The sequence below is a fragment of the Dendrobium catenatum genome, unplaced genomic scaffold, assembly GCF_001605985.2.
Source record: "Dendrobium catenatum unplaced genomic scaffold, ASM160598v2 fragScaff_scaffold_156, whole genome shotgun sequence".
Classification (NCBI taxonomy): domain Eukaryota; kingdom Viridiplantae; phylum Streptophyta; class Magnoliopsida; order Asparagales; family Orchidaceae; genus Dendrobium; species Dendrobium catenatum.
In genome coordinates this window covers 1,170,979-1,243,067 of record NW_021318618.1, presented here as the reverse complement: position 1 = coordinate 1,243,067, position 72,089 = coordinate 1,170,979, and the positions used below count along the sequence as shown (strand labels likewise).

At 35.1% G+C, this 72,089-nt stretch overlaps 4 protein-coding genes across 4 annotated transcripts; 3 read left to right on the top strand and 1 right to left on the bottom strand.

Moving 5' to 3' along the window:
• The first annotated feature begins 5,911 nt into the window (after positions 1 to 5,911).
• Positions 5,912 to 14,622, top strand: LOC110108481 (vesicle transport protein SFT2B-like). The gene is made up of 6 exons (XM_020839151.2): positions 5,912 to 6,126; positions 6,262 to 6,315; positions 12,086 to 12,159; positions 12,351 to 12,468; positions 12,579 to 12,637; positions 14,233 to 14,622. Exons 1-6 carry the CDS (start codon positions 5,998 to 6,000, stop codon positions 14,312 to 14,314), a joined length of 516 nt encoding a protein of 171 aa, XP_020694810.2. The 5' UTR covers positions 5,912 to 5,997; the 3' UTR covers positions 14,315 to 14,622.
• Positions 14,623 to 27,998: 13,376 nt separating this feature from the next.
• On the top strand, positions 27,999 to 28,458 carry LOC110108478 (non-specific lipid-transfer protein 1-like). Its single transcript, XM_028701282.1, has 2 exons — positions 27,999 to 28,336; positions 28,395 to 28,458. The coding sequence occupies exons 1-2, from the start codon at positions 27,999 to 28,001 to the stop codon at positions 28,456 to 28,458; spliced, it is 402 nt and encodes a 133-aa protein (XP_028557115.1).
• Positions 28,459 to 29,598: 1,140 nt separating this feature from the next.
• Positions 29,599 to 32,085, bottom strand: LOC110108488 (abscisic acid receptor PYL8-like). The gene is made up of 3 exons (XM_020839158.2): positions 31,620 to 32,085; positions 31,191 to 31,406; positions 29,599 to 30,435 (listed from the first exon to the last, which is right to left on the bottom strand). Exons 1-3 carry the CDS (start codon positions 31,818 to 31,820, stop codon positions 30,205 to 30,207), a joined length of 648 nt encoding a protein of 215 aa, XP_020694817.1. The 5' UTR covers positions 31,821 to 32,085; the 3' UTR covers positions 29,599 to 30,204.
• Positions 32,086 to 55,057: 22,972 nt separating this feature from the next.
• Positions 55,058 to 66,517, top strand: LOC110108484 (KAT8 regulatory NSL complex subunit 3). The gene is made up of 6 exons (XM_020839153.2): positions 55,058 to 55,326; positions 64,196 to 64,257; positions 64,578 to 64,713; positions 64,808 to 64,880; positions 65,904 to 65,969; positions 66,093 to 66,517. Exons 1-6 carry the CDS (start codon positions 55,151 to 55,153, stop codon positions 66,306 to 66,308), a joined length of 729 nt encoding a protein of 242 aa, XP_020694812.1. The 5' UTR covers positions 55,058 to 55,150; the 3' UTR covers positions 66,309 to 66,517.
• Positions 66,518 to 72,089: the final 5,572 nt, after the last annotated feature.

Below are 72,089 nucleotides of genomic sequence, written 5' to 3'. Positions count from 1 at the left end.
TTTTGGATGTTAAATATGTAAATAACATAAAATAAAGTGCTATATATGTAAATTTTCCTTTATATTAAGATAATTTAAACAATTTTAAATTTATATTTTAGATTAATTATACTTCCAACGAAAATAATAATAATTTTCTCAACAAAGTTACAACAAAACAAACAACACTACGTATTTTAAATATATTGTATTTATTTTACATTATCCTTTAAATACACATGTATTCTAAATAATTACAAAAACAATTATTTGGCTGCAAATATTTAAGATTTGTATGCGGATGCAATGTAAAGTAAACCCAATGTATTTTGTTTTCTCAAAATAGTGAATAGGAATAGGAATTAGTAATCAGCCAAAGCCATCTCTGCTTGCAGCCTCCTTGCTCGGTATCTTGTGTCTCACATCCATGTTGAACCCAAATGCCGTTCGGACACCAATAAAAATGCACCGCGTCACCCTTTTACTGTATCGCGGCTCGATACCGTGCTCGGTACCAAGGCTCAATACCACTCAGTACCGCGGCATCTGGATGTAGAGATGTGTACGACGTCCACACAGAATAATTTCTCCTTACTTAGCGTCCTGTGTCCTTCCTAGGCATTCCACATCACATGTTGCATCCCATGTTGTCATTATACATCTTCGTTACTAGCCTTTTGCAACCTTGTGATCTTAACTTCCTCATCAGCCTCAGAAAATGCTTGCAGGCTAGGATGTTTTACCCTATCTTTATTTAAAAAATTTTAGAGAATAGTTTAATGCCATATATCTATGTAAAATATGTATTAATATAAAAGTTTTAGATTAATTATACCTCCAACAACAACATCAAATATTTATCCCATGTAATTATCCAACTATGTGGAGCTACATAAAAATTTTTCTCTATTTTATCTTCTTAAGAGTCAAATTCTCATTTAAATATAATAAAATTGTTATTTCTAATATTTTTAATCTTCTCTTTTTTAGGTACACCTTTACCTCTCTTAATATAGACCAAATCTAATTTATTATATATACCTCCAACAAAAAATAATATTTTTTTCCATAAATTTATGACAAACCAAACAACCCTGAAATTCTACATGCATTGTAATTAGGTTAATTATGTTACATTTTGAATCTGCATGTATTCTAAATATATGCAATAAACAATTGTATGTTTGTAAATTTTTAAGATTTTTATGTAGATGCAATGTAAATTAAACACACTATATTTTATTTGCTCAAGTTCATTTGGTTGGTTGAAAATAAAATATATTAATTTATCTAAGGTACGATAAGGATATTGGTTTGATTTAGGTTTTATGAGCTCAGGTTGTAGAAGGTTATATCTGTGGTAAGCAATTTTTTAGGCATAATCGGTTATAATAGAAAAAATTTTAAATAATTTTTTCGTATTTATGCACCTCTGACAAGACTGACTCAAAAGTTAGTAGCTTTTACCTAGACATCTGATTGTAAGGCTAGCTTTTAGAAGCTAAATGATTGTTTGACTTTTGTTCTAGTTCTAACTCTTCCATATGTTATAGAAGAATTTCATATATCCAATGATGTTTTATAGAAGGGACTGGAATGTGTTATGATGTAGCACGAGAAAGCTATAGCTTATGCTTCCATGTAGCTGAAGCCATATGAGAGAAATTATTGAACACATGATTCATAACTTGTTGATGTTATATCAAATTATTGAAATTCTATAGACACTATCTATATTATATCAAATGTGAGATATTTACTAACAATTAGAGTCTAAAATAGATATTTACTCAGAAGAATTTAAATTTGAGGCAAAAGAGATCTCTTAAGCTGATTAAAAATTATGATTTGACTATTCACTATCAGTTTGATAAGACTAGTGTAGTAGCAAATTCTCTAAGTAGGAAATCTTTTGGATTATCATGTATTCAACTTACTTATGATGACTCTTTGAGACGGGATATGGAAAAACTTCAATTGGAGGTGATTATTCATGTTAATCATGATTCTAGTATTAAGGCTCATATGATCATTCAACCGTCTCTACAAAAAAGGATTAATTTTTTTTAACTAATTAATTAGATTAAGTAGGGTAAGAAAACTAAACTATGAGTATTTGATTCTGATGTTATATTCTACAAGAGCATCTTATGGTTTCTTATTCTTGAAAATCTGAGGCGAGAAATTTTGCATAATGGTCATTATTCATGTTACACTATTTATCCTAAAAGCAGTAAAATTTATGACGATTAGACATGCATATTTTAGTGGCATGTATTAAAAAATGATATGACATATTTTATTTTTAAATGTGAAGTCCGTTAGTTAGTGAAAATAGAACATCAACGACAATATATTTTCTGCAACCCCTGCTCATTACAAAGTGGAAATGGAAAGAGGTGATCATTATGGACTTCGCTATGGGTTTTCACAAGTTGAGATGAGGGCATAATTCCATTTGGGTCATGATAGACTATCTAGAAAATATGCTTATGTAACATAAGCGTATGTACGTGAGATCATTTGGTCACATGGGATACCAAAGGTGATCATTTCTGATAGAGATGACATGTTTAATTTTTGATTATGAAAGAGTATTAAGAAATGTGTGGGCAAAAAAATGCATTTAAGTATGACTTTTTATTTGCAGACTATCAGACATTTTAACAAGGTTATTGAGATATTGGAAGATCTTATGAGATTATATGTTTTGAACTTTAGTAGCAGTTATGAATATCACATTCATTTGACCGAATTTGCTTACAATAATAGTTTTTGATCAAGTATATGCATTGCCCCTTATTAAGCTATATCAAGTAGGAGGTGTGGAACCTATGTCTTGGACAGAGGTGGGTGAAAGAAATTTGGTTGGTTAGCTTTTATTAATGATGTTAATGAAAAAATTTGTTTGATCAAAGATAGATTAAAAATTGTACATGATAGGCAAAAATAGTATTACAATGCTAAACATTGGGCTATGGAATTCCAGGTTGGATATTTCTTATATATGAAAACTAGGTCGATAAAAGGAAACAACATATTTGACAAAGAATGATAGCTGAGTTCAATGTATGTTGGACTATTTGAAGTCAATAAAAAAGATAAAAAAATTACTTACAAATTACAATTAGCATATCATATGATTGACATTCATAATGTATTTCATATCTTTTATGAGGAAATGGATATCTGATTCTGGAAATCGTCTGTCTATAGAAAAAATGAGATACATCCCAATTTTAGCTATAGAGAAGAGCCAAAGAGAATTCTAGCCTGTGATTTTAGGAAATTAAGAAACAAATGGATTCTAATGGTTAAAGTTTAGTGGAGGAACACAATAGAAAGAGAAGCTATATGAGAGAAAGAATTTAAAATGAAGCACTTGTTTCCTAAATGAAATAAGAGAAGGGGAAGGAAGGACAAGAGAGGAAAGAGAAAGTTGAGTTTTGACGATTAGTTGAGTTTTGACGATTAGTTCGTTTTACAATTTTTTAAGATTTTGAGTTATACCATTTGATTCCTCCCAAAATAATTTTTATGGAATTTTCTCCATATTTCATGACTTCCATAGTACAACTTTTAGTATATTAATTATAGTATTGATTATTCTAATTATCTTGACTAATTGATTTCATAATTTTATTGGTTAAAAATATAGTATTATATTTTATATCATTTAATAAGAATAGTGATTTTAACTTTTTAATCTTGCTATCTTGTTATTACAAGCATAATGAATGAAAATTTGTATGCGATTACGTGATAGTTGGTCGATATTGCTTATATAATATAAAATAATAATGTGTGTGAAAATAAATAAAGGTTGTTTACTCACTACATTGACTGGAGACTGAAGGACCTGTACATAATGCTGGGCTGACGGGCTTATATATTAAATACTATTGTTTGATGTTATTTTAAACTGATTCATGTGATTTACTAATTGAGAGTCATAAGGATATTATTATGTTGCCAATGGGTAAAGAGTAACGAATTTGCTTACTAAGCTAATGGTTATTAATTACTAAAAAAAATTGTTTAAGCCAATACTATTTGCTTATTTAGTGTGATTACTAGGATGCATTATTAATTTACTATCATTGTACATAGTTACTTTATCATATTGTTTTACTATTTCTACTACAAATTTTATTGATAGTGATATTATTACTAATATGTTGTCATTGTTACATGTCTATTACAACTAATCCACAATTACTATTATTGTTATTAAACTACTATTTATTCTTATTGAGCATGTGATTCCTATTAGATATAAAACTTTGATTACATGTTGATATAGAGAACATCACGTGTATATGTATTTGATAGTACTACATTGTTATGGATTCTAACAGTCTTCATAGAAGTTTTGATCTGATTGATTTATATGATTTTCTTATTTATTGGATAATATGCTATTATGTATGACTAACCTCCATGTTATCGATTTTATTATTTCCGTATTGCACTATTTTACCGACCTCCATTCCGTATTGGTTTACTAGTTCATATATTTTATCACATAGTATGTGCTTTACTATTTTTGCATAGATTCATGATCATGTTGACTATTGCTATTATGACCTATGTGATTACATGCATATTGTGTCCTCACCATGCTTTGAGTTCAATTGTATAATTGTAGTGACCTACATAGTTTTTTAGCTCATTATATATGATCTAAATAATTTTAGGTCTGAGAAAAGGATTGAGAATGTGAAATTGATTAGTTACAAGATTCCTTAGGTTTTAATGTTGCTTTAAATTTTTTTTTCTTTAGATATTTATTTATAATCAAGAGTGGGCAGATTGTGTATTGAAAATTGTATGACTCCTGATTATTTATACATGATTTTTTGGATAGTGGTTACATATGTATATTAATGTTTTAATCAACAAATTTTTCTTCCACAAATATTTTATTATTGAAAAAAATTAAATAGCTTTGATTGTTATATAAAAGATAAAATATATATTTCTTTCTAATTTTGATTATAGGGCGTAATAGCGGGCCCCTTCAAACAAACTGTTTAGAAAGAGTTCTCCTTCTACATGAACTGAATATAAACTACAAGATACCTGCGATAGGGTACTTGTACAAGCAGTTATGGGTAGGGGTGTCAATTATTGACACGACCCAAAAATCTGATCCGAAGTAGACCAAAAAAATATGATTTGAGTCGACCTGTTAACAAGCAAGTCAAGTTCAAGTCCTAATTCCTGACTTGTTTGAAAAATAGGGTTGTGACTAAGTCAACATGCTAACAAAAAAATGACCTGAATTTGATCCCCAGTCCCGCACCACATCACGCTTGCCTACCTCACCCCATGGCATACACAAGCGTTGGAAGCTTTACACCAGCTCTTGTGCAGTTGTGCATGCCCCCTTGCTGCTCGTGGTTGCACCCTCACTAGCGCTTACGTTAGCCCCCACAACTTGCGCTTGACGCTCGCCTGCTGCCTTGTTTGTGCATACGAACTAGTAGTTCGGGTCTGATCAACTCCTGTTAGGGGTGGGTCAGGCTTGGGACTAGATTAATTTTAAGTCAAAATAGAATTAATTCATCATTTATAGTGTAAAAAGTAACTTAAAAATGCTATGTAATACATAATTTTTATTCAAAAAGTTAGTAGTTAGTTTAGTGCTAAGACTTATATAAGATTTTCTATTTTTAATAAATAGAAAATATTTATTTCCAAATTTACAAAATTTATCTATTTTGTGCTTTGCGTCATCTACAATTTTACATGCATATCCATAAATTTTTTTATATTAAATATATCTAATATAAAAGTTTTACTATTTAAATTATATTTAAAATATCTTTAATATTAATTTATTTAAAATAAAATATTGTATGCATATTTTTATATCTATATAAAAATTTGGATGTGAGTAGGATAGTCTCAACTTCTCCGCGGGCAAACGTACCCAAGCTACAAACGAGTAGACGAGGACTCGAGCGAGGGCATAGCGACCGCAGCGCCTTGATCGAACGCCGTGCCGATGATCGAATGCGCTTCAATCCTTGGACGATGGATAAGTTGAGGAGATTTCAGCAATCTCTTCTAGGCGGGGAAGAGGATCCTGAAGACGATTTTTTGGTCGAATCCAGTGGTTACTTGTCGCTTTCTCCTCTTCAGGTCATTCGATCCCTTATTTTTTCGTGGAAGGAGACTATTTGAATTGTTCCTCGCGGGTTTATTTTTATGGCTCACGGTTTCTTTTATTGCAAGTTGTAAGCTTGCCAAGCAGTTTGATTTGCTATTTTTGAACAGAAATTGTACGCCTTTGCTATCTGCTTGGTCGCTGGGTTGGCCTTTATGCTACTGGTATGGGAGAATTTTCAATCTTCATTAAGAAAAAAATGTAATTAGCTTTCTGAGTATTGTTAGTTTAAATACCATATATTAAGAAAAAATGTCAAATAATCTTTGCTAAAATTTCTAATTTTGGCATGTGGAATAAGTAATATCCACATTGATCTTTCTATCGCTAATTTATTTTGTAGTTTGCGGGCTTTGTTGATTTAATATGTTTAGTAATTAGAATACTATAGCTTTTGGTTTGAGTGTTTGCGCTAAATCAAAAATTTTCCAATAATTGAAGTCAAAATTACAACCAATAATCGAAGCCATACTTCATCAACCGAACAAAATCAACCAAGTAAGATCAGTTTTGTTTGATTTTTTAGTTTTATTTGTATAATGCAAACCCCTAGTAACAAGTGAGCTAAATAACTTCAAATGCAAGTGCCAACCAAGATAAAAAATAATATGTAGCAAATTGGTAGAAATAGATCAAATAAAATGAAAAAAGAGACGCTACTAATTGTGTTGTTTGATTTCAATCAAACTTATGTCCATAGCTGAGGAGAGATAGTCCAATCCACTAGACATAAAAACCACAATCATGGTGTACAAAATAAAAGAACTCATTGCTCTTCCACAATTCCTAAGTCTATCATAACTTAAACAATAAGAAATAGAATATCCTGAAATCTTACCCAAAATATTATCTCACGAGAAAGTCTTATTGATTTTGCATAAACCGTTGAAGTTACCAATCCTCCAGTAGACCTAGATTCAAGAGGTATGTGAAGAATAAAGAGATCTTTCATATTGCATCTTCTAATCCTTAAACCAAACACCAAATCTTATAGCTTCTTTTGCACCCCAACCAAGAAAACTAGAATCATGAGAAGGAAGTGTCATAGAAAATCGATCGAGAAGTGTGAATCTCAAGACTATAGAATAGCCAACCTAACACCAATCCCCAAGTCTCACTTCTATACATGCTCAATATGATTTCCTTTCCTATCATATTCAATCCAACATTTCTCTTCCTTGATAGTGTGGTGAAATTGGGTCTCTTTTTTGACTCCTGTTTAAGTGAACCATTATAAGCTTTTAAAACTTTAATAGCTCAACATCATGCAATCTCATTATGTTAAGATGATTCCTGAATGAGCACCTATAAGAGACCTTTGGTTCACCAATAGTAGTACACTTTGAAGTTTTAACATCAAACCTAAACATCCACGGCCATTGAAACTTTCATAGCCTTGTTTTGGTTCTCCTCCCCTTGACTATTGCAATGGTATGACTTTACAATGAGAGAGGCTGTGTTATGCAAATTTAATCCATCTGTTTATCTGAATTTTTTTCCTCATCTTGTGCATTAACTAGTTTTTCAGTATTTTATAATATTTTCTACAGCTTGGAAGCTTCCTCTCCTTTGCTTCTCCAAAATGCAAAACGTAGATGAAGAAATAGTTGAAGCATTCCTTTTTTTGACTCTTATGGCACTTATAATAACCAAACAACATGCAAACTTTGAGAATCTTAGTATTCTCAACTACTTTATTCTATAAATCATCCAAAGCACATCTAGATACAAAATTCTTTTTTAGTTTTGATACATATCTTAACTCAACCGAAATCTTAGATATAACATCATGTATCGTAATACAAATAATGCCAAGACCTTGAGTCTTACATATAGCATTATTCCCTTTATAAATGGTTCCTTTGCATGGCTTATCACTAGAAATAATATTTAATTTCAAAAATTTTAGAAAGAATATGCCCACTGATCATTATGCCTATAACCCACAGCTTTAAAGAGAACATCTCTATAATCTATATCAACTATGTTTGTTTATGCTGTGTTGTCCTCCTGATAGTTACTTTTTTGCTGCTACCTTTTCATTAATGTGATAATTTTTTTTTTGTTTTTGCCAACATACTTGCCTTTAAACATGGACCCATGTTCTTTTGACCTTCCCTTGACAAACAATCTTTTACCCCTTACCCTATTTTTCATCACCAACGCCCTTGAGTTTATAAATCACATTTTTTGGTGGAAGTGAGTGCTTTACATTGTCCAAGCTTATGATATCTTTCCCATATGGTATTTTGTTACTAAAGCACTTATAAAAAGAGTAGAAAACACAATAATAATAAAATTTCGTCCCTATGATCAACAATCACATTAATATTTATCAAATATGAATAATTGAACTAAATTGATTTACATGTGACTTGATTAATGTATTTTTTTGCATGCAAAGAAAATACTAACATTTCCTTCAAATATAAAAGTTTTTGGTTATAAACATTGACTCCATATTAAGCCATAAATCTTTTGCAGTGGATTTCTCCAAAGCATTCATCAAAACCTTGTTCATGAAATACAACTGGATTCTTTTAAATATATATTCATCTATTTATGTCTTTTAATCTTTCTTATCGCCATAATCTTAAAGGCTTTTTAAGTGCCTTCAAAAGAACTTGCTAAATCAGAATATCATGCATCTTGACTTTTTCTAAATACCAATATTTTTTTTTTGCTTTTGAACTTCATGACAAAAAGACAATATGATTTGCATGGTTCAACTTATTGCAATGAGTGTGCATGATGTGCTCCGAGCCAACACAAAGAGATCAAATAAACATAAACAAAGACATTATAAGATTTACATGGTTCAACTTTAACCAAGCTTACATTCATGAGGGATGAGAGAGAATTTGATTTATTAGAATCATAAGAGCCTAAATTTTGGTATATAGAGTACTCACCAAAACATAACCTAACTGTAGGTTTTACAAAACTTCTTAAAGCATACAATCTCTAGCAAAATACCCAAAACAGCCCTCTAATTGACTTTCCCTTTTAAACCGCCCCCTCTCTTCATTAAGCCATGGGCCCCACCCTAAGGGAGAATGAGTGGCTGTTGGGTGGACCATGCTTCCGCTTGGAGTAAACATATTCCGGTCCCTCCTGGACCGGTCTAACACAAGAGTGAACTCCAAATTGCTTTTGCTAGACCCTAGATTGAGCATCTCAGCTTATATCCTTCTTTGTATACCACTTAAGGAAACCTAAACCCCAGCTCTATGCCCAATTTTTGATTTCTATGCATGCATAATATATTAAAGGGAATATTCCTTGCCTTGAAGAGTCTATAACAAATCTTATTTCCTTTAGATTTAACTCCAAATTAAAGTCTCAGAATCATTATATTTATGGTGTTACTTTTTGACCAGCCATTTTCCTTAATTTGAGATCCTAAAAAATAAAATGAGAGAGATGAATGTTACAAAACAGTTATGGTGATATTATTAGTAGAATTCAAGTTCAATGGTTGAAGCGGAGGGATGTATCGAGCCTGTTGTGTGATAGATAAATACCCCTCAAACTTAAGGAAAAATTTCTATAAGATGGTCGTGAGACCTGCAATGCTTTATGGCGCAAAATGGTAGCCATTAAAAGATAAGCATAAAATTAAGTTTTGCAGAGATGAGGATGCTCAGGTGGATGAGTGACTTTACTGTTAGAGACATAATACAAAATCAATATATAAATGAAAATGTTGGAGTAGCTCTAGTGGTAGATAAGATCAAAGAGAGTTGTCTTAGATGGTTTCGTCACATAAAATGTCGGCCTTCCGTTGACCCGGTTAGGAGAATAGATGTATTAAATTTAGCCTATATTAAGAACGGTAGAGGTTGACCTAAAAGATTTGGTTAAAAGTATTTGAAATGATCTTTTTTATTAGATTTATATGAGAATTTGGTTCTTAGCACAACACAATATAGAAAAAAGGTTCATGTTGTCATCCCCACGTAATGGGATGAAGGCATGATGTTATTGTTGTTATTGTTATTGTAAGATAGTAAATAGACAACATGCTTACAAAAATATATTAGTCATATAAAGCATCTTAGATGGAAGGCATTGGAAGTATGGACAAAGTCCTTTCCATAAATAGAAGAGGGGGAACCATCAACAACAATGATGGTGGGTGGAGAATACATGGGAAAAAAAGAGAATTGTTCATCGTTATTTGTCATATAGGAAGAAGCATTTGAATATAAAACTTAGAATTTAACGATAGAGATAATTGCATTGGATCAAGAGGAAGAGGCTACATGAGAGGCTGAAGCAAATGTTTGCAATGTTGAAGCAATTATTCATTATTTTTGAGATATGGTAATGGTTGAAGAGAAGAAAGCACCAAATAGTACTTGAAGCTACACCGGTTGTGGAAGCATGTTGGGTATGGAGAGATAACCAAACTTTTTCTAGCAATGTTCAAGAGGATGATTGGTTTGACTACAATGAAGCTAGGGAGAAAAGGCAGTGCATCAACGAACATAGTGACACAAGTCTAAACACTATGTCGATAAATCTTACAGCCACTTCCTAGAGTCAACGACAAAGATTGACCACTTAGGAGTCCTTGGTTGAGAGCTTAGTGACGTGAATAGCTTGAGAGTTGGTCATCGCAATGTTAGGAACCGTGAATTTGGCCATTTGAGATTGAACACCGTGGAGGATAGAATGTAGGCCGAAAATAAATTTGGTGAAAAGAAATTCTTTGTTTTGCTTATCTCAAACAGTAAAATTAATAGTGAAGGGGCATCATTGAGATGTCACGTCTTATTTTTGTCTCAATTTGTTTATCATTTTGCTGAAAATATTAGAATAGAGAATGTGGATACTAGAGAGATTACTTTCTTAATAGTAGGTGGAATAAAGAAAATCTTTTATCATCTTGGCAGAATCTTGAAGCATGACAGTCAAGGTAATGGGGGGTTCAAATATTATTTAGTAGCTAGGTAAGAATACCATAACAGGGCATTTACCACTTGAAAAGTTCACCATGTCATGGCAATCTAGAGGAGAAGAATAAGGTAATAAAGCATTTCATGAGAACTATAAAGAAGGTGAAAGTTCTCGGCTATACGAGGCCTTTAAGTCTTTGAGGAGGTTAGGTGGCCATACCATTGTGATAGAGATAGTCAAAAAATTTAAGTGTTAACTTAAATTATTAAGGAGTCACAATTGATGAAGAGAGCAGGCATGCCCAAGGGATTAGATGAATGTGACGTATGAAGTAGGCGTGTTAGCATCAAGAAAGTGGCTATGTAAAACAACATGGGGCGAGCAATGCATTGGTGTGACATGCGTGAGGGTGAAACATGGCCGCGTGTAGGTATAACAAAATGCCCAAATGTATGGGTGTAGCCATACATGTAGAGTGAGAGAGGGTATCCTTGCTCTAATGCCATCTAAGAGGAGAGAGCTCTTTAGTGTCTTATTCCTTAGAGGACCTTCATATTTATAATAAAGGAGCTAGTACAATGTTCTAAGTTGGAATCAAATTAATATACATCACTTGCCAAATACTGAGTACTTTCACAATTTAATATTTTGTTGCGTTAATACTTCTTGGTATTGATCATGGAATTTGGATGTTACACTTTCTAAATAGCTTACAGGTAATATTCATGGTTAACGGAAAGAGTAGCTATCTTTTATTTTATTTTTTTAATTTGCTCTACTGTCAAAGTGATAGTGGTTCATCTCTTATGCTGCCAACATCTTGCATCTTAGAAGCATAATACACACTGAGATTTTATAATTATTTTTGTTGGACTTACCAGAGCAATTTGGTTTTATTAATGGGGTCCTTTTCAACAACAAATGATAACAAATAGGAGATCTGATTGCTTTTTTTATTCATTCGTCTTGCTTTCCTATTGCCTTATTGCGTTATACTTATGCTGCTCACAACCTCATTACTTTTTTTGGCAGTCACTTATTGTTTTTGCCAGACCTATAAAATTTGCAGTTATGTTCAGCTTTGGGAACCTACTAGCAATAGGAAGGTGGGTTTATAGTCTCTAACCCTTTAACTATGGACCAACTATGCTATACAAAAGTTATGAAAATCTTATTTTTTCGGTAAAAAGTGTCCTTAAATTTTTTTCACCTTCACTTCTGAAGTAGCCCTTTTGTTATGCCCTTTTTTCTTTGTAGTACTTTAGTTACTGAACTATAAACTTGAAATATTTGGCAGCACAGCCTTCCTTATAGGTCCAATTCAACAAACAAGAATGATGCTTGATCCAGTCCGCATCTATGCAACTTTTGTTTACATCATCACTGTCATTCTTGCACTTTTCTGTGCTCTATTGGTATGTTTTTTGAACAAATAATCTCAAAATCTGTTGAATTTTTCCATCATGAATCGCTTAACTTAAAACTTTATTGATGAAATAGTAATTTACTCCTTTTACATGTGCAGATCCATAACAAGGTCTTAACACTAATTGCAATGCTTATTGAGATTTGTGCTCTAATATGGTAAGCCTTTTTATCTTTAGTGTGTTCTTCTCGTGATAATTTATCATCTTGAAAATTTTCAGAATATTCTAAGGACAACTTCTAAGTTATAACTAATTATAAAGCAAAAGCAAATCAAAAGGGTTCCTCAACACCAGTCCTACTTTATGAAATTAAGGCTTTGTTTGGGACAACTATCTAAAAATTTTTTCACTAAAAAATAATTTTAGAAAGTAGAAAGAAAGTTGTCCCAAATGAGGCCTAAATGAAACTATTGGTCTATCGCTTTGAAAGGCAGACCATAAAGGAGGTGAAAATTGTGGTAACAATAAATGTAGACATAAAATGCATATTTTCAGCGGGACTTCATCCTTGTTATCTGACCAACTCATTAGCAATCCCAACAAAGCAGATCTTTACTACATTTATACGGATTCCGCTGATCATGTACATTTTAAAATACCGTTACTGTTTGAATCCGTCAAGAGTCATATGTAGGATTGCTAATGTACTTTTCCTCATATTAGAGAATGAAGCATTCCCAAGAGAAGGTTAGGCTTGAGCGCTGATGCGGAGCAGGTCTTAGAGCTGAAAACAACGAAACAAACACTCCAATAGATTAAATCTAATTTTATCACCGAGAATGAAAAAGAATAGATAACAGGAAAGAAGATCAATGTAAAAAAGAATACAATTTCATACAATTCGACCCAATTGATAGCTTTGTCTTATAAATGTTAAAATAGATTGTCTATAATTTGATTGTTGTGAATTACAATACTAATTCTGTTGTTGGTAGCCTATGATGCACGGACACTTCTCCTCAAAGCGACGTGCAGTGTCCGACACCGTGTTCGACACGACACTCCTCCGACACATGTCGGACACGCCGAAAACGTGTCTGATTAAAAAAATATTAAAAACAAATTGGACGCGCGTGTCCGACATGCATATCTTAAATATTTTATATTTTTTTTAAAATATAATTTCTTATATTTGGCGAGATTTAAACTAAATTTCTTATTTCCTATCCACAACACCAAATCAACGTCTGCATTTAATACCCATTCATCGAATATTCTCATTTTCATTTCTCTTTGACAGTGAAGGTATTTTCATCTCCTCTCTTTTTGCACAATTACAAATCTTTCTTTTGTTGAACCAGAATTGAAAGCAGTGATATTCAATGATGATGATATTGAATGCCAAAAACAAACCTCTAAAGCTAATCATAGTAGTTGAAGCTTAAATGTTTGATGTTGTAGTAAGTGATTATTTGCTTATATTTTTGTCGTTGTACTAGATATTTTGTACTAAATATTTTATATTATAAGCTAGACAAGTTATCATGTCATTCATTTATTATTGTTTGTCATTTTTAATATGATATATATATATGTATTGTCGTGTCCGCGCCGTACCCGTGTCCTATATTTTCAAAAAAAGCCGTGTCCGTGTCGTGTCGTGTCGTGTCCGTGTCGCCCTGTCCGTGTCCTTCTCTCAAGCTTTCAGAAAATCAATGCATTTGTTATGGGATGAAAAATTTAAGATTTTTTTTTGTCTTATTACATTTTTGTTTAAGAACCAAAAATCGATATGCTTTGATTTTATTTCAGGTACAGTCTAAGTTACATTCCTTTCGCTCGAAGAATGATTTCTGAGTTGCTCATTAGTTGCTTTGACACAGATTTAAGCTGAGATTCTGCATGTTAAAGACTAATAAAGAATTATGTCCTGTTTAGCTTGACAGAAATGGCTTCTAAGTGCTAATCATTTTTTATTGAAGGATTGCTAGAGGTCTAGCTATCTGCTCTTCCCTTCGCTTCAGAAAAGGGATGTTTACTCTGTTTATAGAACTCTTGGTTTGCGAATGTGAATTTTGTCTTCTTAGGGATATTATTAGCCGACACATGTAATGAGATGAAGACTTGATGTTATCCTTGTTAAGGATGTTATTGTCATTGGAGTCCTATTTTATGGTAATAAATTGTGATTGTGGCCAGCCATGTTATGTGTAGAATCTGATTATGTTGATCAATCGGGTTGCCCTATTGCCTCGGGGGTGGTTTAACCCCCGCTTGGAAAAAATTTCTCTTGTACAACGCCTCTGTGCTGTGTATCCGAGTGACTCAGCGCCGATCAACAGAGCGCAAAGCACCAAAGCACTCTGGATTTGGCGCAACAATGCTATAAGTTTGGCGCCTCAACGATGCGAGTTTGAACGCCGCATCGTCATCAGACAAAGGCTTGAGTGCCACAACGTTATTAGACGAACTTGACAATTTTTTTTTTCTTGTTTTTCTGAAGAGTTGCGCCCCTTGGAGTTATTTATTTGGTTTTCTCTTATATTTTTGAAATGTAGACATTGAGAATGGTGCATGTGAGAAAAGAAGCAAGGAAAGAGTGAGAGAGAAGAGATATTTGTATTTATTTCTTCCAATTTTCATAGTGGATTTCTTGATGTGATGTGGCTCAGTAGTTTTTTTCACATTAAATTCTAGTGTCCTCTATTTTTCTGCTGCTTTTACATTCTTGCTTGTTTGGTCATTGTGATTTTTACCCTTCATCCCTAACAAGCCATGATGTATCTTCTATGGTTGAAATGTATCATAACTCCTTAATATTGAATGCAAGAAATTCATTTGTCAACTATTTATTTGCTGTAGACTGCCTGCATTTTCCCTGAAGCGTGGATGGCTGGCTATTTTTGATATGAGAAATTTGAATGTTCTACTACAAAGTGGTGCAATGAAATGATAAAATTCTCAATGTGCTACAAGCTTCTCTTTATTTTGATATTGTTATTGACTCACATGCTCTCAGTCTTTTTTTTTTTTAATATTTTTTTGTTATGCACAAGAAGCTGGTTTGAATTTTTCTATAATATCTGTCAAATATCTATTGAGAGAGAGAGAGAGAGGCAATAGAGAGTTCATTAATTTAATGGTTCAATCAAAAGAAAGAGAATTAGGTTTTGTTTGGAACAGTTTTTTATAACAATAATTTAATATAAAATTGTTTAAAAAAATAGTAACAAAATAATGGTTAAAAGATGACCCAAAGGAAGTCCTAAAATCTTTGCAATCTATCATCATAAATTTCTCAGCCCGCAATAAACACATAACATTACTTATAGTTAGAGTATAATTATCCTAATTTTTTATTTCTTTGCTTTCAAATCACTACTACACATTTATTTAGAATTTCTAACATAAAAAGTTATTTTTTTATAATAAGAAATTTTATAATGTGAGTATCTCTACAAAGTTATATATATAAATAATTTTAAAATACTAATTTTCCCAATAGTAATTCTATAGCTACCTTAAAAAAAATTATACTCGCCACAAAAGGGGGATTCAAACAAACACCCTACTACACATCAAGACAATATGGTTCAAATAATGAAAAATTAAAGTTTCGTTTGGGATAGCTTTTTATCTGCTTTGTAAAACAATTTTTTCTGCAAAAATTTTAATTTAAAAAATTTTTATACTAAAAAAATACTTTAAAAAGCAATAAAAAAACTGTCACAAATGAAATCTAAACCTTTTATAAGAATCCAAACCATTAATTTCAAAATTTTCTTACATATAAGTAAATTAAGTTCTCAATAAAATAATTAAGCATGTTAATCTATTTTTAATGACGTGTCCATTTGGACTGTTTGATTTGGTCTTCAAAGGACTTGCAAATTGACGGACGAAATTAATTAAAAAAAAACACACAATATTGTCAAGTTCCAACATTAGTTTAATTAAAATGAAAGACTTGCATGCTGCATGCTTGCATTAAAAAAATAAAAAATAATAATTTAAAACGTTGTCTTAATCCCAACAAAGTTTATGAAGGGCCAAAGTTCACACAGTGTTTTATTATTATTATTATTATTATTATTTTTTATTTGAAAAATAATAATTATAATTTCATTTGACTATTATTTTTTATAATTTTCAAAAAACTATATAGTAAAAATATATTTTTTGTAATAAGAAATAACAAAGTTATTTTTTCTATAGTAATTCCCAGTTAATTTTATAAAACTCTATAGCTGTTGAGAAATTATTCTGTGCAGACGACGAAAAACGTCCGGATACTAACCAGAATGCGTCATATCACTCATTCGCTTAGTACCATGCCTCGGTACTGCTCGATTCCACGGCTCAATATCACTAACATGACGACACTTAGATTCACCTCCGAACATAAAGCTACATTCTCCGCACCTCATCCGCACAAAATAATTTGTCAGCATGTCAATTCCGTGTGAACTTGCATTCAGATAGCCGACAGTACATCTAAACAACTAAAAAATTTAAGAATATAATGTATATCTTCTCTGTATGATTGGCCCAACGTGGCAAACACGTACGTAATCCTGACCGTCAAAACTCCTTTGAACATCAAAGGCCTCCTTCGTAAATTACGCGCTTCAACCTTTATAAAAGAAGAGCCCTCTTCAGCTTTCTCTCATCAACCACTCCCACTAATCCTCAAACTAATTACCACAATTAGCACTAATCTCTTTCTTTCTTCACTCCATGGGAAATTCATTTGCTTGTTTTACTTCTCAGAAAGCCATGATCAGAAGCAAACACCACTCTGCTAAAGTCTGCGATGAATTACAGTATTCAGATTCAGAGCAGCCTTCATTGAACTCTCTGAACAATTTGAAGAAGAAGAAGAAGAAGGCTAAGTTGAAGAGAAATGATCATAAAGCTAACAGCAGAAGATTAAGCTCGACAGGAGATAATGATGATGGAGCAGTCAGAATCAAGATGGTTCTTACAAAGAAAGAGGCAGATCTTCTGTTATCAATGCTTAGAGAAAACGAAAGTATTGGAGGAGTTTCTTTTGATTTTTGTGGAGCTGTAAGAAGCCATGAGTGGAAGCCATCTTTGCAGCGTATAGAAGAGGAAGATGAGTTCTGTTGAGAATAATGAATTGTGTAGTTTGCTGTTTTAGAATCTGTCGTTCTATTCTTGAGATGCAGATTGATGCATATTGATTAAATTAACTTAGGAAGGGTGAGTTGGAAAAAAATTATATAGATAATGCTCAGATGTTTATAAGAGATGATTTCGCTGATTGGAACCCTTCATTTTTGGTTGGTGCAAATTGCGTTAAGGAGGTGAACTTGAAAAGTCCTTCCAACGAATTTTATACAAGAAAGATATCAAAATAATCTGTGAATTATGTAGGGATAGATATTTTAGTGTCTTATTTTATATAGAGTCTTCACTCTTTGCCTTTCGACACAGTAATAACTCCTTTTAACTTTCAATCGATTAGTATCATATGAATCAGTAGAGGATAACAATAAACCACAGTATTTAAAAGAAAGCTCGTCACCCCCCATTCTATATCTATTAATTAATCTCCATCCAAATCTGGTCGAACCAGCCAGAACCATTAGTTCAACCAGCTAACGGGTGAACAAGTCTCGATTCCATTGAAGGGACCTATTCAATTTTTGAATTATTTAAATAATTAAATAAATTAATCTAATATATTAAGAATAAAATATTAAGTAATATTTATATTTTATTAAATTATTTGTATTTAAAATACTTATATATAAATTTATATGTAAGCTAATTTTTTATGAAATTTGAATTAAATTTAAAGATGGAATATATTTAAATTTAAAATTAGATATAAGATATTATTAATGTGTGAATTTAAATTATTTTTTATTCAAAAAATTATATTATTATATGAATATTTTATCATTTAAATTTTACTCAAATAATTTTTTTATTTATTACACCATTCGGCTCAACCTAGTTGAATCACTGAACCCAAAGGCCTTAACCTCTCATTATTTTGGCTCTATGTACCGTTCTGATTTTCACAACCTTTATATTTTAGTTAATTTGACTAAAATTTCAAAGCACTTCATTGGACAAAACTCATATTTAAATATTTGGTCGTAGATCATTTATACAATATCTACTTGTCATACTGATCTCAGAATTGAATGATCTTAAGCTTGTTGAATTCGTGTCATCCAAACTCTTGATTAAAACATAAGCACTCCTAAATTCAATGATTTTTTTTCTTCCTCAATTACATATCATGAAATTTTTAACAATATTTCAAGTGCTTGATTTGTATCCATTTTGACTTGGATTATATAATTTTTTGTATCATTAAATTTGTTTTATCAAGACCTTTATTTCAAGTATAAATTTACTAAAATCAAAGTTCGGATGATCATGAATTTAATTTTGGAAGCTTTCAATTCAAATATTAATAGGAAAACTTTTTGATGACATCATATATGTACATAATTAGGCATGATATAAAAAATCTTATTTTGATTTTTTATTATAATAGTTTATATTATTCTTTCAACATTTTTTATTTAAAAATTTAATTTCGTTATTACCCAACCAAAAATAGATAATAAACGAACAATAATTTTAGCATGAAGAAAAGTTGCACATGGCTGTCACTTTCCAGTCTTGTTAAAAGGTCAAATTAGAAGACTGAAAACTCACCAAACAAAGAAAATTTAGTTGTTTAACAATAGATTGACAGATTTTCTGATAAGTTTATTGAAGTTTCTGGATGCTAAATCTGCAGATTTTCTGTTAAGTTTATTGAAATTCTGACTTCAAGACCTGCTAGCTGTTTTATTTATTTATTTATTTTCTGATGAGTAAGCATTGTCTTTAGGCCAGTGAAAACCCCGGTCGACCTAGCATGCAATCCACACCAATTTAGCTGTTTAAATCTCAGAACAACTTTTTTTATTAAAATAAATGCTCTTAGACTATAAAAACTTCCTAAATTTACATTGATGCATGACAGCAAAATGAAAATTTGAATACTGTCTCATGTTTTTGACTTCACATTCGTAAGAGTAACTGCTTTTCAGACAAAAGATATATTTAGGTTTTGTTTGAGATAGCTTTCTTATTATTTTTTAAACGAATTTTTTAGTACAAAAATTTCTAGAGTAGGATGCATTGAAGCCTGTAGTGTAGAGTAGGATACGGTCAGGCAGGTCGGCATCTCTTCGGATTTTAAAGTCCAAACTGGGTTGATTTCGGGTTTTTGAGTTGACCTGAGCCTGGCCCGTTTTTGCAAACTGGTCGAAAACTCGAACCTGAACCCGACACGTATGGTAAACGGGTTGATCGAACCCGAAATTTTTAGGGTCCGATTTTGGGTCATGTCAGGTTTTGACACTCCTATGTATATCACATATACAAGACTCGAACCCAAGATCTCTTAGGGCATCTCCAACGGAGAACTCCATTTTTCACGGCAAAATACAGCAAAACTCCAAAATGCCGTGGTGCTGCTCCAATCGAACGTCATTTTATGTGCTTCTGTGAAGGTAACGATCCTTCTCCCTTTCGTGCGTTTTTCCGGTTGAGAAAGCAAAATAGCGTAGGTGAGCAGTGCAACGCCAATATTGGCGTCGCAAGTAAATGGCGAAAGATTTGGCGTTCGGCTGGAGCGACCGAATGACGCCATACGCTCGTTTGGCGTTAGGTTGGAGATGCTCTTAATTGATAGTTAAAGCTCCAAACTAACATATCAAGAATAGTTGCGTTGTCCATTTCTTATTGATATAAAAAATGTATTACAAGATACAAGATTTCATTAAGATGGGTTAAAATAATTGTCATAAATGAAGTTAAGCATATTAAATGTAAGATATAAGTTAGATAGGAAATTAATAAATAAATATAATGAATGCATTTAGTCCTTTATATGTCCCCTTAAAATGAGCTCTTGTTGAAGAGTTTATATGTCCCATAAACTAATCAAATTTTCAATTAAGTTTGATTTTATAGTTTTTTTTTAAGAGGAAGAACATAATTGTAGAATTTTGCTATGGGCACAAAACTCTACAGGTAATGAAATAAAATGAAGCAAAAATAATTTATTTGTTCATTATAAAGTATGAATTAACTAACATTATTCAATGATTTGAAATTTCTTAATATTTTTTCATTGCCTATCACTCCAATTCCTAACGTTTGAACATAATCAAAATGGATCTGTTCAGTCTTTTAACCTCCTAAAATATTGTTCATTTTCTTCTTTTCACATCTCTCTTCAATTTCTGCTAATTCTTTATCAGGTTGGTGACTCTTCAAGCTTACAGTTCCACTGTTTGGAAAGACAAGCTAAGATTAGTTAGAATATAAACATGGCTGTATATCAATTTTCAGTCTACTTAATAAATCGTAAGACTCAAACTTCGCTTGGAACAACTTTCTTACAACTTTTTAAAGCAATTTTTTAGCGTAAAGATTAAAATTTTTGTACTAGAAAACTGTTTAAATAAGCAGTAAGAAAGTCATCCCAAACGAAGCCTCGAACTTCGCTTGGAATTGGGACAGCTTTCTTACATCTTCTTAAAGCAAATTTTTAGTATAAATTTTTATTTAAGAAACAGTAAGAAAGCCATCCGAAACGAAATATCAAAGTCACCAAACGGAGAAATTTTAATTGTTTAAGCATTAATTAACATAGGTCACATAAGTCTATTAAAATTTCTGGCTTCATAATCAGCTGTTTTAATGTCAAATTAATTAGTACTCTTAGACTATAAAAAATCTTTAAAATTTCATTGATGAGGAAAAAATATTGAATTAATGCAACTTAATTTGTCTTGTTGTGAATTCGTTATGTTATTTCTATTGAAGAAGAAAATTTTGGTTCTAAGTCTTTGACTTAGTGATTTGAAGAAATAAATTTTTGTCAGGCAAAAGGTTTGATTTATCTAATTAAATATTTTAAGAAGATTTAGTTCAATTATGTTGAAAAGTGGGTGATGATTGACTAAAATGTTCAATAAGCGACATCATTTAGTATAATTTGATGGAAAATGTGTTGAAAATCATATCAGAATTTAATTAAAATTATATATAATAAGGAAATAAAATATTAAAAAAATTATTTTGATTACTCCTATTCTATTTTCCGGTTTCTGCTGCAACAGATTTCAATGATAGATTTTTATAAGAAATATTCGTTGTCTTACACTGTAGATTTTGCCTTCTAATAATTATAATAATTGATACGTACTAGAAAAATCAGCATGACGAATATCAATAAAGATTATAGGAAAGTTTCAAACCGAACTCTGATTTGAGCAAATTTATAGATATACTAATCATCTTAATAGATAAATAGATGAACATAATGTTATCAAAAGCGATTTGATCTGAGTTCAAATTAGCATAGATCAAATACTTCAAATATAATTAGAAACTAATTGGACCACCAACACCACTATCATCAAACTGTTGCCATATGAACACCGTGCGAACACCATCGTACGACCATTGTTGTCGGGCCGATGTTTGACTAACATTATTAGACTATGGTTGCTTGGCCTCCATTGTTGGACCACCTCCATCGCACCACTTTTGCCCAACCTTAGCCACCCGATCTCCGCCATGGAGTTGTCATCGCCCGAACATTGTGTTTGAGCCCCCTCTCGATCTCCATCGCTCAATCACCACCCCTGAACCATTGCCACCCAACCTTTGCTGTTGAGCCATCGCCCAAAGACCAACATTGTCAAATTGACATCATGTGATGTCCTTCATCGAACCACCATTGCTCGACCGCCAAAATTAGATCATTGTTGTCCTATCATAGTAATTAAACCTCCGCCATTCGACCATCGTCGTCAGACTGCCATCACTTGACGTACTTTCATCATTGAATACTACCACCTGACCACCATAACTCGAACACAATCGTCTGAATGTATCACATCTAGGGGTGCAAGTGAGCCGAGCCGGCTCAAGCTCGACTCGTTTATGGGCTTGCGAGCCAAGCTTATCAAGCTCACGAGTCGAGCTCAAGCTCGTTTAGTAAACGAGCTCAAGTTCGAGCTTGAGCCGGCTTAGCTCGTGAGCTCGCGAGCTAGCTCAAATAAATATTAATATTTTTAGAATAATTTTATTTTTATTTAAATCAACACTTACATAGTAAAATTATTTCATATGAGTCAAGCCCATGATTTTTCATTTTTTATAATTTTTCACATAAAAACTTTAGTGTCTCATATGCTGATATTTTCATTTATATGCTTATATACTCCGTATTCATGCAAAGTTATGATGCAAAACTCTCTCACTTTCATGTCTTGAATTTTCTAGCAATAAAAATAATAAAATTTTAATAATGATGCTATTTTTATAATAAAAAAATTATATAAATTTAAATAAAAATTAATAAAATGATTTATGGAGTATTAATTAGGCTCTACAATTTAACATAATACAAATAATTATATAACTTGAATCCGATTTTATGTAGAATAAAGAAAAAAATTCCAAGCCATAATTTCCTATCAAAATTTTATTCAGAATGAAATTTAAAACCATTAAATTGTATTAAGACAAGTAAAAATATAATTAATCAATTAAATTTTATATTATATTTATATCCAAATAAATTTAAAATTTTTAAAATACATTAAGACCAATTGAACTTAAAAAATATCATGAATTTATGGCTGAGTATTAAAAATGTGAATTTCTAAAATATGCTATGAATTCGTAAAATAATTAAAAATAAAATTAAAATCTCTACAAAATGTTATAAAGGCAGAACCTATAATAACTTAATGATTTATATAGAAGCCATATATTTGAAGAAGAGAATGAGATATAAAATAAGCAAACAAAAGATAATAAAAACATAAATTCATCAAATTTGAATTTGTTCTTACACTCTCATCAACCAATTACCAGTTTACATAAACAAAAAGAAGAAAAGAACTTTCTTCATGAAAATCTAAGTTCATATAAACAAATTTTACAGACTTAAAGATACCAAAAACTAAATAAAGAAGAGGGCTAGAAGAGAAGGGAAGATGAATCAAATGATATTGAAAAGTTCAAGTCATGGTGCCACTGAATTATCAAAGCTCTGAACTTCTGGAACCTCAATGATGCTATCGAGCGCCGGCCGCCACTTCTTCTCCTCCAACCTCTCCCTCACAGTCAATTCCAGAAACAAATCCTGCAGCTTCCTCTCACCCTTCTTCTCTCCCAGTTGCTTCATCAGCCAATCCAGTTCTGCCTTTGTCATTACGATTCTAAACTTCTTAACTACTCTTTCATCTCTTCTCTCTTCCTTCTTTTCTACACAGTAGAAGCAACTGAATCCCTTAATGCAATTGCCCATTTTCTTTGATTGTTACAGAAGGGAATTAAAAGTATGATAGAGAGAAAGGAGAGTAGATAGATGACTTGTGCTTGTTTGGTGACCTAAGAAGAGGAAGGAGAAGGATTTTGGTGAGTTGTGAATATAAGAAAGAGATGGGTGGTGTAGGCCTGCAAGGAGAAATTAATAAAGGAAATTGGTGGAGTAGGGTTTGCCAACTATTAGGAGTGAGTTTGTTATTGTTATATGATTTGATATTTTTATTTTGGACATGTGTTAGTTCTTTGACTTTCAGTTCCAACCACAATAAAATAAGTGTAAAATTTTGAATATGACTGCAGATCATATGGTTGAAATTTTTAAAATTTTTCGGCCTTTAGTTTTTGTTTTTCTTTTTGATGATTGTAGCTCTTTGAGCATTAGTTGGCTGAAAATTCCCTTTAAGGACTTGTAATCTGTTTTTAAATCAACGCGTAGGCCCCTATGTGGGTTTCCCCTAGAAAAAAAAAATGGTTGAAATTTTTGATCAATTTTTTTTTTTGGAAAAAAAGCATGCTTAACTTCATGTTATTGAAGCTAGCGTTAATCAAGGAGCAATTACCACGAAATAGATAGTAATTACAGGAGTGATTTATCTTCGCAAAAGAAAATATAAAAATTCATGTGATTTGACTTGAGACTAATGTTTCGTTTCGAATAGCTTTCATACTGCTTTTTAAATGATTTTTTAGTACAAAAATTTCAAATTCAAGAATTTTTTGTACTGAAAAGCTATTTTAGAAAGCAAGAAGAAAGCTGTCTGATTCTGTTTGAAATAGTTTTCTTACTGTTTCTAGAACAGACTTTTAGTACAAAAATTTCTAGTTCTATAAATTTTTGTACTAAAAAATTGCTCTAGAAAAAAAAAATTTCATAATGATTTTGCTTCTCTCGCTTGAAAATAAGTTTGTTGATAATGGTACCATTAGTCATTTGCGAAAAAAAATTTGCCAAAGTAATGGCATCTTTGGTCATTAACCTTTTGTAAGGTCTAATAATTATATCATTAGTCATTTACAAAATAATTTTTTTTAAAAGAAGAGAAATCATTCTTGAAACTTGAAAGTAAATTTATACATCAAGATGTATTAATCATATTTTAAATTAGATTGTTTGATTTGGAGTGTAAGAGACAAATGATTTTCTTGGTTCATTATGTAAGGGCAACAATGAGCTAGATATGAGAGGAAGTGACAAGTAAGATTTAAAAAAAATGAAGGACTGACTTGAGATTGAAAATAGATGTAAAAGCTGGACATGCTTGGATGTATGCACTAAATGTAATTATATATACTAAATGTTGAATGCCATATAGAAGTTTAAGAGAATCTTTGAGCGGTATGAGGAGATTGACACAAAATTTATAATGAAGTTAAAAAAAGAAGATGATGACATTTTCCTTTGATGCTTGATCTTGCTACTTTGCTATTTTTTGCAAGTTTGATCACATCCTTCATTTTCTCATGCTTCATCCTCTGATGCTGATATATTATTGGCCATATTTTGGGATTGACTAGTAACTGTTTGTTTTTATTTCATTTTGTAACAAACAAGGGATCTTAGATTCCATAGGTTTTATTTTCTTTTTTCTTGTAGCTCCTCGAGCAATTACCGAGTTTTAGATCTCTTTTAAGGACATTCTAATCTTTTTTTTTAGTATTAGCGTGTAAGCCCTTTCTGACAAAAAAAAGGAGATGAGAGTCTCATTTCTTGTTGGGTTCTCTAAATGGTAATTAGAGGAAATGAAAACATTGATTTATCTCTTGGAGAAGTTTTATGAATTGAATTTAGGGATTTTTAGCTCAATATATGTTCTAATAAATACCTTTATCATGAAATTATAAAGATTTTATGCTTGCTTCAATGTTTACAAACATAAATGGATCATAATGAGAGAAATTTGGCCAAAACAATTTAAGTCACAAATTTGATAAATATTAGGGTACTATTGAACATATGAGTTTGATTATTTGTTTTTTAGTTTTATTTATTGCTTTAAGATATGCGGAGTTGCACTTATGACTACACTTAATGATTTTGATGGTACAACTTTGACATAATTGATACGATCAATATGTTATGACACATTTTGATTATATATAATATGAAGATAATTGAGGAGGCTAATCCAGATCAGCATCCAATTGAAGTACAACAGTGTTTGATTGATGAAAGGTGGGAGAATGGATTTGGTGGTGTAAAAATATAAAAGACACAATTTTGGAAAAGCTAACTTGGAAAATAAAATTAATAGTCTTGGAAAGATATATAGTTGTAGAGCTCAAATTCATGAAATAGTGTTGATATTTTTGCATGGTGGAAAGTCAATAGACCAACATTTTCAATCCTTTTGCAAATAACTAGAGATGTTTTGGAGGTTTTAATATCCACTACTGGATCTTAATCAAACTTTAGCATTTGGTTTATATTTTTTAAGCATTGCTAAGTTATTTGAATCCAAATATTGTGCAAGCTCCTATATATGCTTAATTAGATGCATACACAATATATATATATATATACTAATTTATAATTTGTAGAAAATTCCAAATAATAAAGCATGTTAGAGAACTTATTCTTTATTTATTTATATAAATATTTATTCTTTTAAATTTTTTAGAGATTATAAGCAAATCAACTCTTTCTGAGCTATATATAAGCAAGATTGAAGGATGCATGTTTTTGGGTGAAAATCTAAGATAATCACTAATATTATTTCATTTGATTGTCTTTGTAATGTATTTAATTTAATATATACATCAATTTTATTATTTTGCTTTTGAAACATTGAGCAAATTTAATTGTAAACTCACACATACTGCATATGTAGATTTCATGTCCAATACCTCTTAGTTCATAATATAAGCTCTCAACCTACATACTACGGTGGACTACGTTATTATATATTTCTTATATTGCTTCTTTTAGGGTAGGTATTGCTTATTGGCTGTTTTGAGGAATGATTTAAGAAATGATAAGGGAAAGAAATTATGCATAGTTAATGTTAAAAATTTATTTTTGAAAAGCTTTACTTAAGAAAAAATAATATGCATAATGATCTAATTTTGGCTTTCTTATGTACATAGTATGACAAAGTTTAATAATAAATTAATAGATGTTATTAATGCTAAAAGAGATGGAATAATATTATAATAGGTATTCCTTGCAATGATTAATTGTGGAAGGAATATGCCAAGGCAAGAGCTAATTAGATTCTTAAGAGATTTTGGGATGTATATATTGAAAAAATTAAGTCATTTCTTTCTAAGCATTTGTGCAACAATGATAAATATTGAATATATGATATGATTGGGAGACAATACTAACTATATGCAACTTAAAGAAGATATTTCCCCATCAATGTTCAACTCAATGAAATACTTATATAGTAATTTTTTATATGAAGCAAGAGTTGATCATTTTGTTCAATATAGATGAATGTATTTATTTAAAAGGTATGATTTTAAAATAGACCTTTAATTACAAATATTTATATAATTACAAATTTTTAATAGTCTCAGTTACATAACAAGAAAGTTGAAAATTTATGTAAATTTAATGTTCAATATGTTAGACATATTTTTTAGGAATTCTTGGAGGAATCTTAAGAGCTAGCTCTTGAGCTTCATGCGAGAGAGAGGGAGAAGTGAGGAGTTTTCCCCAAACAATACATCTCATAATATCTCTATAAATAGATATTTACATTATTGTGGTAACATGAAGGAATAACCTATACTAAAACTAGACCAATAGCTCACATATTTGATGGAAGAGATGTTCACATTATATTATCAAATATTAAGAAATACTGATTATGATCACAACCTGAAAAATAAAATAATAATAAAATCCCTCTAACTAGACTACTAATCTTCGATATAACAAAAAAAGTACTAAACAATCTATCTCTTCTTAAACTGATCTAACTTAGCCCCATCAATCAATCATGCAACACACAACTCCTCCAAAAGAAAAGCCATGAAAAAAGCTCAACTCAAACTCATCCACGCATATGTGATGACTTTGCTACTTTCTCCCACACCACAACGATGATCTCATGCTCAGTCCCATGCACTTAACGTGTTCCCATAATCCCTTCCATCTTTATCACTCCATATATATAAATATAACCGCTAGCACTTACACTACTCAATAAAACTAAGCAAGGAGAGTACTGAGCAGTTCAACTATTTTAATGGCTCGTTACTTGGTTCTCTTTCTACTACTCTCAGCTGCATGGGAAAGCGTCAATGCCCAGCAGGCGCCTTCATGCAGGTACGTGGCCCAGATGATAAGCCCGTGCATGGCGTATTTAGAGGGCCAGGACATGGTCCCTTACGGGCCTTGCTGCGGTGGGATGGCTGCCTTGAACCGCACAGCACTAACCGGGCCGGATCGGGCCACAGTATGCGGGTGCCTTAAAGGCATTGCCCCTCGCCTACCACTCATCAATCTCACACGTGCCGCAGACCTCCCACGTGCCTGTGGTGTCAGCCTCAACGTTATCATATCCCCCTCTGAGGACTGTAACAGGTAGCGAGCTCATGTGTTGTTTTGTTTTTTTTTTTTATTTTTTTTGTGCTGATATTAGAAAATCATCTGGTTATCTCTCTGTTTATAGTAAAAACACAATCAAATCTCAGCTGCTACAGTAGCTGTGCTTCTACTGTAATAAAAAGAAAATCGGACAATTCTCTCCCATCCGGTGTCCGCACAGAATAATATCTGTTGTTTTTTTTACATGTCTGAGTATTTCATGTGTATGAATTTGTCTGAATTGCCTCAAATATTTCAGGAAAAAAAAAATGGAGCATTATGCTTTAAGATTTGTGAGCATTTTTCAATCTCAAGTTCTTATATTTTTCTGATCTCACTGTGCAGCCTTTCGCCACCTTGAAGGCTTGAATACATGATGGATTGGGCAAGGAAAATAAGTGTTGAAGAAGATTTGATGAAGAAATGCTAATAATACTATTTAGGGTAACTTTGTTTTCAGGGCATGTAATGAGTGAAATAATGGACTTTGTTGTTACATCTGGCTTTCAACTACGCTTGCTTGTTTCTAATGTTTCGTGTGATTCAGCTCTATTAATGCTGTGCTTGTTATGGTGCATGAAGTATATGCTTTCTTCTCATATAAAAATATAAATAGTTTCATTGGCTAAATTTTTTTTTTAGTAATAATAAGCGAGACAAATAAAAGCATATACGACTTATTAAAAAAAATATAAACAAAACCTTGCACGGCCAGTTATTTTATTATGAAATAGCCTCACAAGTATGAGAATATCAAACTTTCCATGACGTAAATTATGGTAAGGTTTTGGACAGCTTTTTTATTGCTTTGTAAAATTATTTTTTAATTAAAAAATCTCATAAAAATAAGAAAAAAGCAGATTTCCAAAGCTGTCCAAACGAAGCCTAAATATGCACTGATCACTTTTTTTTTTGGAACGGGTATCCACCCGCTGCCACCCCTGAAAGGGCGCTTGCAGCTGTGACTAATCCTCGGCTGACCTAGAAGAGACACCCACCCGAGAAACCTCCTGGCCCGCACTTGATTGAGCCCCACTTAACAAGAGTTACAGCTCGAGGGGAATCAAGCACGGGTTGGAGGGTTCTCAACTGTACTCGCCCACCAACCAAACTAAACATCTGCGGGTCACTAAACACTTCTTCTCTAAGCCTTGTTCTAATCCACAATTCAACTTGATTTTTGTTTAACCTTTTAAGTACATAATCCTCACGCATGCAATCTACTAAACATTTGAACTAATTCACTTTTGACAATAATATCTGCAACAACAATGTATTATTTACAAACAGAACATACACCAGAAACATCCATAGAAAATAGAAAAAGGAGAGATGCAACTATGCAAGCAGACAACTTGAAGAAAAAAACACAAAAAAAACAGACTGATAGCTAGTTCTACAGAGGCATTATACCCTGCTATGTTTAAAAGATACTAGAGATGATGAAATGAAACATATACACAACTGCTTAAGCAAGAGAACCTGCTAAACAAATTGCAGTTCATCCCCTTCAAAATTTCTCCTGCTGACTTCATTTACATGGAGGTTTAAAGTTTCGTTTGGAACGGCTTTCATACTGCTTCCTAAAATAACTTTCTAGTATAAAAATTTAAAATTTTTGTACTCGAAAGCTGCTTTAAGAAGCAGTAAAAAAAATGTCTCAAACGAAGCCAAAAACTGGTTGAGAGATGGAGTAAATGGAAAACGCCATTCATCAATTCACCTACGTTTTCTACTGAAAAACATTCCATTCTGCAGACGTTACTTAAATACATTATCTACTACCTATAAGTATCTAAACTGCAGGACTTTCAGAGATGCATAAATGCGCACCTTCACCCATTTCCTGGTTTCAACTTAGCAAGTCAAACACAGGCTTGATGCCCCTCGATGGGCTCTGCTCGATTCTGCACAGCTAAATGCTCTGATACATCTGCAAGGGACTTCAGGTTGCATTTGATCAAGGCCTCAATGAAGAAGCATGTATCGTCCTTCGTATTTCCGTCCGGTACATCAACAACAAATGACTCGATCACTAGAGTGCCTGGTCTTTCATCAATGGTCTCAGGATGAAGAGTTATCACAGATGAATAGTTCTGCAGTAAAAGATGCCAAAAATAAAGTAAGAAATAAGCAATCATTAAGTAGCTTGTAGTGCACTTCTTTGTGCACTGAATATGTTGGAAGAATTTGATTCCCATAGTTAAATCACAGCTTAGATTCTGCTCCAACTAAAGTTCACCACAACAAAAAGTAGATAGTAGCGGTATTATTACATGGTGGTCAGTTAACAAGCTCCATTAATGGCGCTTTTGGTTGCTTGGACGTTAGAAACAATGAATTTACAAGATTTTGTAGTTTGGTTGGATGCAGATAGAAATCAATTGGATTTTCAATTTTACAAAAAATTCACACTAAAAATAGAGAAATTATTCCGTGCGGAGTCTGGACGGGAAGTTCATGTCCAGATTGCGAGTGTACACACTATGTAGAACAGTTTGAACCAAACTGTATGCAAAAATTATACCCAGTATAAACATAGTGTGTACACTCATAGTCCAATTGAGAACTTCTCGTCTGGACTCCGCATGGAATAATTTCTCCTAAAAATGAGTGCAAATCACCAAATTTTAAAACATGCTTACTTTCCACCTATATAAGAAACCAAATGAGCCCCAAAAAAACTCAGCTCCATCAAATCAGCCCCCCCAAAAAAATTATGAAAAAACAAACTAAATCATCATACAAATGGAAATATAGAGCATGAAGGATACAAATACAATATATTGAACTAGTAATCGCATAAAAAAAACTAAGAAGAAGGATTGAATAGCTGAAGTTTGTATTATACCTTAAGCCGATGATCTCCCCCAACAATTTTAATACTCAGGACATGCTCATCATCATCAAGGAACTCCAGCCTCTCTGTACTAGTGGTCGCCGGAAGTCCAGTCTTCACATTCACTTGTCTAACGCTTCCAATCTCCATGTCTCCCTGAACCACACATCTACTCACAAAGGGCTTGTACTTCTGAGGCTGATCAAATCTCCTCACCAAAGACCAAACCTGTAAATTCCCCTCTATAAGTCATGAAATCAAACTTTTTCGCTATAAGAATTAAAGTTATAATCCTCTAATTAACAGTAACCATATCAACTTCAATTTCTTCATTTATATACAGATCAATCGTTTTAAATACAAAAGAGTTCTTCCCAAATCTGTTAAATCAAAAGAACTAAAAGAAGTAGAATCGCAGAAAAAGAAAAGAAGAGATCTTACGAGGTGAATGGGAGCCTTGATGTGTTTGACGAGAGCGGAGCTGCACTGGTTCTCCCTAGGCTCGTGCCTGTGGTATCTCCGGACGAACTCCGTCTCCACTGCCCGGCATCCGGTAAGACTCATGTCGTCAGCCCACCACCCAGCCCCGCCGCCGACCGCCGTAGCTCCGATACTAGCCCTTGCCCTGCTCGCCCCCAACATCGATCGATTGCTTTCCAACTTCTTCACTGATCAATCAGTCGTAAAAAAAAACCAGCTTTTACTTGCTCGATCTCTCTTTCTATTCTCGCCGTCCTTAGTCCTTACTTTCCCAATCCGCCATTAAAAGGAATATAGAAATGGAAAGGATAAATCCGAGCACATCGCACCCAGCTCACTCATCTTGACCTACTCCGCACGACATTTTTTTTATCCGGAATATTGGACCACCAGCCGACCATATTTAATGGCCGCGCATAAATTTATTTTTAATTAAGGATATAAATAATGCGGAACGCAAATAGGCAATGACCTTCTCGTCCGGCCATGGCCAAGAGGTAGGTGCCGTACCCACCGTTCACACATAAAGATATCTGTTTGCATCTTAATTTCGATTAGGTTTTTTCACTTATTAACGATAATGCCATTTCGTAAAAAAGGCGGCAGGTTATGGAATCTGACCTGGTTCTGTTCTATGTACGTGGATGGCGTAATAGTAAATTATTTAGCTTTTCAGGGACAGTTTGTTTGCTATTTCCTGAACTGACAAGTGACAACTGAGCCCGCCGCAGCATTTTGTTATTTTTTATTTTTTTTTATTTTGAGATAATTAAATTAGAAATTTAAATATTATACGTTTGAAATAAAAAAAAATGTAAAGGGCTGTTTGGTTGTTTTTAAAAAAGATATTTGTTGGGGGTTATAATATATGCCACAATACAATTAGAATTTTATATTACAGCTAGAGGTGTCAATTTTCAGTCACGGGTCGGGTTCGGGTCGAACCCGAAACTGACCTGGCACTATTCGGGTTCGGGTCGACCCGACCCGTTTTTGCAAACTAGTCGATTTTCTGGCCCCGACCCCGAGCCGCTTCGGGTTCGGGTCAATCCGACTCGACCCGCGGGATGCAGCGGAAGCGAGAATCGCGACACAGCTGAAGTCGGAGGCAGCTGGATGCACGACGCAGAAGTGGCGTGGGACGCCGGGACTCGCGCGGCTGCGGGACGCGGAACTGACGCTAGAAACTGCCCGGCGGCAGCAATGGGCCGACGGCAGCGCCGCAGCAGGACGCTCGACAGCAGAAGCCGACGACAGCTGGAGTGGGACACACGACGCAGCGGACCAATGCGAACGCGATGCTGAACCTGACGCCAGATGCCTACACTACGAGACGGGGCAAAGTCATTCCGGGTCATTTCGTGTCATTCTCGGGTTCTCGGGTCAACCCAAACCCAACACGCTTCGGGTTCGGGTCAACCCAAACTCAAAAATTTCGGGTCGGGTCTAATATTGACAGCTCTAATTTCAGCGTTGTACGAATGTCCAACACATAAATAAATAAATTTATGTGGAAAATTCTGAAAAGGAGAAAAATCACAGGGGCACATCCAGTTGAAATAATTCTACTATTGTCTAAGTATACTATAGTTGATTGAATTATCCTTGAGGGCGATCAAATTACAATAATCAACTGTTTGGTTGAAATTAAGTGACAAATGGAGGTCAGGTGCAGATCTGTCAACGTTTGGTCGGGCAGAAGTCCAGCATCAGATTGTGGTCAAGCGAAAGTCCGGTGTTAGTTTGTGCTTAGTGTCAGGCGGTGGTCCGACAGAAGTCCAGGCGTCAGTTGGTGGTCCGATGAAGTCCGACATCACGCGGTGGTTCGAAAGAAGTTCTGACGTCAATTAGTGGTTTGGCACATGTCCGGCATCAGACGGTGGTCCGGTAGAAGTCCGAGCATCAGTTGGAAGTCTAGTAGAAGTCCAACGTGAGGTGGTGGTACAACAAAAGTTCGGAAGTCAATTGATCGTCTGATAGAAGTCCGGCGTTAAATGGTGGTCCGACAGAAGTCTGACATTAGACAATGGTCCAATAGAAGTCCATGCATCAGTTCGTGGTCTGGTATAAGTATGACGTTAGGCAGTGTGGTCTTATAGAAGTTTGGGAGTCAGTTGCTTATATGACAGAAGCCCGACGTCAGGCGATGGTCCGGCATAAGTCCAGGCATCAGTTGGTGGTATGGAAGAAGTTCGGGCGTCAGTTGGTGGCTCGACATAAGTCCTACGTCAGGTGGTAGTCCGGTAGAAGTCCGGGTGTCAGTTGGTCATCCAACAGAAGTCCGGTGTCAGGCGGTGGTCTTGTAGAAGTCTGGTATCAGTTCGTGGCCCGGTAGAAGTCTGGGTGTCAGTTGGTGGTCTGGCAAAGTTCGGTGTTAGGTGGTGATCCAGTATCGACGTCAGACGGTGGTCCGAAAGAAGTCTGGGTGTTAGTTGGTGGTCCGATAGAAGTTCTTCATCATGCGGTGGTTCTGTAGAAGTCTGGGCGTCAATTGGTGGTCCGACATAATTTTAACGTCAAGCAGTGGTCCGATAGAAGTCCGGGGCAGGAGGTGGTTAGGCAGAAGTCTGGGCGTTAGGCGATGGTTCGGTAGAAGTCCGGCACCAGGAGTTGGTCCGATAAAAGTCTGGACGTCATGTAGTGGTCTGTCAGAAGTTCGAGTGGTGGTCGAGGAGGAGCTAGGTGGCAAGAGCAATTTCTGATCTCTATCTTGTTTCCTTGCTTAGGGTCCCTATCCCTGAGAAGTGAGGGGTCTATTTATAGATTTTTAGAGTGGCATGACCAATAAATGTGAGGAAGGTCAAAGACAAATTGGGAGTGATTTGAATGGACGACTGATGGTGATTCCCTTGATCGTGGACCATTAATTAGAAGCATGCCATGTTTGGAAACTTTTTGGTAATCCAAATTGTGGTTTGGACATTCCAACAATGCTTCAGGTTTTTGATTTGGACTCATTTCAGCTCAAATTGATTCGAATTTGGTATCGTTGGGTTCGTATTTTTGCGACATTCAATTTGACTATAAGTTTACTGAAATTGGAGTTCGGATGGTCCCAATTTTAATTTTGGAAGTTTTCAACTTGATTTTGCCTTGAGATTCGTGTTAGGTCAAGATAATTTTTTGATAATATATCAATATTAAATTTCAAAAAGAAAAAAAAAATTCAAATTTGATATTCAACTGAAATTTAATTGAGGCTAAACATGTGTCAATATTTTATTAATTATTTATTATAGTGTCATAATAATGATATAAATATATGAAAAGATAAAGAAAAATAATTTATGAAATATGAAAAAATATGTGAAATATTTATTTGATAATTTGAAACTGAAATACTAAAATACTTATGATTAAATTTCTATTTTTTTAGTCATAATCAAGATTCAAATAATGTATTGAAACTCTTATATTTATAATCCTCACTTTGCAATATAATTAATTATTTTATTCCTTTCCTAATTTAATGACATTCATTAATATTTCAATTACATTAATGTAATTTAATAATAACAACTTATTTATTTTTCAATATTTTGATATCCATAGCATATATTCTTCTTGTAATTTTTAAAATTAAAATTGTTTCAAGATATTTTTTACTTTATATTAAATAATAATATTCTAAATGGATGCTAAATAAGCACGTGAAGATGACAAGATGAGTAGGAAATCAGCTTGGCTTATTATTTATTTATTTTTTAAAGTTAAAGTTTGACTAATTGTTAAATAGCATGTTTGATGAAAAAGGCTCCACCAAAATTTTAATGGTTAAATTTGTCATTAAATAAAAATCCAAAATGAAGAGGAGCCATCAAAGGCAGGCCAAATCCTAATGACTTACCTTTAGAGTAATAAAATAAAGTTAAAAAAGTATTGGTTAATAACAATGAAAATATAAAATACAAATACTTATATTTTATAAAAATGCAAGAGAATTTGGCTTCATATGCCCAACAACTAGGGGTGTAAATGAGTCGAGTCGAGTTTTGACACAATCGAGCTCAACTCATCATGCTGAAAGCAAGCACGACTCGTTCCATTGTAAGCGAGTTCGAGCAGCTCGTCCAGCCTCTGTCGTGTTTGATTTGTCTTCCAAAAGCCTCTGATCGTTTTACGCTGTCCTTTCCGGTCTGGTATTTTAAAAAAGTGGTGGGAGGAGAGAGAGAGAGTAAGCCTTTTTTGGGTTTGTTAGATAGTTTATTATAGAGAGAGGTATTGAGCATTTATTATTCAAGGTTTGTGAGAGGAGAGAGAGAGAGAGAGAGAGAGAGAGAGAGAGATGGGCAGACCATTTAGATATGCGCAGGATTTATGAGTTCTTGAAATACACGCCGGTATTTTAAATTTGCAGATGGACTTTAGAACACATTGAGAATTCAAAATATAGGCGGGCATTTATTGTTATTATTATTATTGAAATTATTCTAATTTAATAATTTCAAGCTGGCTCGCGAGCTCACAAGCTGAGCCTGAGCGAGCTCAAACTCGAGCTTGTTTACTAAACGAGCTTGAGCTCGATAAGTTCGGCTCACGAGCCCATAAATAAGTCTACTCAAGCTAGCTCGCGAGCTGACTCGACTCACTTCCCCTACCTACAACGCATGAAGTTAGAGAAATATAACAGATATTTTATTAATTGAGAAACTATATTTGAAATTCATTGTGGACTAAATTATCTTTCTTTTGAATATAAGGAGTGATTATTGAAGTTCGACGTGAATAATTTTGCCTCGAATTTATTTGAATTCCAACTTTGAACAACTTTATTTGAATCATGTTCAAATAAAATTTGAGTAAGGTCCTATATTTTATAAACTTTGAAGAAGGAAGTGGAGAATATAGATAAGATAGCTCACGTAATGGGATAGTCCCCATAAACTTTTGATCCCAAATTTGATATTTTGGGTTTGATGCACCCCAAATAAATGGGTCAAGTGAAGTCTTAATAGCAATCAAAGTCTTTTTTCTTAACAATTCATAAGATCCAATCATGAATTGTAGACTTAGGAGTATCATATCATATGATTTGAGATACCTCATTTGTTCATGAAATACACTCTTATTCCAAAAATTACACTGTAAAAATTTTTAATATAACATTTTCTTTTTTTAAAGGTAATAAAAATATAAAAGATCTTATATTTTATATCCCTAAACTCAATTTATTAGTTCCTAAATTTTTTTTTTTGTAATTTTTTTTATTTATCCACAAAATTATCATAGATATAAATTATGTTACCAAAATTTTTGCTTCACATTTTGAACTTTAGATTTCAATATCAGGCAAGAAGTGTGATAGCTTAAACTCTTAATAATCGAGATATTGTCCGCTTTGAAATAAGGGCCTCACGGTTTTATCATATTGTTGTAACTTCCCAGGAGGTCACCCATCCCAGGATTTCTCTGGGATCAGCACGCTTAATTACAAAGTTTCTTAATAAAATTCCGACCATTACATCAAAAGGTGTATCGATGTTTAAGAGTTTAGATTCTTTTACTTAAGGAGTTTCACAATAAGATTGACAATGCTAAGGAGAATACTAAACTCTACCTCTAAGATGTTCAAGAAAATCCTATGTCACACATAAAACATGCTCGCTATAAAACTTTTATGCTAAAAAAAGTGTGATCATATTATGGGCACTTCTTCTTAGTCATCAAAGAATTATTTACCATAAAATTTTATTTTTTACTTCTTCCAATAATAAGAATCTTGAATACTTTCAGTGTGAAACATGCCAATTTTTAAAATACATAAAACACACACATTTGAGCCATGCATATAAATCTTCTCAACCTTTTCTCTACTTCTCTATCATTCATAGTGACATTTGATGACTCACTTTTATGACTAATATCTTTAAGGCTATGAGCTTTTATAAATGACTACATTAGAATTACGCGGATCTTCCTTAAAAAATATAAAAATGAAATATATCACATTTGTTAAGAAATTTTATCAATTTATATTAATCCAATTCCAAACAATAATCTAGGTCTAAATCACAATATAAGAAATTTTATCAATTTATATTTTATCATGATTACTAGCAATATTCTAAATCAATATTAGAGAGAGTTTATTCTAACACATGTATATACCTTATTAGTCCAATGCAATCAAGAGCTTACAATTCAAAACCCCTTGTTAAGTTCTTCTCAAAATATGCCCCATGAATAAATTTATCTTCATTATTCCTCTTAAAATCTTAGGGGCATAGGCAGATACAGTGTGGGGGCCATGGGGGCACTGGCCCCCACTGATTCGAAACATTTGGTTAAAATATTACCTGCTGGCATTGCTCTCTTGAGGATTAAGTACATATTAATTCCCTCAAATATTGCCAGCCGGCCACACTACTCTTAAGGAAATATAAGTGACCCTCATATTTCCTGCTAGCGTTGCTCTCTTGACGAAATATAAGTGGCCCAGTGACACTATTAAATACAAATTAACTAAATTAACTACCTTTTCTTATTGCTTGCCCGCTGTCTTTCCCTATTCCGCTCTTGCCTTTCCCTATTCCGCACAGCCGCACAACCCCAAAGACTCCAAGACCCCCACGCCAGTTTCTCTCGGAGGAGGAATCCGAACCGCGCTGCCGGCCGCCCATTCACCGTCGCTAAGCCCGAACACCGCCAACCATCCTTTGTCCGACATAAACTCTGTCGACTCGACGAGAGAAATTATAGATAACAGATAAGAAGAATATCAAGACTAGTATTCTCGATCAATTGTAAGTTTTTTGTTTTACTATATATTTTATATTTTTATAATGAATCTAATGGTTTAAAAAAAAAATTAAAACCACCTATGCTGGTCCCAAGCCAGGATGAAAAAGGTTGAGGGTTTTTTTTTACTTCAATATTTTGTGCCCCCTCATGAAAAAAATCCTGGCTCTGCCCCTGCAGTTAGGGGGTTTTGCATTTGTTCATGTCCTTATAAACACAATAAACTTGACTCAAAAGCAATTAATGTCATCTTTACCAATCATTCTTCAAACTATTAAGAGTATGAATGTTACAATCCAAACAAAAAATGATAACAATAAATGTTATATTATTTGTTTGTGGAAATAATCTTCTTAAAAAATAATTATTTCTTTTTTAAAACCGACATTCTTTTTCAAAACTCGCATCAAGGAGGAGGATTCAAATACTATTCATTAAATATGAGTTTTTTTGTTCATTCCACTGATCTTTAGCCTACATCGATCACTCCTTAACCCTCTTTGATGCACTCCGGATCGCCGTCGCCGAGGAGAAGACACCTGCAGGAAGGAAAAACACAAGAAGAACAGGGCACAAACCAATGGAACAGTAAAACACACTGAAGGGTTGTAGCTTCAGGCGAGCTTCTATTGAAGAAGGAAATTCTGTGTAGTAAAAAAAAACAACCCTATCTCCCTCTGCACAGAGAGTATAAGTAGTTTCTAGTATTGATAATAATACTAAAAGGAAAATACTACTAAAGTGGTACTAACAACCAAAAAGTAACATTAGTACTGCAGTGGTAAAATGAGGTAACGATGGGAGTGGGACTCATCTGGCCCTTTAACGGTCTTGGCCACATGGTGAAGGTGAGGCACTGCATCAGTCCTCCCCGGCACTGGAAGAGCTCGACTCCGACGAGCTGATCATGATCGGAGCATCATCGGGAGGATGATATTGCCATAAGTCAGAAACGTTGAAGGTGGGAGAGGTTGTATACCCCGGTGGTAATTCCACCGTGTAGGCATTATCGTTAATCTTTGCGATAATGGGGACTGGACCAATTTTGCGGCGGCTCAGCTTAGAATGAGTGCCCGGTGGAAAACGTTCCCGTCGAAGGCGAACCATGACAAGGTCGCCAACATTAAACACAGATTGGCGACGGTGGAGGTCGGCGGAGGCCTTGTATTTGAGGTTTGCCTTAGTTAGTTGTCGGTGGACATCCTCAAGCATCTTTGAGTACTGATCGGTGAAACTGGCAGCAGCACCCGATTTGCATTTGGGAAGCACAGCTACATCTAATGCAGGATTGGGAATTTTAGTATAGACAATGCCAAATGGGGTCTTACCAGTGGATCGATTCACCATGGAATTGTAAGCAAACTCGGCTGTGGTCAGAACTTCCTCCCATTGCTTCGGGTATTCCTGTACAAGGCAGCGGAGCATGCTCCCTAATGTTCGATTTACGACTTCCGTCTGACCGTCAGATTGGGGATGGTAGGCCGAGCTGAGACGGAGATCGGTACCCAAGCGTTTCCATAGTTCGCGCCAAAAATGGCTAATGAATTTGACGTCGCGGTCGGAGGTAAGGCTCCGAGGAATGCCATGAAGACGAACAATTTGGTGAAAAAATAGATGGGCGATGTGAAGAGCATTGGAGGTCTTTTTGCAAGAAAGAAAGTGAGCCATCTTTGAAAAATGATCGACAACAACCATAATCGAATCGTTACCTTTCTTCGTGCGGGGAAGACCAAGGACAAAGTCTAAGCTGATATCTTCCCAGATGGAATCGGGAACTGGTAACGGAGTATAAAGGCCTGTGTTTTTCGCACCTCCTTTATAATTCTAACAGACGGGGCAGCGATCCACAAAGCGAAAAACATCACGATGTAACCTCGGCCAGTAAAATCGGCTCTTCATTTGAGCTAAGGACTTGTCACGACCAGTATGTGCCGCTAGAGCTCCACAATGAGCTTCCCGTATAAGATGCTGCCGCCAAGAAGATGCAGGAATACAAAGGAGATTATGATGAAAAAGGAAACCATGACGAATGCAGTAACCTGATACGGTGGTTCCTTGTTGACAGGTTGCCCAGATGGCTCCGAAATCAGCATCATCCGCATATAGATGTTGAATGCACGTGAGTCCAGTAAACTCCGTCTGAAGTTGAGCAAGCAGCACTCGTTTCCTGCTGAGGGCGTCGGCCACTGTATTCAGCTTCCCAGCTTGGTGTTTGAGTAAGAAGGAAAACTTTTGAAGAAAGGAGACCCAACGAGCGTGCATTTGATACACAGTCTTTTGGCTATTTATGAACTGGAGCGCTCGATTGTCCGTGCGGATCACGAATTCTTGATGCAGCAAATAATGTTCCCATTCCTTGAGTGCTCGAATTACCGAATAGAGTTCCTTCTCATATGCAGACCAGCGTTGCCTGGATGGGCAGAGTTTCTCGCTGAAATAGGCAACGGGACGCCCTTCCTGTGACAGAACAGCACCTACACCCACACCGGAGGCGTCTGTTTCTACCGTGAACAACTTGTCGAAACAGGGGATGGCGAGAACTGGAGCTGACGTTAGTGCTTGCTTTATAGCCTCAAAGCTTCTTTGTTGCCGATCGCCCCACTGAAATACTTTGGCCTTTAAACAGTCCGTAATCGGACTCATAATGATGCTAAATCCCCTGATGAATTTTTGAAAAAAATTAGCTAGACCGTGAAAACTCCGGACTTCAAAGAGGGAGCTCGGAGTTGGCCAATTCAAAATAGCTTCGAATTTGTTTGGATTCATTTGGACTCCGTCTTTGGATACAATAAACCCAAGAAAATGGACATGAGAAGTGGCGAATTCACACTTCGGTAGATTAAGAAACAATTTATGGGTTTGGAGAATGACGAAAATTTGGCGTAGGTGCTCAATGTGGCTGCTCAGAGAGACACTATACACGAGAATATCGTCAAAGTAGGAGATACAAAACTGTCCCCATACAGTTTTTAGGATGTCTTGCATCATTCGCATGAATGTTGAAGGGGCGTTACACAGCTCGAAGGGCATGACGCGCCACTCGTAGAGACCTATCAGAGTCTTGAATGCCGTCTTCCACTCATCCCCAGGCCGTATACGGATCTGATGATATCTGCTACGCAAGTCGAGCTTGGAAAACACGGAGGCACCGATCAATTTATCAATGAGTTCGTCGATCCTTGGTACCGGAAATCGGTACTTGATTGTTATCTTGTTAATTGCCCGGCTGTCTATACATAAGCGCCATTCCTTATTTTTCTTCGGAACAAGTAATGCGGGTACCGCACATGGACTAATGCTGGTTTGAATTAGCTGTTTACTCAATAAGTCGTCAATGATATCCTGCATAATTTGTTGCTCCTTGGGATTGAGTCTATAATGTGATAAGTTCGGTAAGGAGGCACCGGGCAGTAAATCAATTTGGTGCTGAATTGTGCGTAGTGGCGGCAGGCTGGAAGGTAATTTAGCTGGGCAAACATCCATGAATTCTTCCAACAGTGCTGCGATATCAACGGGAATGTCTGAAGCGTTTGTAGCTGAGGAGTCGGTCACCACAAGAGCCCATAAGATATCGGAGTCCTGCCAAGATAGAAGTAAATTTGGTCCCGATACTATCTGCATTGCCGCCGAAGTTGAGCTGCTGGTAGTTGTTGGATTACTCACACGGGTTCCCGGTAGTAGCCTGAGTCTCTTGCCTTTCCAGTCTAAAGAATACACATTGGCGCGGCCATCATATGTGACGCCAGCATCAAACTGCCACGGTCGGCCGAGTATCAAGTGACAGACGTCCATATCTAATACGTCGCAGAGTACCTCGCAGACATATTGCCGCCCGATAGAAAACGTGACTTTGCACATATCCGTCACGGAAATGTCGACTCATTTCTTTACCAAACTGATCTTATACGGTTGAGGGTTCTTTGTAGTTTTAAGTTGGAAAGCCTGGACGACAGATCGGGATATAACATTCTCTGTGCAACCGCTGTCTATGAGAAGGTCACAGACCTTACCGTTAATGGTGCATCGTGTCTTAAAAATAGCATTTCGTTGGGAAGTAGTAGCTTGACGGGGAGCTATTAACAGTTTTTCTAAAACACACATTAGAGGCTCGCCCTCATCGCCTTCAAGGTCTTCAAATTCTGCTTCGTCGTCCTCCTTCTGATCCACCGTTTCTTCCCCTTCTTCCGTGTCAAGGAGCTGGAGTTGTTGGCGTTGAGGGCATTCGTTGGATTTATGGTCGGGTTGAAAACAACGAAAACATTTGAGTGTCGACGGCTTTGCATACGGATTGCCTTGGGCAGGAACCTTAGCCTTAGGAGCACTCTTGTTGTCGAGGTTGGGGATCACCGGCTTGGAATTGCCACTGGACGTCTTGATTGAACCTGAAGCTCCTCTGTTCTGATCGGCAGACTGGGGACTGTTACGTGCATTCACGAATCGGGGAGCACGGAGTTGCTGCATTTCTACTTTCAACGCAAAATTGATCGCCTGGGAGAGCGACCATATGAATTTAGTTCCAGTTTTTCCTGTATACTGTATTTAAGACCTCCTATGTACCGGGCGACCAGTTGGTTCATTGTCTCATTGAGGTTGTTTCTAGCGCTGAGCCGATGAAATTCCTCGGTATACTCGTTGACGGATCGATTGCCCTGTAAGCAATGCTGGTACTGCATATATAGGATCTGCTCGTAGTCAGTTGGTAGGAACTGAGCACGCAGGAGTTGCTTCATCCTGACCCAGCTACGCACGGTTCCCTTCCCTTCTCGCTGTCTGGTCATTAAGAGTTGAGTCCACCACGCGCTAGCCCCGCTTCGTAATCGGCAGGCGACATATTTGACCTGCTTGGAAGGATCTATTTCCATATACTCAAAGAAATTCTCCACCGCCTTCTCCCAGTCGAGGTAGTCTTCTATGTGTAAATGCCCATCAAAGAAGGGGATATCGATTTTGACCTTAAATTCGGGATGCCCCCGATAGTGTGGTTTACGGCGTCGAGTTCTCGGATCCTCAGCAATCTGACTCATACCGTCATCCTCAACGTCAGACTCCACTGGTTCCATTTCTCTAGCTAGTGGTGATTCGTCCTCTGATTCGGACGAATGTGGAAGTGGCTGGGGAATTCGACGTCCATTCCGCTCAAGGCCCATACCACACCGCCCCCCGATAACCAATGTCGGTTCCGGCCCTCGTCGCGGTTGATGGGGTGTGTTCCTTGCTCGGGTGAGATTGAACTCACGACGCAAGTCAATGGATAGGCGCTGTACATCTGCCGACAATGTATTCAACTGTCGCACGATGTTGGCCTGGCTTGTCCACAACGCTTCTAGGCTTCGAGCTTCGTCGGTAGCCTGCTCCTTCCCTTTGTCCGTCATCCCGCCGGAATAGGCTCTGATACCAAGCTGATGCACTCCGGATCGCCGTCGCCGAGGAGAAAACACCTGCAGGAAGGAAAAACACAAGAAGAACAGGGCACAAACCAATGGAACAGTAAAATGCACTAAAGGTTTGTAGCTTCAGGCGAGCTTCTATTGAAGAAGAAAATTCTGTGTAGTAAAAAAAAATAACCCTATCTCCCTCTGCACAGAGAGTATAAGTAGTTTCTAGTATTGATAATAATACTAAAAGGAAAATACTACTAAAGTGGTACTAACAACCAAAAAGTAACATTAGTACTGCAGTGGTAAAATGAGGTAACGGTGGGAGTGGGACTCATCTGGCCCTTTAACGGTCTTGGCCACGTGGTGAAGGTGAGGCACTGCATCACTCTTGATGTTTAAAACCTTGGTCAAACTAAAAATCCTTCAATTGTTAAGATACAAATGTATGGTTTATATTAGAAGCCAATAACATCCAATGAGCATTAGTGAACCAAGCATTTCTCCACAACTAAACCACATGCCTAAACCACTTAGCTCTAATCATCATTCACAAGGTCAACAAAGTTTGATCATGATATCTCAATTGGTCAGAGAACAGGTACAAGAATAACAAAATCTTATGTAAAATATTCATTCATTAAATACATCTCTTATAATGACCCATCTTCTTAGTTTAACGCTTTTACATTCAATCCTTTTAGTGTGAACATATATTCCCAGTATTATTCAAGAAGCATTAAAAAGATCTTAATGGATAGTTGTTGCTTATAAAGAAATGAATGCACAAAAAAAATGGCAGATGACAACTCACAATATTCTCAAAAGGAGAGTTACTTCCGAGTTATCCTCTTGTTAGTCATAAATTTTGATTGGCTTCTACACCGACTATATATAAAAAATTAATTTCTAAATAGAGATATAAAAAAAGAGATGTACGTATATGAATATTCCTATCAGATTCAAGACCACTGACAACAAAGGTTTAGTCGGTATATTTGAGAAATCTTTATATGATCTAAAACAATCTTGAAGAGCCCGGTTTGACAAATTTATCACAACAAATAAATAACGTAAAAACTCTCTAGGGTAGGGTTTTTTATTTTTTTTTTAACTCTCTAGGGTAGGTTGATCATCTTATTTATAAAGAAATCAGATGGTGCTTAAATCACTATCTTGATTACCTATATAGATAATTCCATTTTAATTAGTAATGATGAGGTAGAAATTATGACACTGAAAGAGATTTTAGTAAATAAATTTAAAATTATATGATGTATATTTGCTACATCAAGTCAAGGCTTTAATTTCCCCAAAGGAGGGGCATCATTTGATTGACTGAAAACACTAGTGGATTCATTCAAATTGGGCTTGGCCCCATTATTTTTTTCTCTTTCAGGGGTTTTCACTTTTCACGTAAAAACTCTGGTGTTTCTTATGAACACTACACCATCTCTTTTATCTGATTGTGTACTGGATCTTTGTACAAAACTAAGATGTTAAATCTTATATTTCTCTATCACCACGAATATTTCATAACACAACTAGTATAAATTTTTTTTATTAAGCTAATTAGGTTTGGTTTATAACTATAAAAATTCTATCTTTGGCTATTGCTACTTTACATTGGGAAATCTGATCACATGGAAAAGTAAAAACAAATGGTTATTATTAGCTAGTGTAAGCTGAATTTAGTGCCATAACTCATGTCATTTATGAAGGAATATAGCTAAAAAAGTTAGTGGAAGATCTAAACATTCAAATTAAAAAAAAAAACTAACAATGATGATATAGGACAACAAAGCTATAATTAGTATTGCCAAAGATCCAATCCACCAAGATAGAATCAAGTATGTGAAAATTGATAAATATTTTATAAAAGAAAAAAAAAATGATCAATGAGTTATTCAAATGTAATACACTCCTACAATCACTATTCAATATTCTAACTTTTAAGCTACAAAAGATCAACATATATTTACAGTTTAAGGGGGAGTATAAAATTTCTTTATTACCTAAAATTATTTCTCTAAATCAAACTGGCTTTGTGAAGGGGAGAAGTATTAGTGATAACATTTTACTTGCTCAAGAACTTGTTAACGATATTAATACTAAAGTTACTGGGGGTAATATTATTTTTAAGTTGGATATTACCAAAGCTTATGATAATTTAGATTGGAACTTTATGTTTAAGGTCCTTTCTTTATTTGGTTTTAGTCAAGAGTTCATTTTATTGAAAAAAATAGTGTGGATAACTGTTTTTTTTCTGTGATTATCAATGGTAAAAACCATGGCTTTTTTAAATCTTATAAAGGTCTTAGACAAGGTGATACTATTTCTCCTGCTCTTTTTATTATAGCTATGGAATATTTATCTAGGGGTATTAATGAGCTTTTTGATAAGAATGCTAACATTAATTTTCGTAGTGCTAGAGGTTTTTCTATTTCTCACTTGAGCTTTGCGGATGATTTCATTATTTTTGCTAATGGTTCTATTAAGAATATTAAACTTGTGATGAAACTCCTTTCTAATTTCCATAAGTGTAGTGGTCTTAAAGTTAGTAAAGATAAGAGTAATTTTTTTGTGGGAAAGTCTATCAATCATAATAGGGTTTTGGCCATTCAAAGAGTGTGTGGTTTTCAATTAAAAAACTTACCTATTAAGTATTTGGGTACTCCGATTTTTAAGGGTAAAAAGAAAAATTTTCTTTTTGATGATATTTTCTCTATAATTCAAAGGAAGTTGGCGAATTGGTCTACCAATTTTCTGTCCTTTGGTGGCCGCTTGGTGCTTGTGAAAGCTGTTCTCAATTCGATACCTATTTATTTATTTCACACTCTCATGCCTTCTATGGCTTTATGCAAGAGACTTGAGAGGATGATTAACAAATTCTTTTGGGGATCGAAAAATGATTATAAAGCTATTCATTGGGCTGCTTGGCATAAAAATTGTGGTCCTTTTGATGAGGGTGGCTTGGGTTGTAGAAATCTTGCTGACACCGCTAGTGCTTTTTCTCACAAACTTTGGTTTTCATTTAGATCGAATATTAGTCTATGGGCTAGGTTTATGAATGTTAAATATTGTCATAATAAGCATCCTGTTATATGTTCCTTTAAAAATTCTGATTCTCCTACGTGGAAAAGACTTTGTAACATTAAATGGGAAGCTGAAAAATTTATTCAATGGGGCCTTGGGAAGGGGAATATTTTTTTCTGGCAGGATAATTGGTTGGGGGATTTCTCTATAGACTCCTACTTAAATTCTCACACTTTGGATACTGTTAAGGTTTCTCATTTTATTTGTAACAATAGTTGGAATGTGAATAGATTAAATCAGCTGCTTCCTAGTTGTTTAGTGAACATCATCTTAGCTATTCCTTTAAATATTAATGTTTTGGATAAAATTCTGTTTGCTGCATCTTCTGATGGTAAATTTCATATGCGTAATGTCTGGGATAAATGCCGCATGCATTTGGAAAAATCTGTTAGATTTGCTTCTATTTGGCATAGCACTTTCCCTATTACTTACTCGACTTTTGTTTGGAGGTGTTTCAAAGGTTTTTTACCTGTTGATAATATTCTGCAAAAGAAAGGTTTCAATTTAGCTTCTAAATGTTTTTGTTGTTCTAATTTGGAGGATATTGATCACATTTTTATTAATGGTAGGATTGCGCATAAAGTTTGGATATACTTTTATCAAATATTTAATATGAATGTTACTTTTACCCCGGATAATTTGTTCGATATGGTGGATAGTTGTTTCAGTCCTACTAAAGGTCATATTAACAATCTGATGCCTATTCTGATATTATGGTATATTTGGAAAGCGCGTAATGAGGCTAAACATGATAATATTAAAATGGTTGACACTAACATTATTAACAATGTGATTAGTAAAATCAAGAACTTGTACTCCTGCAATGTTATTAACTGTAAAACTTTTGATAATTGCGATATTGTGGCTGTTAAGCTGGGTATCCAGCTTGATAAAGGCAGTGATGTTTATTTGGATACGATGGTTTACTGGGTTAAACCCAAACCCCCTTTTATTAAATTGAATACTGATGGGTCTGTGGGTTTAGCTTATGCTGGAGCGGGTGGTCTTATTCGTGATTTTCAGGGTGATATTATCTCTGGCTTTGCTGCTCCTGTTAATCGGCTGGATGTTTTATGGGCTGAGCTTAATGCTTTATTTTTGGGGGTCCAGCTGTGTTCTAAAAAGGGTTATCATGATGTGTGGATTGAGTTGGACTCTAAGTTAATTGTCACGAGTATTTTAGAGAACTTCATTGGCAATGCGAAGAATTTTTACATTTTTAGGAAAATTAGAGATATTCTACTCACTTTAAACTTTAGGATTTCCCATATTTATCGTGAAGGGAACATGTGTGCGGATTGGTTGGCGAAAAAGGGTGCTAATCTGGTTGATTATGAAGAAATTGATATTGTTAATCTTGATATCTCCTTTAAAGGTATGCTTGTTCTTGATAAATTGGCTTTGCCCAATGTCAGAAATGGGTGAGAGCTCTGTTGTTTTATGTGTGGTTGGGCTGCTGGTTTTTTATTTCCTTTTTTTTTTTTACTGCGTTGTTCTGCCTGTACCTGGATCTGTTATGGGTTCTTTAGAGGTTATTTTTTCTAATATGAAGTGCTGGAGGTGTTGCTGGTTTGGTTATCAGGGGATTTTGAGGTGGGGGCCCTGGTGGTTTCTGGTTCTTTTGTCGTGGCATCCTGGTAGGGGGATTATCTGGGACTGTTCGTTTTTTCTGGCTGCGTCTGATTTTTTAGATGATTGGATGAGTAAATTTGGTAAAGGTCCTGATGTTCTGATTGAGCTGGTGGATTCTTTTTGGTTTTCGGATAAAGCTAGTAGGGTGTTTGGGATGAGATGTTTGCTGTATTATTTAACTGTTTTGTTGAATTCCGTGATATTGATGTTATTATTGAAGATTTTTTGCAGGTATAAGAACGGAAGAATTTACGCGTGGTATAAGGTATGGATTCTGTTGTTGTTTCTTTTTTTTGTGCTATTTTTTGTCCAATTTTGCAGGAGAACTGAGCTGATTGACTTTAAGACTCCTTGGCGTCTCCTTTTTTGGGTGCTGCTGCTTCACAGCCCGCAGTTAGAGTTGAATTATTTTTGTAACAGTAGAAAGAGGATCCTCCGGCTCATAGGTTTTTTGGTTTTCTTTTATTTTGTAGCTCGTTGGAGCATTAGAGGGCTGGAGGAACCTCCTAAGGACTGTGTAACTGCTTATTTATATCAACGCGTAGGCCCCTTTGTGGGTTTTAACTAAAAAAAAAAAAAGGGGGAGTATAAAATTTCGTAATGAGTGGAACCTATGCTAGTATCTCATTAAGCTTTTCATGTGCTATCATTGTAGTTCTTATTTACAAAATTTCCTAATGAGTGGGACGATAATCAAACTCATTGCGGTTCTTATTTACAAAATCTTATTGTTTTGTATTATATTATCTGATTTCCAAAGTAAAGAGAGCACAATCATTACATGTTAGCTGAATGATTCGAGCAATCAGAACTAAGTCGTCGTCGCTGGCCAAATCTTCCATCTGTAAGGGTACCTGCGTTCATACTTCACACAAATTATATATGATTCTTCAAAGGAGATATTACCTGAATAGCTTTGCAGGAAGAGATCAAACTGCTGAAGGAATCCTTGGTACAAATATCAACATATCATGAACAATAAAATCATTTATATTTTATTCACTTCCTGTTTGAATTCGAGCTTATTTTGTTGACTGCCATTAATGAAGTAGATAATATCAGCCGAAAGGTTTTCAGAAGTCGCTGGAAGCTTAAAGTAGGTAGCCGACCAGTCAGTAACACCTGGCACAGCAATGGGTGGCCGAGAATAAAATAGCTGTTAATTATGACCATTAATGAGATTGTTAAGGAATTCTGATATCTTACGGAAGATATTAAAAGTTATATATATATAAGCCTTGACTCGCAAATGATAATGAAAAGGTTTGAAGTAGACCCAATGGAAGTTCTATACATCTCTGTTCACTGTAAGAGAAAAGATTTCAATCACTTGGGTTGAGAAAAAACACACATGCTGTTGCTGAGACGTGTAAAAGAGAAGTTGAGAAGTTTGGATATGATGAAAAACTTGTATTGATTTCTGAGAAGCTTAGAATTGCTATAAAAGACGAGAGGCGACAGAAGTGTTATATTAGTGATATATCATCAAAAAATTATCTTGATCGGCCACAAAATAGGAAATAAAGCACGGATCCACACAACATCAAGAAATTCATTATGAAAATAGAGAGAAATAAGTACGTACGGATCTCTCTTCTATCTCATTCTCTCTTTGCTTCTCTTCTCACATGCACCGTTCTCAATGTCTACACACTTAAAATATAAGAGAAAGCAAAGTAAAATAACCCCAAGGGATGGAACCCGGCCCTTCAGAAAAATGAGAAAGAAAACCGTCATGTATGTCTCACAGTGCTGCGACGCCAGTTTGAAGTGTTGCAGCGCTTGAATCTCTTTCTTGATCCATTGCAACGCCTTATATATATCGCAGTGGCACTCTGCTTTATGTCGTTCAGGCCAGGTCGGGGCACTTGGGAACACATCGTTGGGGCACTCTGGTACGTAGCACCGGGGCGCTCAGGTACATAGCATCAGTGTGTTGTTCGAAAAAAAAAAATAAATAACCCAAGCAGGGGGTAAACTGCTCACACCTCCCAGCAAACATGAAAAGCTTTGAGTTACGAGATAACATAATAATCAGATTGATCAACACAGTCAGATTCCACATATAACATAAGGACTCAAATATCACTTTAAGATGTGAGTGGTGTTCCACAAAGTTATTGTTATACATATGTATATCGTCGAATAAACAACACATAATTTGTTCTTGAAATTAGGTTTAAGTATCTTGTCCATCAATCTCATGAATGTCAATGGAGCATTGCATAACCTAAATGACATTACTTTCCACTCATAAAGTCCTTGTCTTATTTTAAACACTATTTAGTACTTATCTCTGTGATGGACTCTAATTTGATAAAAACCACTACGAAATCCAATTTTTAAAAAAAAAAAGATGGAACCCGAAAGTTTGTCTAGCAATTCTTCATCGGACTGCACCAAAATCCAAAATTTAACTGTTATTTTATTAATAGCTCTGTTATCTATACACATCCTCCAACTTCCATATTTTTTTGGCACAAGTAAAACAAGAATGACACAAGGACTCAAACTGGGCTGAATCAACTAGCTAGTACCCTCACACCGGTGTGACTGAAACAATTGTAAACACTAGGAATTGACGCCCCCTTTTAATTAGAATGCCACATATTTTACCTATTTGTCCGGTTTTATCTCCATATACTTGAAGAAGTTTTCAATGGTTTGCTCCCAATCAAGATAATCTTCAATATGAAACCAGCCGTTGAAAAATGGAATGTTGAGCTTTAGTCAAAACTCACCTTGGTACCGATTATATGTCATTGGACACCACATCTGAAATTCTCACATGGCAATTTATCTTCTTCAGATTCAACCAAGTCATCTCAATCATAATTCATACATTCTTCTTCAGAATATGTAAGTTTAGATGTTGGCTGATCGAGTTTATTTTGTCCACGATCTGGATTGCTGCTTCGCACGATAGCAGGTGTGGTTACCAGCACTATGACAAAATTCATTCTCTTGGAACCTGTCTCGTCTTGATGGATTGAGGTTCTCGACGCACTTCTATAGATACTTGAAAAAATTAGGAGGCTAGCTTGTTGAGCTGCCTTGATGTTTTAGACTATGCTGCCCAAAGAGCCTCGAGGTTGCGAATGCCGTCACTGGCCGTGTGTTTGCTGCACTACGCCATACTCCACAAGGCCAAGCTCTGATACCAACTTGATGTGATAGTCATTGGAAATAGGTAGAGAAAGGGATAAGCTCAAATGATAATGATAAATCTCATATATGTTAATTTTCTTCTTCTTCTTTCATTTTCTATATATTATATTTTTGGTTGTAGTTTTTTTAGTTGCTAAGAAAAGGAAAAACAACTAAAAAGGCAACATGGTACTGCTATAGCATAATTTTTTTTTGGGGACAGTTAAGAGATTGAAGCCTGAATGAGATGGGTAGAATTTCTTTTATCGACCACTCGGCCGCAAACCCAATCTCCTATAGCATAAAATAGAATACAAGCTTAAAGTAGTGGTGGCAGTAACATGAAAAAGGGATGCTACTTATCTAAGGCTTCGTTTGGGACAGCTTTTTTATTGCTTTTTAAAACGGAGTTTTAGTACAAAAATAAATAAAATTGTACTAAAACTCCGTTTTATAAAACAATAAAAAAGCCGTCCCAAACGAAGCCTAATTCTATATACTCAAATTCTAGAACTAATGACAACAATAGAATCTCTTGGGAATAATCAATTTTATAGCTCATTACATCATAGTATATATTCTCATAGTTAGGTACTTCTGTGTATATTTAATTAATATATTTAATTTTATATTAACATAATAGAGAAAAAAGATTCATATAATCATTCTCTTTTAGTAGGATAAATACTTGATTTCATTGTTATTATAACTTTGTATTGAGACACTCCATAGCAATGAGAGTAACAAATTTATAATGATGGTTGTGGAATGTAATCATTATGTCTTCTCATAGATTTTCCTATTCTTTCGAGATAGGTGATGTGGTGCTTCGTTCATCTCAAGATCGTCATGTTAATCATTAAAAAAAAAAACATATGTGATGATTACAAGGTCTAATTAGGGAACGTTGATGGAATGAGATTTAGACTTCGTTTGAGACGACTTTTTTATTATTTTTTTAAAACAAAATTTAATAAATATTTTGTACTAAAACTCTATTTTAAGAAGCAATAAAAACAGAACAGAGCAAATGTGGATGCCTCCTTAATAAAACAAAAAACCCCCACATCTCAATTGGATTAAAGTCAATGTGGATGCCTCCTTATGGAGATCGAACATAGCAAGTGTAGGTGGGGTATTTCGTGATTTTAATGAAAGATTCATGGGTGCCTTTGGTTTTAACTTTCTTTATTGGGATAGCTCTCAAGTAGAAGTTCAAGCTATTCTTGCATTGCGAATTAAGGTTCATTCAAGATTGGATGCTTGAGTTTAATGACATTAATATTGAAGGAGACAACAACAACGTCATTGAAGTGTTTCGTAGAGCTATGCTGAATAAAGGTGAAGTAAAAGGAGAAAATCATAATTGGAGGGAATTAGATTTTCGTAATAATTTCAAACATCTTTTATTTGTTTCTGTTAATAGAGGTTGTAATAAGTTAGCATATATATGTGCTAACTATATTTTTTTTTTCAGATTTTTTTTGGGATGTTCTTTATTCAAATAATGTTCCTCATTCCTTTATTTCTTTGTTAAAGAAGGAATGTGATGATTGCTCTTAGGTTGTTTGTTGGATTCTAAATAAAAATTTGCCTAGTGCATTTCTTCAAAAAAAAAAAAAAAAAAAAAAAAAACTGCATTTCTTTAAAAAAAAAAAAAAAAAAAAAAGCAATAAAAAGGTTGTCTCAAACAAAGCCTTAGAGGAGTTTCTCTTACCATCCTAAGGTGGGTTATCTTGAGATAAATAATTCTAATGGTGGATTCCCATTGATTATATTTTTGATAACATGTACTCAATTATGAAATTCTTGAATATATGAATGAAAGTATAATTATCTAATCATTTTACAGGCAAATAATAATGTCTTAATGTTTATAGTGCCGAAAAAAAATCTATTTAAGAAGGTTGCAATATTTATAAAGTTGGTCAAGGAGTTGCTGTGAGAAAAATTGTAGAGTTAATTTGGTTGAAAAAAAAGCAGAATTTCACTTTCACTATATAAATTTTTTTAAAAATAATTAGAAAATAAAAAGAAAATAGTAGTCAAATGAATTTATAATTGCTGTTTGAAAAGTCAAGCAATAGGAAAATTATCTCAAAGAGACCCTATTGCCCAAAAGAGTGTTTTAACTTTGACAAACTTTGATGATTCTAAGGCTTGCAATGGAGTGTAATTTTAATAGTAATATATCTAGTGGGGGGTTTGTGACTTTGAACAATCAAGGCATTAATAAGAGTACACGTTTTAGATATATTGGGTCCATTGTTTAGAGTGGTGACAAAATAGATGGGAATATTTTCAGTAGAATTCAAGTTGGATGGTTGAAGTGGAGGAATGCATCAGGCTAGCTTGTTGTGTGATAGAAAAGTACCATTCAAACTTAAGGAAAAATTCTATAAGATGGTGGTTGCAATGCTTTCTGGCATAAAATATTGGCCATTAAAAGAGAAGCATAATATTAAGTTAAGTGTTGCAGAGATGAGGATGCTCAGGTGGATGAGTGACTTTATTCTTAGAAACATGATATGAAATGAGCTTATACGTGAAAAGGATGAAGTAGCTGCAATGATAGATAAGATTAGATAGAGTTGTCTTAGATGGTTTGATTACATAAAACGTTGGCATTCAGATGGCTTGATTAGGAGAGTATATGTATTAGATTTAACCTATGTTAAAAAAGGTAGTGGTAGAATAAAAAGCCTTGGGTAGAAAATATTACAAATGACCTTTTTTTTAGATCTAAATGAAAATTTGACTCTTAAACGAACACAATAGAGAAAAAAGATTCATGTAGTCGACCCCATATAGTGGGATAAAGGTTTGATATTGTTGTTGTTGATAATTCTAAAGCTTTGTTTGGGACAGCTTTCTTACTACTTTCTAAAATACCTTTATAGTACAAAAATTTTTAGTTTAAAAATTTTTTGTATTAGAAAATTATTTTAAAAATTAGTAATTTTTTTAATTAAAATATTTTATACTAGAAAGCTCATTTAAAAATAATAATATAACATCTCCAAATGAAACCTAAGTTAATAACTTTATAAAACTATTTGCATTGAGAGTATGTAGAGCTTTGAAATCAAGAGAATTTACTTTGAATCATCGGAGCTAGACAAGATATAAATAAGTTGAGATAAATATTAAAAAATATAGAATGAAATCATAAAATGTAAAATTTATAACATTAAATGGGGCACCAAATAAAATGTAATTGATTTGAGATTTTTATCATTAGTTATTTGCTAAGCAAAAATAAGATCAGAAAATTATCGATTAAAAATTCATTTGAAATATTGTACATCAGATAATATTATAAGAAATGCTAATAAAAAATTCGTCATATAAATAAGAAAAAAAAATATTTTTACCCCTCGAAGTGTGTGCGCTCTGCTCCCCGAGGCTTCCCGCGCTTTTCCTACTCGTCGTTGCCAGGCAGCCCATCCATCGTGTACGGTGAAGCGAGGGACTTTAGGGTTTCCGGAGAGGTAATGTTGTTCTATGGCTTCGGATCCTTCGACTCGTCCATCCAAGCGTAACAGGAAGGGCCATGATGAAGAGAGCGAGGAACGGAGCGCTGAGAAGGCTGGCGAGGGCTCACCTACAAGCGGGAAATCTCCTCTAGTTGTGTTCGCCCATGGCGCCGGGGCTCCATCTAGTTCGGAATGGATGATCAGGTTTTTGTATAACCGTGATTTCTGATTCAAAGTTTCTGGATAGAAGAAGCTGCATCTCATTTTTATCATTTAGCTAGGACGGGAAATTTTTCCTTTCAAATGTTTATGCTGAGGTTTTGGGAACACATGGTAACTTGTGTAGTTCATGGATATCTTTGTTCGGTCTCTGAATTTGATGGGCATTGTTATGCGCGAATAATGGTTTATATCTGTTTTGCCGGCTGATTTTGGCTCAATCATGAGGATATAAATTGGGTTTCGAGTAATTACTCCAGGGAGATTAAGGGCCTCGGAAATCAGTTTTTGTGTCATAGCTCGGTATTTGGCAAAGTTGGCGTAATCTTGGTTGAGCTAAAGCGCGACTTTGCCGTATTTGCGTTGTGCCTTGCAACTTTTTCTCCAATTGCGTTCTCATCCCAGGCAAACTGGGCGTTGCACTCTCGCTGCATATCATTCTCGTGTTCTCAGGCTTCTCATTTTCAAGCTTGTGGAAAGTTTCATTTCTCCCCTTTGTGCAGTCTGCCACCATGTCTTCCTCCTCAATTTTGTTCCCCTTCTGAGGAACTTGAAAGATCTATTGATGTAGTACTCCTTTGTACATTATCCCCTGTTGCGTATAGAGGTGGAGCCAAAATTTTTTATCATATTTTAAAATACTATAAATCTCTTTTGGATTATTTTTTTAACATTCTATTTCATAGTGGAACAACAACAACAACAACAAGCCTTTATCCCACTACGTGGGGTCGGCTACATGAATCCTTTTTCTCCATTGTGTCCTATTAAAGATCAAATTTTGGTTTAAATCTAATAAAGAAAGGTCATTCCTAATATTTTTTAAACCAAGTCTTTTTAGGTCTGCCTCTACCTTTCTTAACATAAGTCAAATCTAATAACTCTATTCTCCTAACCGGGTCATTGGAAGGCCGCCGTTTTATGTGACCAAACCATCTAAGGCGTCTCTCTTTAATCTTATCTTCTACTGGAGCTTCTCCAACCTTTTCACATATATGCTCATTTCGTATCCTATCTCTAAGGGTAAAGCCACTCATCCACCTGAGCATCCTCATCTCTGCCACACTTAACTTAGTATCATGCTTCTCTTTTAATGGCCAACATTCAACACCATAAAGCATTGCAGGTCTCACTACCATCTTATAGAATTTTCCCTTAAGTTTGAGAGGTACTTTTCTATCACACAACAAGCCCGATGCATTCCTCCACTTCAACCATCCAACTTGAATTCTGCTGATAATATTCCCATCTATTTCACCATCACTCTGAATAATAGATCCAAGATATCTAAAACGTGTACTCTTATTAATGACTTGATCACCCAAAGTCACAATCCCCTCACTAGGTCTATTACTACTAAAATTAACTCCATATATTCCATTTTAGATCTATTCAAGCGAAAACCTTTAATCTCTAATGTTAACATCCATAATTCAAGTTTACTTTCGCTTTACGGATCAGTGGAGGCCCGTGTCCCCAGGGCCCCCACTATAGATCCACCCCTTTGCACATTGTATCCTAATCTTTAATCCAGCAGGAAGGAGGAAATGATAAGTTTCATTATTGGCCCTAGATATCTATCTGGGGTTTTAAATTTTTAACTTTTTGAAGATGCATGGGTGGATCTGTAGGGTGAAGAGATACTTTACAGTGAATGGGCTGACGGAGGAAGAGGGACTCACGGCGATGGAGGGAAGGCCTTATTTTAGTATCAATGATGAGACATAAGAGAACCAATTCGATCGTGGAGGGAGATCAAAGATAGTTTATTAGAACATTTCCGAACCAATTGGGAAGGAGACTTTTACGAGCCGTTCTTTACTCTTGTTTAGGAAGGGACTGTGATGGATTATCGGGTGAGATTTGAGTATCTTTCTAGCCGATTGGGGAGGCTTTTTGAGACAGTGTTAGAGGAGAATTTCATGAGGGACTCAAGCCAGAGATCAGGGTTGTTGTCTAGTTATTGAGGCCACGAGGGTTGGGGGAGGCTATGGAGCTAGCCTAGTTGGTGGAGAGCAAAAACTTATTTGAGAGAAGCAGCAAAGACAATAATTTGGGAGCTTCATATCGGACGACCATTATTTTTTTTGGCACCAAAGGTACAACTTGTGCCCATTCAAAGAGAAGTACCCAATGATAGGGGATTAGGAACATGACCAGGGGGAAATTTCAAGCGGTTGACTGAGGCAGAAGTTCAAGAGAAGCGGGCTAGGAGATTGTGTTTACGCTGTGATGAGAAATTTGCGTCGGGCCACTGTTGCAAGGATCGTTCCCTGTAGGTACTTACAGTCTGTGATAGGGAGACTCTTGAGGAGGAGGTGGTTGAGGAGGAGCATTTGCACCTAGATGTGGCGGAGGTCTTCCTAAAACTTAGTGGTGTGGTTTACCTCAAATGAGACCATGAAGGTGAGGGGAAAGATAGTAGGATAATCAGTGATTGTTCTGGTTTGTGTCGAACAGGATCATCTACATAGAGCATAACAAATCATGAAAAAGAAGGTGGATAGACATAGGAGAGATGTGTAGTTTAAGATTAGGGACATTTTTTTTTTTAAAGATTCGACCTTACAAACATAGGACTTTGGCTCAACGAAGGAATGAGAAGCTCTCCCCCAGCCAGGGGTGCAATTTCGGGTTATGGGTCGGGCTTGGGTCAAACCCGAAAATGACTTGGCACTATTTGGGTCAACCCAAACCTGACTCTTTTTTGCAAATGGTTAGTTTTTCGTACTCGAGGCCGACTTGCTTCAGGTCCGGGTCAACTCGACATGACCCAAATGACTCGAGGCCGATCAAAATTGCTAGTTTTTTGGTAAAAATAGGTCAATCTCCTCATTTCGAGTCAAAGACGGGTCAAAATGGGTCAATCTTGATTTTCTTGGTCAAAAATGGATTTTCGGTTAAAAAACATGTGAAAAATGAGTTGATTTCTGGGTCAACCCGAACTCGACCTGATTGTTGAAACAGGTCAATTTGTTGAACCCGAACTCGACCCATTTCGGTTCTGGGTTGATCCTAACCCGAGATTTTTGGGTCGGGTTTGTGTCATGTTTTGGGGTTGTGTCAAATATTGACACCCCTACCCCCCGCTACTTTGAGCCCTACGAGGCAGTGGAATACATTGACTCAGTAGCATATCACCCACGATTGCCATCGATCTTAGCAATCCATCCCTTATTTCATGTATCTCAATTGAGACAAGCCATTCGAAACCATATACCCTCGTCCGCACTATTGGCCGCATTGTTAGAGGATATAGAGGTGATATTAGAACCATTGGTGGTGAAATGAGTGTGCCAAGGAGATAAGGGGATCAAGGAGGTGCTGATCAAGGGGAATGATTTACCAGAATATGAGGTGGCATGGATGTCCTACAGTTCTATTCAGAAGCAATTTTCCCTTTTTCATCTTGAGGACAAGGTGATTTTTTGAGAGGGGAGTATTGATGCAGCTGACAGCAGTAGTCCAGCTGCCTTGGTGGGGCCTAAGACCTCTTTTATCATATATAGGAGAAGAGGTTTTGGGAGGAAACTATTTGGGAAGGGGGGACTCTTTGGGAAAGATGTAAAGGGCATATATTAGATGTAAGGGCCATTTATTAGGGAATTTGAGCTGTTTAAGGGGGGTGGGGGAGATTATAGTGGGTTGGGGTTTTTTTATGTTATGTTTTGAATTTATGCAGCAGTTTTTGGAGGTGTTTGGGTTCCTAGTAGCAGCTAGGAATTGTGGGAGAGACGATTCACCTCTAAAACATTGAATCAACTTGTATCTTGTCTTGCTTTTTTTAGAAATTAATAAAATAGCTCTCTTTGTGATGTAGAACGGAGGGGGTCAGGCAAAAGAGGGGAAAAAGGGAAGGCGTCCACATATGGTGAATGCGTCCACATACGGTGAATGTGTCCACATTCGATGAATGTGGACTTAAGGAATTTCCAAATTTGAATTTTAAGATAAGGAAAGGGGAATTATGACAGGTCTGTAGGGGAATTATGCGGAGATGCTCATGGGTGGATCTGTAGGGTGGAGAGATACTTACCTTCCTCCCTCTCACCATGAATTCCATAGTCAAGGTCATGGTGAGGGCAATCCATGGAGTAGGGATGAGATTCTTAGTGGAGCTCCAGAGCCTTGAGAGATGAGGAAGTATGAGGAAAGAGGAGGTTCCAGAGATAGTCCAGCACTCCTACAACAATTTAATGAGGTGTTCCTACTGCCTTAAGACCTAACTCTCCCAAGGGAGCATGAGCATGCCATCATCCTAAAGGTGGGGGTATCCCCTATTAGTGTTCGACCCTATCAGTACCCACAGGTTCTGAAAGATGAAATTAAGAGACTGATCAAGGAATTGATGGAGGCCCAGATCATTCGTCCCAGTATTAGTCCCTTCTCCAGTCTGTTGTTGTTGGTGAAGAAGAAGGATGATAATTGGAGATTTTGTATAGATTATTGGGCTCTTAATAAGAAAATAGTGTTGATAAGTTTTCTATACCGGTCTTTGATGAGTTGTTGGATGAGTTATATGGAGCGATGTTGTTCTCCAATATTGACATGAAATCGGGATATCATTTGATTAGAATGTGGCCCGTTGACATCCAAAACACTGCTTTTAGGACAAACGAATGCCACTACGAGTTCTTAGTGATGCCTTATGGGCTTACCAACGCCTCAATTACCTTCCAATCTTTTATAAACAAAGTATTTCAACCTTAACTTTGCAAGTTTGTATTGGTTTTCTTCGATTAATCGGTATGAGGCAGAGCATGTGGAACACTTGAGGGTAGTGTTAGTGACATTGAAGCAGCGTTAATTGTATGCCAATTTGAAGAAGTGTTCCTTCGTACAACATATGGTGAAGTATTTGGGACTTGTGGTGGCCAAGGAGTACCTGCAGATATTTCCAAGATAGAGACTATGTTAGAGTGGCCCTTACCCAAAACCCTGAAGGAGTTAAGAGGGTTTTTGGGTCTCACATGTTACTATAGGAAGTTTGTGAGGGGATACAGTTCTATAGCATGGCCGTTGACAGAGCAACTGAAGAAGGATATTTTCAAATGGGTGTGGCAACCGCCCAAGCATTTGAGCAGCTAAAGAAAGTCATGCCGAGTGTCCTTGTGTTAGCACTACCAGATTTTAGCCAACGGCTTGTAGTGGAGACTGATGCATCAGTTTATGGGTTAGGAGCAGTTTTTATGCAGAGTCAGAGACTATAGCTTATTTCAACAAGGTTTTGACCGCTAATGCCAGGCTAAAATCAGTGCATGAAAGAGAGCTGATGGCGATAGTGTTGGCAATACAAAAGTGGCGACCTTATCTGTTGGGATGACACTTCATAGTCAGGATAGACCAGAGAAGTTTGAAGTTCCTGTTAGAGCAGAGGATGGTAATAGAGGAGTATCAACGGTGGCTTTCCAAGTTGTTGGGTTATGACTTCGAGATCTAGTACAAGCTCGAGTTAGAAAATAAAGCAGCAGATGCTCTCTCCAGACATAGTGAAGACCCTCGTGTTATGGATCTATATATTCCCATGGTGGTGGATTGGGAGGCCTTGAAGCATAAGTGCGAGCAGGATGAGGAGCTGAGTAAGATCAGAGGAGATTTGTTGTAGAATAAGGATTGCCATCCTGGTTATCTTTGATGGGTCAGAAACTGCTATACCAGGGACAGTTTGTGCTTTCGAGGAAATCGCTACACATCTCTCATTTGTGCAGGAGTTTCATGGCATAGCTATTGGGGGACCAGGAGTTCAGAAGACATATCATATACTGACAGCGGAGTTATACTGGGTGGGCATGCAGAAGGATGTAGAAGAGTTGGTGACCAGTTGTGATGTGTGTCAGAGACAGAGATACCTAGCTATGGCTCTATGTGTTTTTCTACAGCTGTTAGCATTACCCAAGAAGGTGTGGGAAGATGTGATTATGGACCTCATTGAAGGACTACCTAGATTTGACAGGTTTAATGTGATTCTAGTGGTGGTGGACAGATTGAACAAATATGCTCTTTTCATTCCGTTACGCCACCCTTACACTGTGGTGTTGGTGGCAGCCACATTCATTAGCGAGGCTGTTCGTTTGCATGGCATATTTGATTCTATTGTGTCCGATTGGGATAAGGTTTTTTTGAGTCCCTTCTCGAGGGAGTTATTCAATATGCAGGGGACTATCCTGAAGAGGAGTACAACTTACCACCCCTAGACGGATGGTCGGACGGAGGTGGTGAATCACAATGTGGAGACTTATATTCGTTGCTTTGTATCTGATACACAAAAAATGTTGGCCAAATGGTTAGCCAGGGCGGAATATTGGTATAACACTTAATATCATACAATAGCTAAGATAACGCCATTTAAAATTATATATGAGAGGGATCTACCTCATCTGATACATTATGGGCTTCGAAACACACCAGTGTCATCAGTGGAATAATACTTGGGAGAAAGAGACCGGATTTTGGTAGAATTGAAGGATCATCTACATAGAGCATAACAAATCATGAAGAAGAAGGTGGATAGACATAGGAGAGATGTGTAGTTTAAGATTAGGGACATGATTTTTTTTTAAGATTCGACCTTACAAACATAGGACTTTGGCTCAACGAAGGAATGAGCTCTCCCCCAGCTAGGGGTGCAATTTCGGGTTATGGGTCGGGCTTGGGTCGAACCCGAAAATGACTTGACACTATTTGGGTCAACCCGAACCTGACTCTTTGCAAATGGTCAGTTTTTCGTACCCGAGGCCGACCTGCTTCAGGTCCGGGTCAACTCGACATGCCCCGAATGACTCGAGGCCGATCAAAATTGCTAGTTTTTTGGTAAAAAAATAGGCCAATCTCCTCATTTTGAGTCAAAGACGGGTCAATCTTGATTTTCTGGGTCAAAAATCGGTTTTCGGTTCAAAAACATGTGAAAAATGAGTTGATTTTTGGGTCAACCCGAACTCGACCTGATTGTTGAAACAGGTCAATTTGTTGAACCCGAACTCGACCCATTTCGGTTCTGGGTTGACCCTAACCCGAGATTTTTGGGTCGGGTTTGTGTCATGTTTGGGGTTGTGTCAAATATTGACATCCCTACCCCCCGCTACTTTGAGCCCTATGAGGCAGTGGAATACATTGACTCAGTAGCATATTGCCGACGATTGCCATCGATCTTAGCAATCCATCCCTTATTTCATGTATCTCAATTGAGACAAGCCTTTGGAAACCATATACCCTCGCCCGCACTATTGGCCGCATTATTAGAGGATATAGAGGTGATATTAGAACCATTGGTGGTGAAATGAGTGTGCCAAGGAGATAAGGGGATCAAGGAGGTGCTGATCAAGGGGAATGATTTACCAGAATATGAGGTGGCATGATTGAATCAATTTGTATCTTGTCTTGCTTTGTTTGTAAATTAGTAAAACAGCTCTCTTTGTGATGTAGAACGGAGGGGGTCAGGCAAAAATGGGGAAAAAGGGATGGCGTCCACATATGTTGAATGTGTCCACATACGGTGAATGTGTCCAAGGAATTTCCAAATTTGAATTATTAAGATAAGGAAAGGGGAATTATGACAGGTCTTTAATTAAATTCAAATTGGGAGAATTAAAGAAAGCCTCCTAATAAAATTTATCCTATTTTAAGAAGGAATTTCAAATTCAAATTAATTTAAATTTGAATTTAAAAACTTTCCAAACTTAAGATGCATCGAATAAGGAATGCCTTCAATAATCAATTTGAAAAGTGGAGGGAAAGAGGAAATAGGAAGGGGGGTAGGGTCGTCAGCTAGCATGATTATGGGTGATTGATATGAGGGGTTAACGGTGGCTATATTTAGAATTTTAAAATAGGAAAGTCGATTTAAATCAACTCCTATTTAAAATTCAAAATTGCATGATTTGAGGGACTTCCCTAAAATAGTTTTTCTCATTTATGAAGTAAAATTCAAATTCAAATTCAACTGAATATGAATTTAAATAGTTTTCAAAATTAAAGGGAGCTAATTTAGGAAAGGATTTGAATGCTAGATTTTGAATTTTGGAGCCAAGGGATGGATGATGGCTGACGGCTTTGGGAAGGGGGTTGGGCCGGGGGTTGGGTGTCTTTTGGCCTAGGGTTTGGGTGGAGTTTTCGGCCAATAGGAGAAAGAGAGACGGGGAAGTGGCGGTTAGGAAAACAAGGAGAATAATAATAATAAAAATAAAAAAAGAAGACAAAAGCGCAAGCCTTGGACTCTTCCGAAGACTGACGGGTGATACGTTGTCCTTTTCCAAGGTACTTCAAGTCATGAGCCCGAACCCATTCTGCGGCTGGTGAAAACTCCGATTCTTTCCCATATGAATCTCACTAATGTTCTCTCAAAAGAACACAAGTGCAGAACACAAATTTTTATTATAATTCTATAATACCTAATACAAGAGAAGGAGCCTCTATATATAAGCCTCAAAAGAAACTAAAAGACGAATTTGCCCCCTTGGGCTTACATAAGACAAGACTCTTAAATAAAAAGAGTAAAAAATGAAAATTGCAAAATTAAATCAAAATACAATTAATAAATAAAACGGAGTGATCTCGGCTATCGATCTTCGACTCTTCCTTTGAATATCGTCCACCGTCAGATGTCCGCATCACTTTGTGTTATTTCTGGATCTATTTAGAGTAAGTTACTGTTTTTTTATATTGTTGTGTGTTGTTTTGATTATCAAGTCTTATCACAATGTTATTAGAAGTTGTTTGGTTTTTTAAAATTTTGATTTCATTGTATGAGTAAGGTTTAAGTCAACATTATAGTCCTTAAGTGTGCTTTATGTGCTCTCAGTTTTTCCAAAGTTTTCTAGTGTTGTTTTAATGTGGAATATTGGCAATATCATTTCAGGTGGAAGAAAATGCTAGAAGAAGCATTGGGAGCTGTTGAAGTGGTCACGTTTGATTATCCTTGTGAGCAATCTTGGAGCAATTTACCCGTTCAATTCATTTCTTCATGGTCTTGATTTTTTATTGTTTACAAATCTTATCATCTAGTTTCCTTTGTTTTCTTCCAAGGTTTATCAAGCAATGCAACATCCATATCTTAGGAATAATCTCTCTTCATGCACTATGTGCTGATTTATTTTTAAAAAATGTTTATTAGATGGCATATGGAGGACAGGAAACATGATGCTTTGTTGAGCAGGACATTTAATTCTCAAATCAGTTTGCTGGTGTTGTCCTTGACTTAACTGAATTTTTCGAGAACTATGTTGTTAACTGTTTGTCAGATATTTCTGGTGGAAAACGGAAAGCTCCTCCTAAAGCTGAAAAATTAATAGATTATCATCTGGAGGTTATAAAATCTGCTTTGCTAAAACATCCTGGGCATCCTTTGGTCTTGGTTGGCAAATCCATGGGTTCCAGGTATGTGTAACAACACTAGAAGCTTATTTAGAAGTTAATTTGTTAGCAATTTCTTATTAAAGATTCTGCTATACTAACATAATTTTTTTTGCAGGGTCAGCTGCATGGTTGCTAGTGCAGGAGATGTTAGTATTTCCGCAATCGTTTGCTTGGGCTATCCTTTGAAGGTTTTTCTTATTTGTCCTATCTTTTCCATGCAATTCATTGCTATTTATTTTTTATTTGTCCTATGTTTTGAGTGCAATTCATTGCTATGCATACATTGGAGGCTTGCCATTGTTACCAAACTACTTATCCGTTAGATGATTGTACAAAAATCATTTATTTTTTAGCTTTTCGGATTTTGTAATTTTAAAAACACCTGGATGTATATTCAAGAATGATAGTCTAACCAAATAATCTAGAACAAATATTCTCTTTTTTCTCAAATAGAGAAATCCACCATGCTAAAACCTTCAGGCAATTTAATCACTCCACATGAAGTAAGCAACAAGACATTGGATTTATATGGTCCCATGGAGGTGCGTGACCCCAGGGTATTCAACACCATGTATTTCACTGATGCCAATGTTGCTTTGTTGTGCTCCGCATTACATTTCGAAATGCCACACCTTTTTTTTTTGTGAAAATGCAAATTAGTTAAATGAATGGAGGCAGTTCTTTCCCCATGAAATAAAGATGTCGTGTGTTTAATATACTTTTTATATCTGATCAAATTGCTGCAAAAACTACAAACCCTTTGCATATTATTGTCTTCCTTTTGGTTTTTTACTTGACAACAAATCATTTGCTAAGCACAGATGGAACTAGTTTTGTGATACAGTGTGATGATTAAATTTCCTTTCTTTTTAATGAAATATTTTTTATTCAAACGGCATTCGAAGCTCTTCTTTGAGGTATGATAATGGAATAGTTAATTTCCTACACAAACTCGTAGATGATGTGTTGATTGCCATTATCATGGTCTTCCTTAACCATATCAGTTAACCGTTATAAATTGCTCCCTACTTTGGTAGAGGTGATAAGCTCCAAATCTCCCATATCAGTATAGTCAGCCATTATGATTCATCATTATTTTCCTTTAACTTTTGCGAAGATTGCATTATTGTTCAATCCTATCTTGTGCATCTTTTTATTACATTTGTTGGAATCCTAGTAAACACAACTGTCATGCATTAGTTGTAATCCAGGGTATGAATGGATCAGTACGTGATGAAACGTTGCTGAAGCTAACAATTCCAACTATGTTTGTGCAGGTATGAGCGTTTTTTGTTTCTCTTTTGGTCATCCAAGTTCAGCATAGATTCTTCTAATACTTGGTAATATTGGCTTTTTCTTCTATTACTCTAATTTTTACCTTAGTAAATTCAATTATACAGGGAAGTAAAGATAGTTTGTGTCCTCTGGACAAACTGGAAGCTACGATCAAGAAAATGAAATGCATGAGTAATTTACATGTCATCGATGGAGGCGATCACTCTTTCAAGATTGGAAAGAAGTTTCTAGAGTCTTCTGGGTCAAATCAGGACGAAGCTGAAAGAAATGCAGTGAAAGCAATCCTAGATTTTGTCATTAGAGCCATCAAGGGGAACTGATTTGAAGGATCTGTAGAAGTGGAGGTTAGCAAGTTTAACCTTGTATTTTGTTTTTAATATATATCTTTTTGGCTTATTAAACTTTCTTTGTGATCTATACCAAACAAAAAAATGATTTTGTCACCATAGCTATCAACTCCACTTTATTTGTGAGGGTGATACGTGTACTTTCTTTTTTGATATGGATGATGAATAGAAGAGATTCCATTTTTGACTATGGTTAATTAGAGGGTTAAGAAGCAAAGCATCTTATTTTTTATATCCGTGCTGGATCGTTTTGGATTTGTGGGCTATATGGATAGATGGACCCTTTGGGCTCTAAGATTTGTGTTTTTGGAGATTGAAATTATGCATAGGATGGCCACTGATTGGTGTTGGGTGTAATTTGAATTGGATTAGCGAATTTAGATTGACGCTTTAAGGTTGCTGCTTGACTTGCTAAATTTGATGTAGGAGTCTTTGGTCATCCATCTTAAAGTAATTCAATAATGGAGATTTGAAAATATCGTTCCACCCCGTTTTGCTTAGACTGATATCACTATTCAGATTATCATAATTAAATGCACTTCATACTTTTATTTAAAGATTATTGTCCTTCACTAAATCTTTCTTTTTTTTTTTTTAAATATGCATGCAAACTTTACAAAAGCTAAAAAAGGAGAATGTTGGGTAAAATGAGAGGCCATGAAGGTCAATAGTTAACCTAGTCAAAAGTAATTAGGATGCTTTCACTGGGATGATTAAATTATTGCATATTATAAGTAATTTGAGAATATTTAAAAGATCTTTCCCTTATAGAAGAATTAAATGTTGACCCGCATCTTATCTTATTAAGTTTATGGATTATGTGATATGCTGCAATACTTTTGTTTCATGACACTAAAAGAGATGGGGTTTTAGTCCAGATGCATGGTGTTCAATGCTGTCATTTTAAAGTGATTCAATAATCGACATTTGAAAGTATTATTGCCCACTATTACACGTAGATTATAGAAGCATAAATCATGAAATTACAATTCCTTTGAGCATAATCATATTTTTATTTGAAAATCATTGGTCTATAGGCAGATCTTTTTTGTCAAATTTTTTTCCTAAATATGTATGCTAACTTTACCAAGTCTAAAAAAAAAGGAATTGCTGGGCAAAATGAGAGATAAGGTCAATAGTTAACCTAGTCAAAAGTAGTTAGGATGCTTTCCTTTGGATGGCATCATGATATTGGATGTTATAAATAATTAGAGAATATTTGAAAGATATTATCCTTTTAGAAGGGTTGAATGATGACTCATAGCTTTTTCTATTAAGTTCAAGGAATGTATAAGATGCAATAATATTTTTGTTTTTTGACACTGTAAGTGATGGGATTTTAGTCAAGATACATGATGTGCTTATTTTGGGTGATGCCATCTCTGTCTCTTGCCCAGTTGGCTTCAGAGTATGCATGAGTCGAATGGATGCATGGGGCATGATGAAATGGATGCATGGGGGGGCATGATGAAAGATAATTTCATGATCAATTGTCATATAGAAAGAACAATATTTTGCTATAGCTCAATGATCATTAGTGTAGTGGTGCTTAAATTGGTATTGTTTATTTATCATGAATGCGATGTTTGGGTGCATAAAGCTAAATATTGTATTGTCCATAATAATCCTATAACTAGTTGGATTTATGCATGCGGAACTTGGCACAATTCTTATTGATCTTTTCTTACAGTCAACTTGAAGTAGTATAATAAAGAAGGAAAATCTAAATAAGCCCATTAGCTGAGAAGAGAACGAGTTTGCGCATTCATATTGGCTTTGTTTGGCTTTTACATAGCAATTAATATTTTTTTGCCTTTTGTCTTGTACCATTTGAGCATCAGCTAATTTTATTGATAAAAATCTCCTATAAGATGGAGACTGAACCAAACATGTTTGTTCGAGCTTTAGCGTTTGTGTTCATGTTTGGTTCATTTAAATTAAGGAGTGTTCATGTTCGATTCATGTTCAGTTCATGTTCGTTCGTTTAGTATTTATCGAGCTTGTTTGCCAACATATTTAACGAATTTTTTAACTATCAAATAAACACGTTCATGAACATATCTATAAACAAACACGTTTATAATAAAAGCAATTGTCTACGTAACAAAGGTAATAATTATTTATATTTATTAATTCTATAGTCAAATAATAATTATTTTTATCGAGCTTATTCACTAGTTCAAAATCAAACATTAATCGAGCTTAATGTCGAGCTTGTTCACGAACTTCAGATGATGTTGTTCGTGAACATAAATGAGCCGAACGCATTAGTGTTCAAGTTTGTTTATTTAATAATCGAGTATTTAAAATATTGTTCAAGTTTGTTTGTTTAGTTAATAAAACAATCGCAAACGAGCTTTAATCGAACCGAACAACGAGTAGCTCGTCGAACGTTTGGTTCGCTTGCAGCCCTATTTAGGACGGTTGTAATATTTCATAAAATTTGTTTGTGAAGATGGTGGGGAGAAAAAAACTTAGATTTTATTTGGGATAGTTTTTTATCATTATCTTTCACTGTTTTTTTTTTTATTAAAAAAAAAAACTTCTGTAGAAAACAATAAAAAAAATGTTTTGATCATTATTATAAATTTTTGCATAATTTTTTTTACTAGAAAGTTGCTATAAAAATATTGGTGCTATGACTGTTGTTTACATCCATTTAAAAAAAAAAAATTTCTTCATAATCATTTTTATAAAAACTTGCAACTGTACCAAACGGACGCTTAATCAACAGCGTAATTATATACAAATGACTAAATGAGTTGATTGATACGTCATAAGTGTTCCAAAGGGCTCGGGAACTATGGGAACGAATAATTTATTTATAACGTCAAAAGCGTTAAATACTTTATTACTTTGTACAGCCAAGTGTTTGTCTACTGTGGCCTGATTGGCCTAATGATTTTGCTTTTTAGTTTTTAACCTTAATGTAATATTTTAATTTTTAATATTTATTTATGTGATATTAAGAATCTTAAATCATATTAAAAATATCATTGATATTAATTTATAAATAAAATATTTTTTTTAATGTATTTATGTTGATATTATTGAGATATTAAAATATTATATTAAGGTTTATTTTCAGATAAAATCACCCTTTTTAATTTTAAACGTATGAATGGGGCCAATTTATTTAATTCATAAAAGTTTTATAATTGTTATGAAAAATTATAGATTAAATTTCTCTTATTAAAATTTGTATTTTTTTACTTTAAATTCAAATTAAAAAATAAAAAAAAGATAATAGGCTGAAGTTTATAAGCGATTACATTTTACAAGATTATGTTAAAATAAAAAAATGATGGTAATGTTTCCAAATATGAAATAACTATAATTTAAATAAGAACTTAGGTGAAAGGAACCTTTGATTGGAAAAAAATATGGGTAAATTATGTGAGAATGAGCTCAAAAAGTTGATATGATTTTTCTAATTTAGTTAAAAGTTATTTAATTGTGATTTTGGTTTCGGATAGTAAAGGAATAATAAAGATATTTGTTATGAAATTTATGATAAAATAGTAAAGTATTGAGAAAATATATGTTATAAATAGAATTATCATAAAATGTGAAGTAAAATTCTCTGAAGATATAGATTGTTTTTACAAATAAAATTTAATTTAATGAAAATATTTATTATAAAATTTATGCTGAAATAATAATAAATTATGGCTATTTTTTGAGACATTTTATATCTTTTTAAAATATATTATATATCTGATGAGGACATCGGCCATTGATTTAGACATGTGTACCATAGGTGAAATCGTAGATTGACGGCTATGATTTCGGAGTATTTACTTTTGATGTATTTTATATTTTGTTTATTTTGCATTTCAGTTTTCCTATGTTACCCCTATATGTAGGGTGTCTTTTTATAGCAGTGAGGGCATTTGAGCCTTTCTTCTTTTCTTTATTATTGAGGCTTATATATATAGGTCTTTTGTTTTGTATGAGGTTAATGATGTATCAATAAAAATATTCAACTTTTCTTTGCTCTTGTTGCTTGTGTGCTTCAGAGAGAAGAAAGAACCATAGGAGAGGACCAACATAATACCCGATAGCCGCTGGAAGTTTGAGCTCTCGATTTTACCTTTCTTCTATTCCCTTCTTATTTCTTTTTTGCTTCTTTCTTCCCCATGCCACCGGCCACCTCTTGATTTCCCTTCACCCCCTTTCCCTTTGCTTCTTCCCTACCCAAAAACCCTATACCCCTACCGACGGCCTCCCTTGGCCCGGCCCCTAGCTACCTGCTGGCCATCCAATCCCATAGCCGCCAACCTCCCATTGGCCCCTCTAGTCGCCGGCCACCCTTCCAAACCCCCATGAATTTTGAATTTCAAAATTCAAAATCTCTCTTAATTATTTTCCTAAAATAACTCATATCAATTTGAAAAGTATCTTTATTTGAAATCAATTTTACATTTGAATTTCAAATACTTTTCTCTTTGCTAATCCTTAGTTAGGAAGCTTCCCAATTGCTTTAAATTTGAAATTAAATTCAAATTTAATTCAAATATCCAATTAAATACATATGACCCACATGCATTGAACCTAGATACCTATCTCTCCTCTGTATAGGGCAGACCCTCCTTCCTCCCCCTTTTCTCTCTCCAATTTGCTCATTAACTCCTAATTAAATCTTCTCCCTTAGCTCCTTATCTGCCGCTCCTTCTAGCCCAAGTTTGGGGATAATTTTGAAACTCAAAATTAATCCTTCCCTCCCTAGAAAATATGGAATTAAATTTCAGATTTTCCTTAAGTTATTCCCCTCCACTTCCCTCACTAATTCTATGGAACAAACTCCCCCTCCGAACCCTAGCCGAAATTTTCAACTTCTCCAAACTCCCTCCACTTCTCTCCCCCTCTAAGCCTTACACATACAAGGATTATCTTCAAGCCGTCATCGCCTCCATGAATGGCCGATCCGAAACATGATCACAGATTCGTGTATGATGATCCAGGACGAACAGATCTTCTTCGATCCCCTTTCTTTGATTTAAACTTGAATGTTGGCAATACCGTGGACAACTACATGGATCGCATTCTCTTTACATTAGTGCCTTCCATCGAAGAACATACTTACTTGGCTGCACTTGATTAAATGTTGACTAAAATACAAATGAACAAAATATTGAGGTATATATAAATGTTGATTTGCCAAGGTAGTTGATGACATGTCGCAAACATTAGGATACTTTGCCTATGTAAGTGGGAACTTAATTACATAGAGAAGCAAAAAAACATAATATTTTTCGTAGGATCTAGCGTAGAACCTAACTATGAAAGAATGAACTTAAGAATTTGCCAACTATTGTTGTTGAAATTCCTATTGTAGGTCTTAGACTATTCCCACAAGCTGCCAATAATCTAACTATAATGTGACAACAAAGCAACATGTGATATAGCCCATAATTTTGTTATCATACAAAGCATTCGAGGTAAACATTTCATTTAAACGAAAATGATGCAAAGGTTGTGGAGTTATGAAAGATCTAATCAGAAGATCAAGTAGTGGATATTCTTATCAAAGTAGTATCCAATCAGGTACTCTCAAAATTTATAAACAAGTTAAGCATGTGTGACATTTACAATCCAACTTGACGGAAAGTATTGAGATTATTAACCGCATGATACTTGTCCACTCAACAATTCATGGACTCTGATTATATTTAACTATAGGATGAATATTCACCTTAATAAGCCATCTAGGCTCATTTTTTTTTTTTTTTTTTCATTGATTATGTATTAATT

Excerpts from the sequence above, each read along its gene's own strand:
- LOC110108481 (XM_020839151.2), top strand. The coding sequence starts at position 5,998 with ATGCGCTTCAATCCTTGGACGATGGATAAGTTGAGGAGATTTCAGCAA. Across the intron at positions 6,127-6,261 it reads TGTCGCTTTCTCCTCTTCAG|AAATTGTACGCCTTTGCTAT; the intron begins GTCATTCGATCC and ends ATTTTTGAACAG. Across the intron at positions 12,469-12,578 it reads CACTTTTCTGTGCTCTATTG|ATCCATAACAAGGTCTTAAC; the intron begins GTATGTTTTTTG and ends TTACATGTGCAG.
- LOC110108478 (XM_028701282.1), top strand. The coding sequence starts at position 27,999 with ATGGCTCGTTACTTGGTTCTCTTTCTACTACTCTCAGCTGCATGGGAA. Across the intron at positions 28,337-28,394 it reads CCCTCTGAGGACTGTAACAG|AAAATCATCTGGTTATCTCT; the intron begins GTAGCGAGCTCA and ends TGCTGATATTAG.
- LOC110108488 (XM_020839158.2), bottom strand. The coding sequence starts at position 31,820 with ATGTTGGGGGCGAGCAGGGCAAGGGCTAGTATCGGAGCTACGGCGGTC. Across the intron at positions 31,407-31,619 it reads TCAAGGCTCCCATTCACCTC|GTTTGGTCTTTGGTGAGGAG; the intron begins GTAAGATCTCTT and ends GGGAATTTACAG. Across the intron at positions 30,436-31,190 it reads GGGGAGATCATCGGCTTAAG|AACTATTCATCTGTGATAAC; the intron begins GTATAATACAAA and ends CTTTTACTGCAG.
- LOC110108484 (XM_020839153.2), top strand. The coding sequence starts at position 55,151 with ATGGCTTCGGATCCTTCGACTCGTCCATCCAAGCGTAACAGGAAGGGC. Across the intron at positions 55,327-64,195 it reads AGTTCGGAATGGATGATCAG|GTGGAAGAAAATGCTAGAAG; the intron begins GTTTTTGTATAA and ends ATATCATTTCAG. Across the intron at positions 65,970-66,092 it reads TTCCAACTATGTTTGTGCAG|GGAAGTAAAGATAGTTTGTG; the intron begins GTATGAGCGTTT and ends TCAATTATACAG.